Raw genomic sequence first — 71,782 nt, forward strand, 5'->3', positions numbered from 1 at the left:
GCCCCTCCATGCCATGTCCCCCAGTGCCAGCAGCCCCTCCATGCCATGTCCCCCAATGCCATAAGCCCCTCCATGCCATCATGTCCCGCACTCCACCAGTGCCATCAGATCAGCCCCTACATTGCCATGTATGTCCCGTCCCACTCCCCTAGCCCCTCCATGCCATTGCCTTGTATGTCCCCCAGCGTCATCAGCCCCTTCAAATCACGGGTGCCCCACAACCCCGCCACCCCCCTTCCACCACCAGCAGATTCAGGCCACTGCTAATGAGAATACTTACCTTTCCTGGCGTGCACAGCGGACATGGAGTCCGCAGGAGAAGGACCACGTCGTCTATCGTCTTCTTCCCAGCATGCACTAGGTTGGACCAGCGTTAGGCAGCGCGCTAACGATGTGTGCACGCAAGGCCCTGGTCAGTGCAGCGCGGTGCCAATGGGAGACCATGAAGCAGTGAGTGATAGCCAGCTTTACGTCACTCATGGTCCATGGTTACATGCTTAAAACAAATCCTCGATGCAGGGAAATTGCATTGAGGATTTTTTTTGTATCAATTACATTGCGTAATCGTTGCAGCCCTAACTGCCACAGTACCCCATATCCTTAACAGTGATTTCCACAACACCCCGCCCCCTTAAGTGGCCTCTACAGCAATCTGCCCCTTAAAACTGACCTCCACAGCAGCCTGCCCCTAGGGTGGCCAGAGGTCCGGTTTTAGGCCGGACAGTCAGGCTTTCAGACTCAGTCTGGCACAGGGCCTGGATGGACACAGTGATTTCCTTTTGAACAGCTCACTCTCAGACAGCAGCACTGTGCTGCAAGTGTGAGCTGCAGGGAGAAAGTCACCCTACCTGCCCCCTTGAATGATATGCACAGCACTCCACTCCCTTAATGTCATCCACAGCACCCTGCCCCTTTAAAGCTGACCTACAGCAGTGAAGAAAAATGGCTGGGTTGTTATGGAAACCTAGTGTAAAACTGTGTATGTGAAAACTAAGGGCCTGCGAGCTTCTATTGGCTGATAAGGGACATGTGACAGTGTGTATGGCAGGCTTCTATTGGCTAATGTATTTTTTGGGAATCTCAGGAACTAGAAAGCCGAGACCCGGTCTAAAACCGGATGTACCTGTGTGCCAAATTTCGTGATTGTAAGTGCAACAGTGCGGATTCCTTTAGTGGACATACACACAGACACTCATCTTTATATATTAGATACTGAGCTGTTCTGTCAAAGGGTAAACTGTTTTTTCTAGCTGTGCAACTGGTACTATCACTTTTTACGGGTCATCTAATAAACCTCATCTCTAAGCTACTAAGAGGTCAAACACTTATTTAAGCCACATTCTTATCAGTAAGATAAGAACTGAGCTATGATGAGTGTTTTTAATGTCAGAGAGCAGAGATAAGGAGGTCCTCAACTCCCCAACTGATGTAATATAGAAAATCCAGAGGCTGCTACTAGAGCATCTCATGTACACAAAAAGGGTCCATATTTTTTTTTAAGACCAATTGAAAAAAGTTTAGTGCAAAATGAGTACAATGAAATAAAATATAAAATTGCCCCCAAAGTTGTACATAGCCTTTAAAAGGGAACCTGTCACCTCTACTATGCTACACTCACTGAGCGTTTCTAAATGTAATTTATATGTTTAGGGTAACACAATGAATTCATTTGCAGACAAATTCAATAAGTACAGGTTCTTCTAAAAAAATTAGCATATTGTGATAAAGTTCATTATTTTCTGTAATGTACTGATAAACATTAGACTCATATATTTTAGATTCATTACACACAACTGAAGTAGTTCAAGCCTTTTCTTGTTTTAATATTGATGATTTTGGCATACAGCTCATGAAAACCCAAAATTCCTATCAAAATTAGCATATCATGAAAAGGTTCTCTAAACGAGCTATTAACCTAATCATCTGAATCAACTAATTAACTCTAAACACCTGCAAAAGATTCCTGAGGCTTTTAAAAATTCCCAGCCTGGTTCATTACTCAAAATCATGGGTAAGACTGCCGACCTGACTGCTGTCCAGAAGGCCATCATTGACACCTTCAAGCAAGAGGGTAAGACACAAAGAAATTTCTGAACGAATAGGCCGTTCCCAGAGTGCTGTATCAAGGCACCTCAGTGGGAAGTCTGTGGGAAGGAAAAAGTGTGGCAGAAAACGCTGCACAACGAGAAGAGGTGACCGGACCCTGAGGAAGATTGTGGAGAAGGACCGATTCCAGACATTGGGGGACCTGCGGAAGCAGTGGACTGAGTCTGGAGTAGAAACATCCAGAGCCACCGTGTACAGGAAATGGGCTACAGGTGCCGCATTCCCCAGGTCAAGCCACTTTTGAACCAGAAACAGCGGCAGAAGCGCCTGACCTGGGCTACAGAGAAGCAGCACTGGACTGTTGTTCAGTGGTCCAAAGTACTTTTTTCGGATGAAAGCAAATTTTGCATGTCATTCGGAAATCAAGGTGCCAGAGTCTGGCGGAAGACTGGGGAGAGGGAAATGCCAAAATGCCTGAAGTCCAGTGTCAAGTACCCACAGTCAGTGATGGTCCACTGTGTTTTATCAAGGGCAGGGTCAATGCAGCTAGCTATCAGGAGATTTTGGAGCACTTCATGCTTCCATCTGCTGAAAAGCTTTATGGAGATGAAGATTTCATTTTTCTGCACGACCTGGCACCTGCTCAGTGCCAAAACCACTGGTAAATGGTTTACTGACCATGGACGAAAAAAAATAATATGTAGGGTAGTTAGGATTTATAGATATTGGCGCTCCCACTAACAATTTAATGAACAATAGAGAATTTGGGAGAGCTTAAAATATAACTTACTGTTAATTTATATAAAATATAATATATAGCACCACAGACAGATGCTTGAAATATGGCTAAAATGTATGGAACAGTCTTACCATTCAGACGCCCCCTGATAGGGATCAGCCTAGCGTGGTGGAAATAATACCGCGTCTGGGCCGAGGGTTAGATGTTATCAGATCAGGTGCCCCTCTTTAAAGAATTTGTGGGGTCCTCCTTCCCTTAGGACCATCAATGTCCTTTCCTTCCAATCCTATTGATCCACTGATCTAAGGATTACTTTTGCACATTTTTGGATCTCTTCCCCTGAAGATTTAATCACTTGAAAGTGACACGTTGGGAACCATCCTATAGGGCATTAATAGGGATACCCGCCTAATCTAGGGTAAGGTATCCGGACAGGGCCGCCCCTTGCGGGGTAGGAACTCTGTGTAGATAGGCAGGTGAACAGCAGCTTTTCCCCCTTCCCCAATCAGGGCTTACTAGGGACAACGGTTCCCTGTATCAGTCTATATCTTGAAATTACCTACGACCACATCTAACCCTCGGCCCAGACGCGGTATTATTTCCACCACGCTAGGCTGATCCCTATCAGGGGGCGTCTGAATGGTAAGGGCTCTTTCACACTTGCGTTATTGTCTTCCGGCATAGAGTTCCGTCGTCGGGACTCTATGCCGGAAGAATACTGATCAGGATTATCCTAATGCATTCTGAATGGAGAGTAATCCGTTCAGGATGCATCAGGATGTCTTCAGTTCCGGTACGGAACGTTTTTTGGCCGGAGAAAATACCGCAGGATGCTGCGCTTTTTGCTCCGGCCAAAAATCCTGAAGACTTGCCGCAAGGCCGGATCCGGGATCAATGCCCATTGAAAGGCATTGATCCGGATCCGGCCTTAAGCTAAACGTCGTTTCGGCGCATTGCCGGACCCGACGTTTAGCTTTTTCTGAATAGTTACCATGGCTACCGGGACGCTAAAGTCCTGACAGCCATGGTAAGTGTAGCGGGGAGCAGGGGAGCAGCATACTTACCGTCCGTGCGGCTCCCCGGGCGCTCCAGAGTGACGTCAGGGCGCCCCAAGCGCATGGATCACGTGATCACATGGATCACGTCATCCATGCGCATGGGGCGCTCTGACGTCATTCTGGAGCGCCCGGGGAGCCGCACGGACTGTAAGTATACCGCTCCCCCGCTCCTACTATGGCAACCAGGACTTTAATAGCGTCCTGGGTGCCATAGTAACACTGAAAGCATTTGGAAGACGGTTCCGTCTTCAAATGCTTTCAGTACACTTGCGTTGTTACGGATCCAGCAGGCGGCAACGGAAGTGCATGCCGGATCCCAACAACGCAAGTGTGAAAGAGGCCTAAGACTGTTCCATACATTTTAGCCATATTTCAAGCATCTGTCTGTGGCGCTATATATTATATTTTATATAAATTAACAGTAAAAGTTATATTTTAAGCTCTCCCAAATTCTCTATTGTTCGTTTACTGACCATGGTATTACTGTGCTCAATTGGCCTGCCAACTCTCCTGACCTGAACCCCATAGAGAATCTGTGGGATATTGGGAAGAGAAAGTTGAGAGACGCAAGACCCAACACTCTGGATGAGCTTAAGGCCGCTATCGAAGCATCCTGGGCCTCCATAACACCTCAGCAGTGCCACAGGCTGATTGCCTCCATGCCACGCCGCATTGAAGCAGTCATTTCTGCAAAAGGATTCCCGACCAAGTATTGAGTGCATAACTGAACTTAATTATTTGAAGGTTGACTTTTTTTGTATTGAAAACACTTTTCTTTTATTGGTCGGATGAAATATGCTAATTTTTTGAGATAGGAATTGTGGGTTTTCATGAGCTGTATGCCAAAATCATCAATATTAAAACAAGAAAAGGCTTGAACTACTTCAGTTGTGTGTAATGAATCTAAAATATATGAAAGTCTAACGTTTATCAGTACATTACAGAAAATAATGAACTTTATCACAATATGCTAATTTTTAAGAAGGACCTGTATTATGCAAATTAACATGTCATATCTTACTTGTGTGACAAGAGAAGTCATATTTTCAAGCTCTGACTCATCTCAGGGTAATTTGCATATGTATCATAGTTTTTTATACACAATAAAAGCACACAGAGCTATGGGGACTGGATATTGCGGATGTGCTAGCGGCCATCTAGCAACCCATGCCCTCAGCTCTATACCCAAAATCCAGGTGACAGGTTCCCTTTAAGGCCTCACGCACATTTTTTTGGTTCACATATGATTTGCATTTCTTGTGGAATGCACATGGACCCATTTATTTCTATGGGGCAGCAAAAAGGTGAAAAGCACACGGATGTTAGCCATTCTGCAAATTATAAAATGTCTTATTCGTACCTATTTTGCAGAGAAAGTATAGGCACTGGTGAAAGTGCAGGATGCACATGGCAGTTATCCGTATTTTTTGGAAATGGCAATGGCCGTGTGCATGATGGCTAAGGCTACTTTCACGCTATCGTTTTTTGCAAATCTGTCATGGATTTGCAAAAACACTTCCATTACGGATCCGCCTGTATTATGTCTTACATAACCATGACAGATCAGTCATGACCACCACAAAGTCAATGGGGGACGGATCAGTTTTCTATTTTGTCAGAGAAAACGAATCTGTCCCCATTGACTTACATTGTGTGCCAGGACTGATCCGTCTTGCTCCGCACCACATCCTGGACAGAAAAACGCTGCTTGCATCGTTATTCTGTCCCCGATGGGAGCGCAACCAAATGGAATTCCGTTTCGTTCGGTTGTCACCATTGACAAATGGGGACAAAACTGAAGAGTTTTCATCCGTAATTGAGATCCTATGACAAATCTCAATAGCGGAAAGTAGCCTAAACCATGGGGAAGGGTGGGGGATTTGCATTGCAAAGTGTGAAAATCCACAACAAATTGCTATGCTCCAGATTTAAATCTGCTCTGCAGGCAAATTTTTACATTGCTGATAAAAATTTTGTAAAATATGTTGTGGATTCTCCACTCCAGTGTGAACATACCCTAAACCCTGCAATGAGGCAACACTGCATAGAGCTCTTCTCGATAAAAGCAACACCAGGATAAAGATTATCAAGGCTTTTATTAGAAAAGTTATACATAACACAGCATATCAACTATATTCATCAACAATTATTCTCAAGAAGCAATTTAAAACGACCAAATGGCGCAACAAGAAAGATTAATTTTCTATAATTAGAACATCCACGTTATCTACAATCTCTTTATACAAAGGGGAGGGGCTCTGAGGCACGTCAAATAGAAAAGAGCAAAGCGTGCTTAAAGCTTTCTTTTAAATTATGGTGGACTGGAAAACTGCGACAAATGCTTAAATTATCTTCAAATACATAGATTTTTTTTATTTATTTTTTTTTAAGGGTGGGTTGGGGGGGGGGGGGGGAAGGGTAATGAGAAGTCACATTTAAAACCCTAGTAAATAACTGAGGAAACAAGAAAAAAAAAAAAAAGCTACAAAAAATGGGGTAAATTAAAGAGAATGCCCATCTGCGTCATTCAGGTCAACTTCTAAGTACCTTCCTATCTGCCACAGAGCTCCATATCCCCTGCATAGAAGTGAAATAAAAAATAATTGGGCTGCTTGCAGCCACCACTAGAGGGAGCTTAGTACATACTGTGATCATACAGAGTTTAATATTAAAAACCGTACGCAGTCTCCTGCTGAGCTCCCTCTAGTGGTGATCTTTAGGCTGACATGGTCGCTATGCAGAGAATTAGGATCCCTGTGTCAGAAAAGCAAAGTTCTGCTCTAAAGATATCAGTGCTGAAGTTCTTGCCAATTTTAGAGAGAAAGACGACAGTGCTCATGGGTGGGCATTCAGTTTAAAGTACCACACCTTCCCGTCAAGTTCACACTAGCATAACAGATTAAAAAAAATAAAATGATTTTAAGTAAAAACTGACAATATCACAGAAGTCAGGGTAGGTACATGTTGTACTACTGGTTCCTGTCCGCCTTACATGATGCAAATACAAGCAGTCATCAGTTAAAAGTGAACCTGTCACATTGCACATTCAGTCCTACCTGCAGCATGAACTGATTAGAAGTGTATTTTGTGGGAAAAAGGCTCTGTATTAACATTTATTCAATAAAGTCCCTGCTTAGGAGTCCAGTGGGCGGTGCCATCAGTGATCCACACTCAGCTGTCCACCACTGACACGACCACCTACTGACTCCAGGCTTAGAAATAACAGGGATTCCAATACATTACATTTTTTCCTACAGTCTGCTCAGCTCCTCCTGCTCTATACCATGCTCCCTGCAACGTGACGGGTTCCCTTTAATTTCCCTAAAGACATTAAAAGGGATTATTCATTAGGCCAAGTCTAAAACAGTCAACTCCCATCATGTGGCTCTCCAGCTCTTGTAAAACTGCATTCCCAACACATCCTGTGAGCCTGCTGGGAGTTATAGTTTAACAGCTAGAGGGCCACAGGCTGGAGACCATTGGCCTGAAGCAGGGATGCTCAACCTGCGGCCCTCCAGCTGTTGTAAAGCTACAACTCTCAGCACGCCCTAATAGCTGTAGTCTGTTCAGGCATGCTAGGAGTTGTAGTTTTGCAACAGCTAGAGGGCCACAGGCTGGAGACCATTGGCCTGAATAGCGGTAGTGGGAACTGTGTATACCAGCCCTGCTCCAAGGAAGTGAACACAGATTTTAGATTGTGAACCAGAACGACAGGAGTGTGCAGTACTAGCAGTGAAATGTACAGACGTCAGCGAGTAATACATGTAGTAGAGCAGATCCACCACACGTTCAGCAGGACACGATGCCTTTACTGTGAAGCCATGCAAGCTGCACATCACCTCACTAAGCAGCCAGCGCTAAAGATATGCAGACAGGTAAATCATGGATTTTTCTCTCCATGTGGATCATAATTGACATTTATAATGTTCGGACAGAAACGTAGTAATGCAATAATCCATGCATATTCCAATGATAAAGAGCTAAAGCAGAGCAATCAGCTTTCCTGACAATGTTTTTTGTTTTTTTTTAAAGGGCATCTGTCAGCAGTTTTGTACCTATGACACTGGCTGACCGTTACATGTGCCTGGCAGCTGAAGGCATCGGTGTTAGTCCCATGTTCATATGTGCCCGCATTACTGAGAAAAATGCTTTAATATATGCAAATGATCCTCAAGGAACAACGGGGGCGTTAGCATTACACCTAGAGGCTCTGCTCCCTCTGCAACTGCAGCACCCTCTCCATGATGATTGACAGGGCCGGGTGTGGTGATGTTTTCACTGCCTGGCTCTGTCAAAGTGCAGAGGACGCAGCAGTTGCAGAGAGCTGAGCCTCTAGGTGTAATGGCAACGGCCCCGTTGCTCCTAGAGGCTCATTTGCATATATTTAAACATCAGTTTTCTCAGCAATGCGGGCACATATGAACACAGGATCAATAGACGCCTTCAACTGCCTAGCGCACATGTAACAGGTCAACCAGTGTCATAGGGACAAATCTGCTGACAGATGTCTAACTCTGTTTGTGCAATTCCTCTGTTATCCCTCCTGCAAATGTAGTAATAGATAACTGGATATTACCATTTCTCTGCACAGCTGTCAGCCTAGCCTGGGGCCTGCCCTGTAGCACGGCCTCACCCCAGGTAACTAAAGTGAGGCAGTGTTTGTAACATGAAGTTGCCGTGACTTTGCTGAATTTTTTGCAACTTCGGGTGGGGAGCAATATGACCCCATTCACTTACATTAACTGCGACAGAGGAAGTGCCACACAGCAATGTGTTCACAGGATACTTGTGCCTATAGTACCAGCCTTCTTTAAACATCTCTAGGAGGAATAACTGAAGGACTGTGCAATGCTGAGTGCTAAGAGAAAGGAGATTTCTCTATTCCAGGGATCAGCACTGCAGCCATTGTGAAACGACAATTCCCACAATGTTCCATTCACTTCTATAGGAGTTACAAGTACAGATGAGCAGGTGCGTACGCTGGGAGCTGTAGTTTCACAGCAGCTGAAGGGTGCTGAGCTCTGGTCTATTCAAGGTCATGGTTGAAGGAAGAAAAATTTAAGGCCATTGCCTCATGAACATAACTCCTGTCTATAGGTCCCTAATTAGGGCATATATAGGGTTTCCACCCCCATTCTATGATCCAGGAGGCAAAGCTGCTCTATGATCAGCTCTCATTCACATAGCGGCCATTCCTCTCCACTGGCAAATTCCTGGCTGGAGCAGGACAGGCACCGAGTGGATTATTGCTGCATTACGAAAGGGGCCGCCTCTGGTTAGACAACCCTTTTAATATGGATATACTGCTTGGACAACCTATTCCCATTAAGGCCACCTGCATTAGCCAATAACCTCGGGAGAACTACTGGAATCAGTGTATTTCGCCAATGTCCACCGATTTCAATTAGAGGTTGCATGGTGCTTAATTTCCCCTGCAATGAAGAGGCAATAACCACAGGTCACCACAGATAGTACCATCTAAGTCAGGCAAGCTCAACCTGCGGCTCTCCAGCTGTTGCAAAACTACAACTGCCAGCATGCCTGAACAGCCTACAGCAGGGCATGGTGGGAGCAGTAGTTTTACAACAGTTGGAGGGCTGCAGGTTGAGCATCCCCGTTCTAAGCTAATCACAGAGGTAATTGCTTAGAGGGGTTGGCTGGAAGAACCAATGCCAAGCGCAGCCATGATACTAAACAGTCACAAAAACATATCCATGAATTATAACAAAGATGAACTGAACAATCGGCACACTACAAAGAATTACTGTAAAATAAGGCTATAAAACGACACCAAGGATCATGAGGGGATATAAGCAGATTTTACATTTCCACTTTTTTTTTGCAATGAGAGAAAAATACAGAAAGACAGAAGAATGTATTACTTAACTTTCCTTTAATGCCTTAATACTAAAAATGTGTAGCTATTTACAGGAATATTTTACATTTCCTACTACAAAAGTAGAATAAAAGCCAATAAAAAAAAAAAAAAAGCCCCCAAACGCCCCATAAAATAAAGATAGGGCTGTCCATAAAGACATCGCCTTGTGTTGTAATTCTGGAGACCCCACAAGACATAAATAAAAGTGTAGCCGTGTCCTCACACGTGGAGCTGCCATTCTGCAGGCGAGGAGCGCTGCTCCGCAGTTTAATAACCAGGGCTAATTTAGCGTTATACTAAATGTTGTGACACTTCGTTATTTTTGCACACAGAAATACTGATACAGAGATGGGACCTGCCACTCCTTCAGACAGCTATTTCAGTCATCTAAAGTTTATATAAAAGAGAAATATCAAGTTTGATTGGTTGAGGTCTCATCGCTTAGACCCCCAGCAATCACTAAAACAAGAAGTAAGAATCCCATGGAGCGCGGCCTCTCCATGCTGAAGACAATACAGCGCTCAATGGGGACGAGGGGGATTTATAAAAAGTGGTGCAAAGGAAAACTGCTCAGTTGCCCAGTGCAACCAATCGGCTTAATTCTTTGTCCCAAGGAGCCACGGAAAACGAAAGGTGGAAACTAAGCCAGTTTTCCTTTGCACCACTTAACAAATCTCCCCCAATGATTTCATCCTCGTTTTAGTGATCGGCAGGGGGTCTCTGCACTCAGAACCTCAGCAATCAAAACCTTTGATACACCACTGTGAAATATTAATAGTTACTTTTTACAGTGAAAAAAAATAATTCTTTGAATTGTGCCGTTCCTCGGTTATTCTTCCTGTAAATTTGTAAATAAGCTGACAACAGGATGCTACCCTTCTCATCGTCAAACGGGTGTGCATCTACACAGCCTGACTTTCACCACCAGACTGTAGGGACACGCCCATGACCGATAACTAGTTCTCACTTTAGGCAGATTTCCAGGATGAATAAAGGAGGAACAGAATGTAGAATTCTATGAAAATATGCTTTAACGTGGTGACAAATACATTCACTAAAACCCAAGTCAGGAATGTTGACAGGTCCCATTATACACAAACACACACGTGTCCATGCAGCAGCATTGACAAGAAAAATGTAGTCACCATGATCTGTTGGTCACAGAGACGTCTGGATATCACATTGGCGGTCTGACCTCGGAAGACCTTTAAATAAGCACTAGAGCCCAAACTCCTTTTGTCCTACTCACAAACTTTTACTAGAAAATCGGACAATCTAAGGCTACTTTCACATTCGCGTTTTGTGTGGATCAGTCTTGGACGAGTGTGAAAGTAGACTAAGAAGCACCATAAAACCAATGATGTGGTCATTTCCAGTAAAAAAATAATCTGAGCAGTACCAAAGGGGGCTTTGATCTCTACAGAACCCCATCATTCTGTAAACTGACAGTGATTACAGATAAGAGACTTCCTTGATATCTTCTCACATGTATCCATGATTTATAAGACCTCATCTTACCTGATTAAGCTGGCCCGCTGACCACAAGGATATATCTGCATGAATGTAACAATGAAGCCCATCGGCTGCAGTTCCTAAGACTTCACACATCATCTCTTGTATATTACAAAGTGTCCCAACATTTTGTATCAACTTAACATGAACAAAGTTATTAAAAGTGGACAAAAACATGGGGTGATCATAAAATGGAGAGAAATGAACAAGCTGAACCAACAGCAAAAGTTCAATCCTAAAAGTGATCATAAGAGTAAAACTCACAAACGTCTAGAAATTTAAAACCAAAAATTTGAGGTTTGAGCTTCTTATACAAAATTTTACCGGATTTATCTGCTGCAAACTTCAATCGACCAAAGAACATAAAAACGTGACCAAGATCTGACAAGTATAAAAAACATTTTCCAGGTGAGTATAACGTGAGGTAGAAGAAGCGCGGCCATGAATACTGCACACCCCTGTCCTCAGCATTTCCTCACTGCTCTACCCTGGTTTTTCTTTTTTAACCTCAAGAACTTGTAAAATGAGTCAGTGACCAAGAACAAAATATATATCACATTCACCCATCCACATTTAAAACCCATTAAAAATAGATGTTACATGGAAGGAAAAATAAAAAATAAAAAGGGGCAAACTTTGTACATATTAAACCAGCCAGAAACCAAGAGAACAGCCAGGGATGAGATCACCGACGTGACCTGGTGCTGACCGGCATGGCGCTCAGGGAAGCCTAATTACACCGCTCTGCCATGCAAGCTCCAGCAAACAGGTTCGTACGGGTTGTGAAGTCGCTTGCTTTGGCTGCTGTTAAAGCAGATCACACCACGTGAAACCTTGGCCCCGGCGTGGCGATGATGTCACTGTAGGGCTCCTCCTGGGTAAGTTCAATCGCCTGTTGCTTTTTAAGGACGAGGAAGCTGTAGAACTTGGCTGCGGCTTGCTTCCGGTTTGTGTTTCGACACAGGTCAAGCAAACTGATGGACTCTGCACCAGTTCTGGCAAGGACTCTCTGCAAAATAAAAAGGAAAATAAGAAAATGGCGTTTGTAAAACACTAGCAAAGATACACTACCATTAAAGTACACGAGTATATGCCACCTACACGCCATAGCTTTACTTATGTTCCCTTTAAAGGGAACCTGTCACCAGGATTTTGTGTATAGAGCTGAGGACATGGGTTGCTAGATGGCCGCTAGCACATCCGCAATACCCAGTCCCCATAGCTCTGTGTGCTTTTATGGTGTAAAAAAAACGATTTGATGCAAATTAACCTGAGAGGAGTCCTGTATGTGACTCCTCTCCGGGACAGGACTCATCTCAGGTTAATTTTCATATGTATGAAATATTTTTTTATTTTTTTTTTACACAATAAAAGCACACAGAGCTATGGGGACTGGGTATTGCGGTTGTGCTAGCGGCCGTCTAGCAACCCATGTCCTCAGCTCTATACACAAAATCCTGGTGACAGGTTCCCTTTAAATGTAGTAACAGGCGTACATTGACCGATTTACTTCCCCCTCTTTCAGTCTGGGGAACCATGTTCCATACGGCATCTCACTACACATTCGATGGAGAAGATCCATCACCAAGTTGAATATTTATATACTTAGTCTAATGGGAGGGAAAACTAGCCAATAATGCCACCAGCACATTGACCACAATATGGGTCTATACCAGGGATGCCCAACCTGCGGCCCTCCAGCCGTTGCAAAACTACAACTCCCAGCATGCCTGGACAGCTTACAGCTATCAGCCTACAGCAGGGCATGGTGGGAGTTGGTTTTACAACAGCTGGAGGGCCGAAGGTTGAACATCCCTCGTCTATACGATACTTATAGGTGAGAATACCTCCAACATTACATGCATTTGAGCACATCATCAATTCCATACCCCCAAGTGCCTCTAAATAAAATCTGAGGCACACGCAGCTAGCTATGAGATCTACCCCACCGATTACTAGGAATGTCGTATTGGGTATCTATGTGTATTGGGCCTAAAGAGATAGATATCGTGAGACAAAGGCTGCATTCACACGACCGCAAGTGTTTTGCTCTATATAGAGAATGCCTATTCTTGTCCGCAGTTGCAGACAATAGGACATCCTCTATTTTTGGCGGGGCCGTAGAATGGAACAATGGATCCGGACAGCACACTGTGTGCTGTCCGCATCTTTTGCGACCCCATTGAAATGAATGGGTCCGCACACGTGCCGCAAAATTGTGTAATGGATGTGGATCCATTCATACGGTTGTGTGAATGCACCCTTATAATTAGCCTTGACCCAGTTCTTCTCAGCCTGTCAATTGCTCTGCAACTAAAGAGGACACAAATCTACTAAAAAACCTTCTGCAGGCCGCAACTTTTGGGTCATTATAATCAAAGCTGTTCCTACCATATCCACAGGTAACCTCATTCAGGTAGAGAAAAAAATAAATAAACCTTTCCATTAGCAAAGTAAACGTCATTGTCTATGCATGTAGTTGTAGAATAAGGATAAAGTGTAACAGGATCATTTGTGAAATATTCATTATTCTGCCAAAAACAGTGAAATCAGAGCAGATGCAACAGCCCCTGGAACCAATCCTAGAGGATCCAGAGGACAGAACATTACACAGATGTTCAACATTTTGTAGCTAAATGCAGCAAAACAAAAATTATTTCTGGAGCTTCCCCGACTGCTACCACTGGACAATATGCCACCTGTAGACTGTAAAAACCAGCGGCGCCAACATCAGAGAACGAGAGCCTACAGTGCACTTATCGTTAGCGTATTCTGCAAGGATCAAGTTCATTACATACACCATATACATGGCACATGCAGATTTATAATGGATGAGGATGACCACTCCACATGGTAAGGGAGAGCTTCACTCATCCATTAGTGCAGTAGTAGAATACTAAATACACACGCAACCTACACATTTCCCTCAAGCTAATAAACACCAATGGACTTGGCCATGACGTCAGTGAGGGAAGAGTTTATCACCCACTAAATGGGGTGGAAGGGGGCCCAGTACCTGAAGGCCGTGCAGCATCTGCTGGGTCCTCTTGTTCCAGCGCCTCTCCTCCTGGTCCTGCTCGGTCCCTGTGGCATCCTCCTCCTGCAGAAACAGCAGTTCTGATTAATATTCATAGAACAACAAGTGAAGGAGAAAATGAATTCATATTTCTCAATATCTCACGAGCACCAAGCCCTCATTCTAAACTACCTGCCCGTCTGCTACACAACAGATGAGTCTCGTGTCTCTGCGCTGAAAAAAATATTTAGCAAAGCAGATTTTTTTTATTTTTATTGAGATGTTAAAATCACAGATGTTTTTAGTTGGCGGGAAAGATTACGACAAACCATTTTGTCATTTCAGGAGCACAAACACAGACGGGCGACTGCCTGTGCCAATCGTCTAGAGAGATACTGAATATATAAGCTGCAGTTTACAGCTAAAGCCAATACTACAGAATAGTAAAGGCCGAGGGCACCAAGTAAACGACCCAAAGAAGTGGCATAGATTCATGAAAGTTAGAGATGAGCGAATTTCACGTTATAAAATTAGTTCACACTTCGTTTGGTGGTAAAAGCACAATTGCGTTATGGATTCCGTTACCAAGGAACATAATGCAATTCTAGAGGCATTCCGTTATTATAGAAGTCTATGGGATGCAAAACGGATCTGTCCCGTTTTTCGTTATGCAGGGGAGTATGCCTCTAAAGGCATTCCACTATGCATTCCGTCATAGAATTGCGTTATGGTCCGTGGTAACGGAATCCATAACGCAATTCTGCTTTTACCAAACGAAGTGTGAACCAATTTTATAACATGAAATTTGCTCATCGCTAATGAAAGTAACAATATCGAAGTGCACACCCATAAATATCAACTCACGGTCAAAAAACGCGACAGCTAATACCTTATTAAGCGCCAGACTTTAGGGTGGACACACACACATTAGACTAATGTTGGTTGACCATCTGTGGTGTCCTGACTCTCCCACAATGGCAGATAGGAAAGGAAGGATCTGTCATGTTGTACTTTAAAAACAGTCAATCCTGTGTTATGGGAGGCATGAGCTTACTCCCCACAGATAACACAGCCAAGAATGGAGGGGGGGGGGGGTCTTTAGGAATAGCAGTCAGCTAAACAAGCATTTTGCTGGCCATACATTTAACCTAACTACTTCCCCAACACACCTGCTCGGCCAAGTGTGCATTTGTTCCCCATAGGGAGTTGGCGTAGAGGAGAGACGCTCTAGCTGTTGCAAAACTACAACTTCTAGCATGCACTAAAAGCCATCCAGGCATACTGGGAGTTGTAGTTCCGTGACAGCTGGAGGGCCGCAGGTTGGGCATCCCTGTCCTACAGTAAGGATGGGACCTCAGACACTACATGGTTAGACGGTCCTGCAGGTTTGGTTGACAGATATTAAGTGTGCAGCCAAATTCAGACTTGCTTAAAAAGTAAACAGCTCAGCAGAACACTCAGCAATATCACTCTAACCATCGCTCCCATAAGAAGATCTTATTACATTAGTAATAAAGAACATCCGTCCTCTATTCACTGGGATCTGGTGAAATGAGGGAGAAAGTTTTTCCTATGAGTAATATTTCTTTATGGTTTTTAGTAAATTTCCAGACTGTACTGCTGCCCTCACGGAACGGTAAGGTTACGTTACAACTCTGTTCCCTTTTCAAGTGGGTTAGATATAGCACATCCACATCATGTATAATGATACAAACCTCCTCCTCCTCTTCATCCTCTTTGTCCTTTTCCTTCTCAGGAATAAGGTTGAGTTCGGGAATTAAATCATTGATATTCGGGGGCTCCTCCGGAGGAAGCTCCACTGGTGGCATCTCGATCTGTGGCTCTGGCTCTTGCTGCATAAAGAAACCGCAAGGAATATAAAATTTACAAATCAAAACATATATAGATTTCAGATCTATAAATTATGCAAAGAGGCACGAAATACGGATTTAATTGTTACACTCACAGGAATTAATGGTTCTGGTTCCATTTGTTGAGAATCACGTTTCACACCCTGCTGCAGTGGTTGAGGAGGTGGTGGTGGTGGAGGCGGCGGCATCACAGTCTCATCCAGCTGAGTCCTGCTTCCCTCCATCATGGACTCCTGTAGTCTACTAGCTTCCTCCAATATGGGCTGATCTGCATTGCAGGAAACAAGACTTAATTATACTAGCTGGTCAGTTTATACCATCATCCTCACTAGCCGAGTCACCTTTCAACCTACAAGGTCCTGATGTAATTCAGCACTGTGACGTATGTGCACACTAAGCCTAAACCCTGGGCCTGATGTATACAATGGAACAAACAAAAATACACAGCAGATGTCTAGCTCCATTCACCGAGTATGCCAAAAGAATGCTTTTTGGCCTTCGTTGTACCGGTAAGTCCGCATACTGTTTTACTGTATAGGAAAGCATCCAGTCCGTTCCAATACGCGGGATCACTGCAAAATGTTTTGTTTCTTTAACATTCCATGGGTGACATAAGCCTATACCACTGCATGTTGGGAAAGCTTCCTTACTTCTAGCCCCAATGAAAAGCTTGAAGGCAGTACAGAGGCTTACTGGAACAAAGCGAAAGTTTTAAAAGGTCGCACATACCAATAACATCCTGCTGCCTCATCTCCTCTCTTGGGACGTCAGGATTTTCAAACTCCTTAAGGAACTCATCTAAGTTGTCGGCTTCACCACCTTTCCTCCTCTTTCTGAGCTCATCCGGTACCAAAGGTGTGAGGCATCGGGTGAACAGCTTATAAAGGGAGAAAAACAAACAAACACATACGTTGAATACAGGGATCACTCGAGATGCAATGGCTTCAGGACACTATTTTCAACTTGCAATGGTTTCTTCAGGGCCATCATATGTTGAAACCAGACTCAACATACAATGTCTCAGACACAGATCCAACCAATGTGTCTCTCTCTCTAGAAGAACACCTGTATTGTCTGGCAGGTGTCTCCTCTTCACAGTACACGTATTGACCCTTGTGCCAGGATGAACTGCTCCTTTGAAGCTCCTGTCCTCTTCATAGAAAGCGATTTACTACTTCTAGCATCTATTCCTGACCATTATATGCAAGGACTTACATTATCTGTCTTATCAGCTTATTCTTCCTAATTCTTCATTTTCCCTTATTTTGGAATGACACTTGGGTCTTTGGAACCAATAATTAGTTTTCCATAGAGTTATGGACTCGCGTTACAATGGTTTCCACATACAATGGTCACCTGTAACTTTAGGGACCACATAATTAATGTATTTGTCTAATAAAACATGCCCCATTATAACTGGGAATAAAACACAACAATCCACACAGAGCGAACATGCACTAAACAAGGTTTATTTTTTACCTTCAGAAGTCTGGAGTTCCAGAGAGGCTGAGCGGGCAGAGAGAAGAGCTTCTCCACACCACCCGTCTCCTTCCACATCATCAGCTTCTTTGTGGGGGGTGCCAGGTCCAGAGTGGTCACTATGTCCGAGTAGTCACTCAGCTGGGCACGGATGGTCTTGCTGTCCAGCTCCTTAACACTGTCAACGATCAGCTTCCTTTTTCGCTTGGCTTTAGTTTCCTTAACTAAAATATTGAGTGATAAGTCAGTAAAAAAATGAAGCAAAATGTTACTAGAATATAACATTTCAGATGCAAGACCTTTGTTGAGGAATAGTTATATTAACAGACTAAGCTGCATTCCCATCCGAATAAAAAAATACAATCAAATACTAATTAAATGTATATAGTTAGACATATTTAAATTGTCACCTGTAATGTCAATAGGCTCCAGTGCAAACGCTTCCTCTTCATTAGGTACCAAAGTAGTCTGGTCAGTCATGGTTGGCAGGGGCTCCACAGGATCTATGGAATCAGGACTCTCTGGTCCACCCACTGAAACAAAGATAAAATGGACATTGAGTATTGTCTGCATCTCTGAGATGAAAGCATCCACAGCATGTGTAGGAGGACGATACTCACTTGAAACAGCATCGTCGTCATCCAGGTCAACCTCGTGAGCAGGCTGCTCTGGCAGAGCAACACCTTCCTCTGGAATAGCTGGTGGGTCGTCAAAAATACCACCTCCATCATTGCTCAAAAGTTTATCATCTAAAGAAACAGAACAATAAGCCATCAGAACCACTAGTGACAGATCCATAACCTAGTTATATTACAGGTATGTCTAATGCGGATCTGAAAGCTTAACATGCTGATGTATATAAGGGTGGCATTTTAAAACTATAGAATTAGAATATATATGGCTAGGGTCTCATGGAGAAGAAAAGCAGACTCCTAGTTGAAGCCAGTGTAGTCCTGAGGGGAACACAAGCGCGACCCTATGCGCAGTGACAGACAGGCTGCTGTGTATGTACACTCATCAGCCTGTCAATATATACAAGTGATTTTAAGTCACTCATTAACAAGCCAAGTAACACAACTTTGGTAAACTGCAGGTAAAGATCCGTACCCAGGATGCCGCCATCATTGACCTCTCCAAAATTGTCATCTTTATACTGCTCTTCAAACTCCAGGTGGTTGGTCTTCTCGGTCAGCTGGCTCGCGTTCTGTTCAGGCTCCAATAAGAGGTTAGTGGCACTGGTGCTGACCAACATGTCATCCTCAAAAGTGCTACCTTCTCGCATCATCTCTCGGTCATCCATGCCAAAGTCACCTGTAAAATGGAGATATCTTTACTCTCTGAATGTATCCCTCAGCCCAAGCCACCGTGCTAAATTTGGTGCACGTCCAGACAGCCTAAATTTACACCATCGACAGGCTTACATCTACCCCATTGTATTTTTCTTGTGACATTTTACTAATAGAGGTACACAAATGAGCACATTTCGGATCTTACAGCAAAGCATCCCTTGGATGAAATTTAAATGGATCATAGCTTCCGTTGTTGGTTCGACTGGCTCCTACATGGTGAGCCGTTGTCATCTGTCAGCAGCAGTATTCAGGAGTAAATGAAGAAACTGAACGCCAGCTCCGAGGACGAGTGGTCAGTAAGGAAAAAGCCCCACATAAGTCTTTTGCATTATGGTTCTGCTCTTACACATGGTTGGAGAATTAATGTCACATGATACATATTCGTGGCATTAGGCTACTTTCACATATGCGGTTTTTGCTGTCTGGTTTGGAGATTTGGCATGGGATCTCAAAACCACAGCAAATGCATCCGTTCGAATAATACAAAAATGAACATGCTGGATCTGGCACTAAAATCCTTGTAAGGCCTCTTGCACACGACTATGGCTTTTTCAGTATTTTGCGGGTCGCAAAAAACGGATCAGCAAAAAATAAGAATGACATCAGTGTGCATTCTGTTTTTTTTTTGCAGAACGGAACAGCTGGCCTCTGATAGAACAGTACTATCCTTGTCCGTTATGTGGACAATAACAGGACATGTTCTATTTTTGAACAGAACGGAAAGCATACAGAATACCTTTTTTTGCTGACCCATTGAAATGAATGGTTCCGTATACGGAACGCAAAGAAAAAAAAAGTCAAACACGAGAAAAAAAACAAAAACAAAAAACAGACATGTTCAGTCTCCCACGCCGCACACAAACACTGCTTGCATGTCCAGCATGGGAACGCAACAAACCAAAACAGAATGCATTCTGGTGCACTTCGTTCGGCTTTCTTTTTCAGTTTTGTCCCCATTGACAATGAATGGGGACAAAATTAAGCGTTTTGCTCCGGTTTGGGATCCTCTGCCGGATCTCAGAATCAGAAAGGAAAACACAGATGTGAATGTCGCCTTAGGCTACTTTCACAGTAGTGTTTCAGCTTTCCATTTGTGAAATCCGTTCAGGGCTCTCACAAGCGGTCCATAACGGATCAGTTTTGCCCTAATACATTCTGAATGGAAAAGGATCCGCTCAGAATGCATCAGTTTGCCTCCGATCAGTCTCCATTCTGATCTAAAGGCGGACACCAAAACGCTGCCTGCAGCGTATTGCTGTCCATCTGACAAAACTGTGTCAGGACGGATCCGTCTGGCTCAATGTAAGTCAATGGGGACGGATCCGCACAATAGAAAACTGATACATCTCATGATGGATCCGTTTTGGCTATGTTACAGATAATACAAACTGATCCATTCATAACAGATACATGCGGCTGTATTATTGTAATGGATCCATTTTTGCACATCCATGACAGATCCTCCAAAACCGCGAGTGTGAAAGTAGCCTTAGATGTGGCTGGAGAGAAGAAAACACCTACCAAAATCATTGTCTTGAAGAATGTTAATGTTTCCAACCTCCTCTCTCATGGTGATTTCTTCCACTCGACTCTGGTTCAGGCTGAACTGCTGGGCCACATCAATGTCACTTAGGAAAGAGAAAAAAACATAAGGTCACTTTCCCACCACAGAGGCAGTCACAGACTGGTCATTTCGTCTGACATGCTGGAAGAATACCACCGAGGCCAATCTGATAAGTGAGTGCTTACTCAAGATCTGGCAAAGGCTGGTCAAAGTCATGGAACTCCTCAGGCAGCGTGATGGCATTGTATGCGGCTTCGCGATTTTCCTCCGGTAAATCCACCACACCTACAACAAGCGTTATTTGGGTTATTTTTATAATTATTCATTATATAGCGCCACCATATTCCTCAGCGCTTTAAAAATTCAGAGGGTTCATATATAAAATCAAGAGACATCACAACTTTATAATATACTTAATTTGTAAAAGATAGGCAACTCCTCCTGGTATGTAAGCAAGACACACACACACAATGTATTCAAGTAAAAAAAAATAATAATAAAGTGTTAAAATTCATTTTAAAGTACTCATCCTTACAATTCATCATAAAATACATTGATTTGCATCTCCCAATACACCGCTTGACACATGTATATATTGAATACAGTAAATAGCAGCGATATCCCAGTAGTATAAACATGATCAGTATTGGTGTAGTTAATAGTCAGACTCCATGATCATCTGTTCCACAACCCATATATCAGGAATGAAGCGATATAGGGAAGATAATAAAGGTCGCGCTCCACTGCATCAGTTCATCATTGATAAGCAAAGTCAGGAACACGACTTGTAAGTTGTAGAGAAGAGAGAACATAAGCCAGCTTCATATCCCATCTCTGGGACAAGGCATCTGCCGCATTCGGATGGTCTGCTGAATCCCGGGAGAAGGATGTTTGAGCATTTTTCGTGTGGCAAAAAAAGGTCTATTTCGGGATATCCCCACTTCGCTGTCAAATCCTGGAAAACATCCTTGTTTAGGGACCACTAGCTTGGGTCTAGGAAATGCCTGCTGAAAAAAATCTGCCGATTGATTTTTTGACTCTTAGGTGAAGCGCTAAAATTTATAGGATTTTTCCCTCTGCCGAAGAGAAAATCCTGTTGGAAAGACTGAAGCAGAGGGTATTTTGTCCCCCCCCCCCCGAGGTTTGAGAAACGCCACCGTCATGTTGTCTGACAAAATTCTTATGTGCTGGCCCAGCAGAAGAGCCTGACCTTGTTGCAGAGTCTCCCAGACTGCTCAGTTCTCAGTAATTTGAGGATCTCCCCTTTATAGCTTGATCCCAAGTTTCTTGGAAGCAATGATTTCCAATCTTTGCCCGATCCCTGCTGACTGGCATCTGTAGTTAACAGTATAAGGGCTTGGGTTCGAGGGAAATCCTTGACAGGTTGTTCATATTCTTCCACCATTCCAGAGACTTCCAAGTGTCTTCTTTTATGAGAATTTTCTGATTGGGACGTCAACCATCAGTCACTAAAACAGAGAATTATCTTCTGAAGTGATCTTGTGTGACACTGGCTCCATGGCACTGTCATGATACAAGCTGTCATCAGGCCTAGGATGCTCATTGCCTCTCTGATCGTACAAACTGATTTCTTTTGAAAAAACTTTATCAGATCTTGCTGTTTCCGGAAGGAAGGATTTTTGCAATCTAGAGTCTAGTACAGTTCCTAAGAAAATTTTCATGGTATCGGGTGTCAGGTCTGATTTTTCCCAATTTAGGATCTAACCTAGGTCTTGGAGGAGAGAGATCACAGTCTGAGTCTGCGATTAGAAGAAAGTCATCCAGATATGGTACGATTTTCATTTCTTTCATCCTCAGAAAAGCCATGATATCAATTATTAATTTTGTGAATACCAGAGGGGCCGATGATATTCCAAATGGAAAACAATGGAATTGCTAAGATTTGCGATAAGGCGGAGTGAATCATTAAAGAGGACCTTTCATCAGAATCAAGTATGTAAACTGAATATACATACATGGAGAGCGGCGCCCAGGGACCCCCCTGCACTTACTATTATCCCCGGGCGCCGCTCCGTTCTCCGGTGATAGCCTCCGGTAAAGTCATAGTTAGGCTCCACCCATTTGAGCCTGCCGCGGTCTCCTTCTCCTATGCTGTAGCGCTGGCCAATCGCAGCGCTCAGCTCTTAGCCATGCTATGAGCTGAGCGCTGCGATTGGCCAGCGCTACAGCATAGGAGAAAGACGCCGGCAGGCTCAAATGGGTGGAGCCTAACTATGACTTTACCGGAGGCTATCACCGGAGAACGGAGCGGCGCCCGGGGATAATAGTAAGTGCAGGGGGGTCCCTGGGCGCCGCTCTCCATGTATGTATATTCAGTTTACATACTTGATTCTGATGAAAGGTCCTCTTAGTATTTCTGGTGATCTGGGTGAATTGGCACATGGTAATATGCATCCTTCAGATCTAGGGTGAACCATCCGGTTTTCTTATGAGAAACAGTCTGAGTAATACCCCTTGTCCTCCTGATGTTTAGGGACCTCAAAACCCGCACCCACATTTTTTTATTTTGTAATGTCTCAGATTTCTCTAAGTTGTATTTTCTTTGTACCAAGTCAGCACATTTTTGTTGAGGAACTGAAATGCTATTCTGTAGCCTTCTTGTATGATTTGAAGCGCCCATGGGTTTTGAGTTACCTGGTGCCATACTGGGAGAAAGAATTGGTCTTCCTCCCACCGGCCTGGCATCATTGTTCGTTGTGGGGAGGTGTTGGGGTTAAGTATAAAAAAAAAAAAAAAAAAAAAAAGACTTTTCCTCCTCTCTGATAGGACCATCTTCCCGATTTTCCCTTGTCCGATTTTTTTTTTTGCTGGAACTTTATGAAAAAGAGTTTTCTTGGGCTTCCCTTGCGGAAAGCCTTTGTCTGCGGCCTTTTCAAGGATATTATCTAACACCGGGCCGAAAACATAAGACCCTGAGAAAGGAATCGCGCATAATTTTTAGATGCAAGGGCACTCAACTAATTGTTTAACCATAAGGCTATTCTTGCCGTATTTAGAAGTGCTCCGTTTTTTGCCGCAAACCTGACTGACTGCTGATGAATCTGCTACCATTTTTTAGGAGAGGAATAGATTCCAGTATATCCTCCCTGGGAGAACCCAATTTTAAATGGTTTTCCAACTGGGACAACTACAAAAGCTTAAACCTTGCCACCGAGGTAGCGGCAATGTTAGTTGAGACTAAGGCTGCTGAAGTCTCCCACGTTTTTCCTCAAGATACAGTCTGCCTTACGATCCATTGGTTCTCTTAGCCGAGATTAATCTTCAAAGTGAATAGCTTTTTCTAGCCACCCCGGCCACATGAGTATCTATTTTCAGGATTTCCTCCCACAATTTTGTCTCTTTATCAAAGGCTAGGCGATTCTTAAATCCTCTGGGAATAAAGAGTCTCTTTTCCACATCTTCCCATTCTTCTAATATAATTTGTTTTAGACTAGAACCTTTTTGCTATTAAGCCTGCAAACATTTCATCCTGGACGGATATTTTTTGTTGTTCGTCTTCTATGTCCATAGTTTTCCGAACGGCAGAAGAGTCCATATCATATGATGAGAAGCAGTATTTCCGCTTCTCATCATAGGACGTGGAGGGTAAAGAATCTAATTCTTCTTCATCCCCCTCGTCCGACTGAGAATATTGTACATCGATATCCTCTGAGTCAGAATCCAAGACGTCTCTAGGTCTTAGGGTATGACCGATAACAGGAGGGGTACATGGGATGTCACAGATGCTTTTACTTCTTCCCTTATAATGGATCTAAGGTCCGTTGAGAGAAGGTTGATCTTTCATTATTTTATTGATACAATACGTGCAATTTTTCTATGTATCCTGAAGCCTTTTGTTGCAGGTAGCACATCTTTTAGGCTTATTTTCAGATTCCACCTTATGAGTAGTCTTTTTTCCCCCTAGGAAACATGACGAGCAATTTTTTTTTAGGAGAATTTATTTATATTTCCTTGAAACCCAAGTCTGGTTTTCCTACTCACATGACCCTGGACTGGAGGCTCTGGGGATTGCCCTCTCCTGATATGTAAGAATCCATATGTATGGACCCTGTTGCTAACCCCCTTCAGGTTTAAATGCCCTCGGCACTTACCCCTCCTCCTCTTCCTTTCTGCGACTCATTTTAAGAGTCAAGCGGATGGGACGCGAGGCCGGTAAGCCAGGCCTCAAGCGTCCCACTCCATGAGAACCACTATAGGGCACCGCCATCTCGTTTCCGGGCGTCTGTGTGGAACACAAATGCGCTCCAACCACTGGAATCCACTATGGGGGCAGCCATCTTACTTCTGGTTGCCCTTACTTTGGTGAAAGTGACATCAGACACGCCACGATTCTGACACCTGCGGCCCCCAGCGATTGCGGAGCAATGAAGAGGAGCGAGTCTGGAGCCCAGAGCCCCACGGGGTTGCAGCTACCAATCCCCCTCGCCTGCGGCAGTATATTTCAACCTGGAATTCAGCCACATGGCCGACAGGTACTGGAAGGGCTGGGGAGGCTAAGGAGGATTTAGCCGGGCATCCAGAGAAAGGAGAGGAACATGCGCCCCCCCGATATGGTCCAAAAAATTCCAGAGACCTCTTCTCTGCCCCGTCCATTATTGGGACAGGAAAAACACTGGTGTGTGTGTGTGGGGTGGGGAAACTTTTAACCTCTGTTTCCTGTCCCAATAGTGGGCAGGGAGACATCCTCCATGTGGTGCTGTCATGGAGGACGTCCTGGCAAAACACATATGCAAGATAGAAAACTCTGAAAAAATACTGCAGATATGGAAGAGTATACAAATATTTTGATGCATGATTCGTATCTAAATGTTTTATCTGATTGATGTAGATAAACACAGTATACAAGAGCTAAATATACAGAAAAATAGTATGGAAGTGTGGAATAGTTTTTTTGACCCATGTACATGTCTAAGGTCTGTTGATTGGACTAATCATTCCGGTCCAGATTTTGTAAATGAAAAAAACAATATAAATGAGCCAAGTGTTTGATGTGACATACAGCCATTGAGATAGGAACTGGAGCTCCAAAACGCATCTGGCGTTATAGGTCACATGAATACAGAGGTTGCTGGAGTGTCGACATTCATCTAAGGATAGCCATTTTATCTTTCAAGCAATCGGCTTGTTGAGCGCTGCAGTATCCAACTCTACAACAAAGTATTCGGCGAGCAGCAGCAGAATAAAATGCGTGTTTTTGGCACGTGCTCACACAGCAGACCGCTGAAGGCCAAACTCTGAGCGCCATTGACATCGCTTGCAACCACATTATACAAAGGCAGGGCTAAGTGCACAGCCCCCGAAAGCCTCTTCTAGCTGGTTGCTAAAACGAGCGGATTCCTCTACAACTTACAAGTCGTGTTCCTGACTGCTGTTTATCAATGATGAACTGATGCAGTGGAGCGCGACCTTTATTATCTTCCCTATATCGCTTCATTCCCGATATATGGGTTGTGGAACAGATGATCATGGAGTCTGACTAACTACACCAATACTGATCATGTTTATACTACTGAGATATCGCTGCTATTCACTGTATTCAATATATACATGTGTCAAGCAGTGTATTGGGAGATACAAAGCAATGTATTTTTTGATTAATTGTGGGGACGATTACTTGAAAGTGAATTATATTTTTTAACTTCTTTTAATACCTTTTTATTTGCATAAATTGTGTGCGTCTTGCTTACATACTAGGAGGAGCACCTATTTATTTAATTTATTTATATCTTTTACTCTGGTTGTTTGTGCACCCCCAATATCCACTGTGTATGTGTGAGCCCTGCCGCTGACCAATTGATATACTTAATTTTGTATTTTTCTTAGACTACTTTCACACTTGCGGCAGAGGAATCCGGCAAAACGTATGCCAACTGATGGCATTTGTAAAACTGATCAGGATCCTTATCAGTCTTACAAATGCATTGAAATGCCGGATCAGTCTCTCCGGTGTCATCCAGAAAAACGGATTCAGCATTTATTTATTTTTTCACCTTTTTTCGGTCTGCGCATTCCGGTATTTTGAATGCCGGATCCGATACCAATACATTCCTATGGAAAAAAAATGCCGGATAGGCATCAGGCAACTCTTCAGATTTTTTGGCCAGAGATAAAACCGTAGCATGCTGCGGTAGTATCTCCGTCCTGAACAGTCAAAAATACTGAACTGAAGACATCCTGATGCATCCTGAACGGATTACTCTCCATTCAGAACGCATGGGGATAAAACTGATCAGTTCTTTTCTGGTATTGAGCCCCTAGAACGGAACTCAGTGCCGGAAAAGAAAAACGCTAGTGTGAAAGTACCCTTAGTGTTTTTCCCTACCCAAAGTGCACCATTCACTGTACGCTTAAAACTCAGTTCTCCGTACACCGCTGACAGCTTGCTGTACGGAGTGTGAAATTTATGATTGGGCAGCAGCGCATATTGCTGCTCCTGCCCCCCGGAGGTTTATTAATTATCACCATGTACCCATGTACTACGCCAGGATTAGCTGAGCGGGCTCGGGCTTCAGTAAGCAGAGAGGGCTGCATGTCAGCACTTAGCACCATAATGCCATCAGTGTTATCCAGTACATTCCAGAACTCAAAGGGTTACACAGCACCATAAATCAATATAATACTATGCGACCCCGGCAGTGCTGACGTTCAGGACAGGAACTGCTGTACAAGTCCGCAGCGTGACACCTGCGCGTCTGAAAGTGTCCAGCACAAAGTGAGATTCACACAGCTAGACAAACAGTTAACCCAGTGATGGGCAAACTGCGGCTCTCCAGCTGTATTAAAACTACAAATCCCATCATGCTGTGCTGTAGGCAGACTGGGAGTTGTAGTTTTACAACAGCTGGAGAGCTGCAGTTTGCCCATCCCTGAGTTAACCCTTTGTGACAGAACAGCTAAATATTTTTATAAAGACCAATTTTTAACCCAGAATGAGTAAAAAGCAATGATAAAAAAAAATAATAATTGCCCCTGAAGGTGTACATAGACTTTGCTTACACACAAATATACTTTCATGGTTCCTTCACAACTTCCCATTTATTTCAGGATTTTAAGTTGTGAACTGCTGTGCCAGGCCCGTGTCCAGACCCCGATTGGAGACTGATTACATGCCACCTTACATTAGAACAACCGCAGATACAATCTCTTTACAAATTGAAATCTAAATGTCTGAAGGGATCAGGTAGATGCGGATCTTATCGCACCCGAGAAGCGGTGCGCACTACATCCGGCATCCTGCTCTGAAGTGATAGCGGAAATGTCATGTCACAGGGGCAGGGAGATAAATGGCAAAGCTGGTCAGTTAATGGCGGACAGAAAAAAAAATAATGCATTGTTTAATCTGTACCGTTAGAAGAAATTACAGCTTTCCATTCTGATGGAAAATTACTTTGGAGATAAATAGATCAGAAAATACTGCAGAGCCTTTACTTACCAGGCCGAAAAGCCATCTTTATTTTGATAAAGGCTTCATTACAGTCGGCGAGGAGGTACTTGGCCTTCCTGTGATAGATTCTCACGACTCCCAGGAGCAGGTGACCAGACGTACGCAGAGCCATCTTCACCTAGGACAATGACAGGGACTTGTCAGAGGCAGAAAGCACAACCTGTGCAGATGCAGCCCAGTCCCACTGAACACGGTTCATTACCTTGGGGGAAATGATGCTCTCCACGCTGCTCTCCAGGTTGCACTCAAACACGTGGGCCTTGGTCAGTTTCTTGTCCCAGTGGGCCGCCAGCCAGATTTTGGCTAGCGGCCCTCTCTTGCTCAGAACAAAGTGTGCGTAAAACATCTTCCAACACTTTAGTTACCTAAAAAAAAAAAAGAAGTGATTTTTACATGTTAGTGTGACTTTTTCTTACCCATGGTAACCAACAAAGGGGTTTTCCGAGATTTTAACCTCTGGATAGGTCATCAGTATCTGATAGGTGGGGGTCCACCATCCAAGACCCCAGTCAATCAGCTGTTTGAGAAGGCACCGGCACTCCCAGTAGCCTTTCCTAGGCAGAGTGACGACATGTTCATTGCCTAGGAGCAGCTCAGCCCCATAGAAGTGAAAGGGACTGAGCGCGATACCAAGCACAGGCGCTATGCAGTGTACGGCGCTGTGCTCGGAGAGAAGGCCGCAGCGCTCACAGGAGCCCCAATGTCTTCTCAGTTGATCAGTGTTGGACCCAGTTCGCAGACCCCCACCAATCAGACACTGATCACCTGTCCAGAAGATAGATCATCAGTATTAAAATGTCAGAAAACTCTTGTAAGTTTATCTTCAACCCTCCGTTCAGACCCCTGCTATTCAGTTTGTAACCTGCTCCTATTCTCAGGGGTTACAACCACTCTGCGACCCAGCAGCGGTGGCTGCGACAGACTGCAAAGGCACGCATGCGCAGAAGCTCCCGTCCACCTCATATCTGCCCTGTAGCGGTGGTAGTAACCCTTGGAGATGAGCAGTGTATAGTGTGATGGGAAAAATAAATGTCACAATATGGCGACACATTAGTGCCTTGTATTAACTCTCTCTACATGATAAATGCCATTTGCCGAAGTGAGACAGTAAGCAGCTACAGGGATAAGACCGACCAGCGCTGTATGATAATGTCCCGATATGCCGAGAGGCATCACATGGTGCCTCCTTATTGGCACACAAGTGTCATGGCCACATCATGCCTCTTGGTCAGTTAGACTGGCAGCCCTGTAACTGGCACACATCATATGCATATATACATCAATAGTGAAGTAAGGCGCAATACTGTGAGCGTCCTATAGCTGCACAACCGACTCATGCTGGTGTCAGTGCAAGAAGAGACACTGTTTAATTTAACTTCTCAAACGTAATTATATATATATATATATATATATATATATATATATATATATATATATATCTCTCTAACACATGCAAGTATAAAAATGTCCTCCTGAAACAAGCAGTTTTGGAGAAATCTTGCTGAAGGAGCTGCCGGACCCGCAGTTCTAAGACAAAACAGGAATAGGTGAATTGTGTTGGTTGCTGGAATCTATATTGTAGTCAGATCTTTCAGCATTTTACCAACCCCTCCGTGTTTGACCTACCTGAAATACAAGAACCATACTTATCTGGTCAGGCTATGGACTGGGGTCATTGAAATTGTCATGACAGGTTAGCTACGCCCACCGGAGTGGTGGAAAGATCCAAAGCAAAACTTTTTCTCATTAAACCCAAAAAGTTGCAAAGCCATTTTTGAAGCCAGAACTTTGGAGAGCAGGCCGGGGCGGTTTAAGGGCTTATGCACACCAACGTATTTTCGCTCCGTGTCCGTTCCGTTTTTATTTTTTTTGAGGACCCGTTCATGTCAATGGGTCCCCCAAAAAATAAAATAAAAAGTTATTCCGTGTGCATTTTGTATGTCAGTTCCGACAAGGATAGGACTGTTCTATTAGTGGCCTGACAGCGAGTACCCTGGTGACGGCACATGAGTGGGAGCAGCGCTGGAATAAGCGGCCCCGAGGACTGAGCAGTACAGATGGGGCAGAGGACGCGCGGCTTCACCGACCTCTGCTCCGATAAATGAGAGTCAACAAGTGCGCTGCCGGCAGACATCCCGGTGACATGTTAGTCAGAGGTATTACCAAAACCCCTTAGACTAGGGGGGGTCATATACAGTCTGAAACACCAGTCTGCGCGGCCCCCTAACCATCTGGACACTGACATCGGGGTCTTTTGGCTGCTCACGTGTATTTTCCATGTGGCAAAGAGGATTGATGTGTAGTACGGGGGCAGGGACTGGAGGGATCGGGCTGTGTTTTTTGTAGAGTGATCTATAGTTTTATTTTGGAGTGTGTATGACATGTCCTTTTTATTAAAAAAAAATAAAAAATTTTTTACAGCACTCTCCGTACAGGATAAATATTGATATTTTAATAGTAAGATTTTGCGATGAGTTAACACCTGTGATCTTTATTTCATTATTGTTTATATTTAATATGGGGGAGGAGATTGAATTTGTATGTTTTTTAGCTTATAGTTATTCTAAGCCGGCTTCTCCCATAGACTGCAATGATGTAACACTGCAGCCTATGGGAGATTCACTGTGGTCCTATTATGGAACCATCGGCGTGGAGGCCGGGGGCTGCCTAAGCAATGGAAAGGCCTAAGCAGGGGAGCTGTAGTGCAGCGCTCCCGGGGAGAGACCGCCAAGATGACCATGGCACCTGGGGGGGTAAAAGGGGCTTTCTGATGATCCCGGGGAAGCCCACACATCAGCTGTTTGATGAGGCAAAGGAAAGGTCAATATATAATGTCCACGATCGGCATCATTGCTTTATGTACACAGCAGGGTTGTCAACTGTTCACAAATTTCTGGACAGTCCGCAAATATAGGCGATTTTTCCCCTGTGTACGTGATTATTATTTTTTTTGAGGCTGGAGGTACTTTACTAGATTATTTTGCTGGTAATCGGTGTCATATTACAGCTCGGAGTAAATGCTGGTAATGAGTTCCTATCAGTACACCGAGCTACAGACCTGGATTACTTAGTCATTACGGTTTTCCCATTTGTTTATACATAGGGTTGGCTGTCCATAATTTTGGGATAAGTTGTCCAGAAAAAAAATATATATTTAAATTCTGCCCGGTGGCACCTTCCCGACTTCTTAGCGGGCTCCATGTTTGGTCGGGCAGTGAAGACACACTGTACTGCGCAAGCGCTGAAGTCCTAAGATTTCAGGGCCAGTCGTGTCAGTCAAAGCAAAGGGGGGGGGGGGGGGGCGCAGCAGCACAGGAAATGGAGCCTCTGGGTGCAACTGCACCGCCCTCATTACACCAAGAAGCTAATGTACATATTATAAGACCCTGCGACCACCTGTGGAGCGTTACATTCTTCAGACACCTCGCAAGTCAACGGGACTGCGGCGGACACGTGTGGAGACCACGTCAGGGTCAAATGCGAGCCCTCCGTCCATAACGTAACGTTTTCTATCCAGCAGGACGTCCGCACATGCTGGGAGTTGTAGTTCTAAAGCAGGCGGCCACCAATGACCTATACATCAGCTAGTCTGTAACCCCCACAGTAAATCCACCTATAAACCGCTCTCCACTGACTCCAATGGGATACTGGCCGCACGTCACAACGCTGGAGTCTTCCAAAAATAAGCATCAGGAGAAGAAGAAAAAAACCACAGCATCTCATTTCTGGCCGAGGAGAGCAGCACATACGGGTGACAGGTCAGGCGGCATATCCAGAGCAGAAATCAGACTTCTGCTCCCTGTTATCAGGCCCTGCCGCCATGATCTCCGATATGTCACTGCTCAGTATAGTCGGCGACACTGGGTGCAGGGTCCCTTTAAGTAGAACAAGCCCGGGCCTGTCCCCCCACCACAGGAGCAGCCACAGGTGGCAGAAGACAGTGCGGCCTCCAGTCCCCGGCCTTGCCCGGCCAGTATCCCCACATACGTAACGGACAGGCCGGAGGCGGCTCGTAGAAGAAGCCGAGGATGCGAGCGCGGCCTCCTCCGCCTGCCGACAGCCCGCCATATTAGAAATCCGCCCCGGGGAGGACTCCGAACCTAAGGCCGCGCCTATATCCCACGAACCGCCGCGCCCCGGACACCCGCGCAGACACTTACCGCCGTGTGCTGGCCTCCGGTCTCCACTGAGGCGGCCGCCGCTCGCTTTTAGCCTCCCTTTCCGCCTCTCCGCCGCTGCCAGGTCCTCACTCAAACAAACAAGATGGCGGCCGCGCCCCTTCCTGCCGCCCAAACAGCGCGTTCAAATCCGCAGGATGTTTACTGATGAAATAACACAGGGAGCGAACGTCACCATAGAGAGGGGGAGTGGAGCGGGCCAGAGCGCCGGCGTGCGCGTGACGTAGAGGGGGAGGGCGGGGTTACGGCGTAGAGATGCCGCCATCTTGGTGCAGGGAAGAAAAACCGAAGAGCTTGGGTGCTGTTTTAGAGTTACGGCTTTTGATTATTAAACGTTAAAGTGATAATTATTAGATGATGCCGGTTATTATGAGGGGGGGGGCAATCGTTCACTTCAATGGGCGTGTGGGAAAGTGTGCGTGGGGGTAAATGGAAGTGGGCGTGGTTTCAAGTGAGGCTGACTAAATATGGTTATAGTGTGCACAGTGCCCTGTCCGAAAGAAGCAGAAGAACAGGAGGTTCCTTATGATGTGCTAACTGAAAGGATGACGAAATTGCAAGCCTAACTTACAATTAGGCCACGGCCTAACTTACGGTCTTGCCATGATCACAGCATCACGGCAAGAACGTAAGTTAGGCCCGGGCCGGCGTATGCGCACAGTAAACTGTGATGCCCCGGCCAGACTGTGGTCATTCAATGCGCACGTGCCGATATCGTGGTCATCGGCGCATGCGCGGGATTACGGACAGTAGGAGGAAGGATAGAGAAGAGACCAAGGGCGGGCAGACGCGGCGGATGGGCGGGCAGAAGCGGTGGAGGGGGAGTGGGTTGGTAAGAAAATGACCCAGGGGCCGGGGCACCGGCCGTTGTAAGGCCGCCCCTGGGCACCTTCACAGCCTAATTTGCATACGGAATAAAAGTGTTTTTCGGACGAACGATGCTAGCAGGGAACTAACGGTAAGAACAGTTTTAATAGGGGGGATGCCGTGGACATAAGTCTGTTAATAGGGTCAATCGGCGTGAAAGACTCCCTTTAATTTTCAATGTAAATTTGTTTTCCCTTAGTCCTAACAGCAGCACAAGTTAGGGTTTCCTCCCCTGTGAAGCCGGTCAGGACAGGCGGAATTTTCTGTTGAAAAAAGAAAATTACTGCCAATTATAATTAATTAATTATTAAACCCACCCCTATATAGGACTCCCCGCCCTGGCAGGAGGTGCTTTTTTTTTAGCAAGTAGAAATAGTAACCCAGAGAGGGTGGGAAATTTGTGTGCTGCTGTTAGGACTAAGGGAAAACAAATTTACATTAAAAATTAACGCTTCCCTGTCGTCCTAACCAGCCGCACAAGTGGGGACTTAGCAAGGAGTATAGCACACAAATTGGGAGGGCCCCCATTTTAATTTTTTTTTTTTTTTAAGAGAGAGCGGCACTTAGAATAGACTGTCCAAAGGCCACTCCCTCAGACCGTCTAGAGTCTAGACGATAATGTCTAATAAAGGTGCTCTGGGATCTCCAGGAAGCGGCAGCACAGATCTGGTCTAGCGGAATCAGCTTCTTTTCGGCATAGAAAGTGGAGACTGGCCTGGTGTAATGGGCAGTCACAAAGGATGGAGAAGCCAAATCCTGAGATAGGAAAGCTACCCGGATAGCCTCCTTTACCCACCTGCTCAAAGAAGGTTTAGACTAGAGGCTTTAAGACCCTTGTTTTTACCGGCATATGATAAAAGGAAATTTCCAGATCTTCTGAAGCCCACAGTTCTGTCCAGATAAATTCTTAGGATTCTAGGGATGTCCAAGGTATGCAACATTTCTTCTTCTGGAGATGATTGGGAAGGACAGAAGACTGGTAAATATATTGTCTGGTTGGTATTCCTGAAAGACGGAACTTTTGTCACAAAGGTCGGAAGCAATCTTAGAAGGACCTTGCCCTCAAGAAACAATATATATGACTCAGAGGCCCCCAGGGCCTGAAGTTCTCCAATCCTTTTGGCCGAGGTAATGGCCAACAGAAATGTGACCTTTGGGGACAAAAACCTAAGGTCAACACTTTCCAAAGGTTCAAATGGGGAAGAACATAACCCCTTTAGAACAATAGATAAATCCCAATCAGGGATTGATCTCAGGATGCTAGGTTTAAGTCTCAGCTCCTTTAAGGAACTTCCTGATTAGGGGGTCTTGAGAAAGAGATCTGCTAAGAGATATGGACTCTGAGTGTAGATGGGCTTAGACCCTTGTCCAGACCACCTTGAGGAAACTGTAAAATAGCTGAAAGAGGAGGATCTGAGGCTACTACCTCTTTATCAGCACACCATTGAAGGAAGATCTTGTTTATCCTGGAATACTTCTTATTTATAGACTCCGCCTGGGGGTGTGAAATTGTTCTCAAAACCTCTGCTGAAAGCCCTCTAGCTTCTAGTTGGGACCTGTCAATCTCCAGGCTGTCAGACTGAGTCTCCTCAGATCTAGGCAGGAACCTGTGTCCTGATACACTAGGTCCTGTGTTAGGGGAAGTCTCCAATATACACCCTGACTCATCTGCATGAACTGGGTGAACCAAGACCTCTTTGGCCAGAATGGAATGATGGTGATCACTGAGGTCTGGTCTTGCTTGATTTTTATCAATACTCTTGGTATCATGGAAATTGGAGGGAATACATAAGCCAGCCGGAACCTCCATGTTATGGACAGAGCGTCTATCGCTACAGGATTGTCCTCCTTATAAAGGGAGCAGAACCTGTTCACCTTGGCGTTTAGTCGAGTTGCCATCAAGTCGATCTCTGGAGTTCCCCAGCGCTGGTGAAGATGCCCTTGTCCACTCGCCTGGAACTGGAAGGCCTCGACTCAGGCGATCTGCAACTATGTTGAGAGCTCCCCTGATATGAACCGCTGTTAGATGGGATAGGTTGGCCTCTGCCCAGGAAAGAATTAAACTCACTTCTCTGAGGAGTAGTTGGGATCTTGTGCCTCCCTGTCTGTTGATATAGACGACTAATGTCGTATTGTCGGTACGAACTCTCACCGCCCTGTTGCGGAAAAGAGGAGCAAAGTGACTGAGAGCTAGATGGACTGCTCTCAACTCTCTCATATTGGATAAGGGAAGTTTCTCTTGAGGACTCTAAGTACCTTGTACTGGATTCTCTTCCAGATGGGCTCCCCAACCTAGAAGGGAGGCATCCGTGGTCAATGTGATCCAACAAGGTTGAGTCAAGGACTCCCATCTGATAGGTTCTTCCACCACCTGAGTGAAGAACGGACTTCGGTGAACAGGGAGTGCGTCCTGTTCAAACCCCTGGAATTGCGATTCCAAACCGCTAACACTTCCTCTTGGAGGGGACGTAGATGCCACAAGGCCCAAGGAACTGCCTCTGCAGACGCTGACATGTGGCCTAACATCTTCATAAGAGTTCTGATCGAAACTCGTCTGGGTACCAGAAGGAACTCCGCTGCTCTTATTACATGATCTTTCCTCTCCGGAGAAAGAGTCATGTGATCGGAATTGATCACAAAACCCAGAAATTTCCTTGTGGTGGAAGGAAGAATTTCTGACTTGTCTCAATTTATAAGCCAGCCTAGGCGTTGAAGAGTTTGAAGAGTCAGCTGAAGATGAGATTGCAAGATGTCTAGAGTGGCGGTTTTTAGAAGCCAGTCGTCTAAGTATGGGACGATCTCTAGTCCCTGAAGCCTGAGCTGGGCAACAACCGGAGCCACAACCTTGGTGAAGGTGTGGGGCGCGGAGGAGATGCCAAAGGGTAGTACAGCAAACTGGTAGTGCTTCACCACACCTTTTATGGATACAGCAACTCTCAGATACCTTTTGTGTGCTGGATGGATGGGAACATGAAGGTACGCGTCCTTCAGATCTATGGTGACCATAAGGTCTCCGGGATTCAGAATATTCATTAGTGAGCGTATGGTCTCCATCTGGAAGCGCTTTTGCCTGATAAAGCAATTCAGATAGCGTAGGTTGATAATCATACGCCAATCGCCCGACGGCTTTGGGACAAGAAAAATCGGGGAATAGACCCCTTGACCCCGTTTGCGAGGAGGGACCTCCTCTAGAGTTCTCTTTTGGACGTACTGGAGAACGGAGTCCTCCAAGACTAGCTGCTTGTCCTTGCTGCTTTTGTCAGGATAAACTTCTCCTGAGGGGGGAAAATAAACTCAATCTTGTACCCGGATGTCACTACATCCAAAAACCAGGGATCTTGAAGCCAAAAATTCCTGAACAAAATTAAACGTGCTCTGACTGGAGGAGGATTGGGGAATAGCGCCACGTGCAGCTGGACTGGAGGGGGTAGGGGAGGGTGACTTGTAGTAGGCCGATGAGAGTCATGGGTCAGCCTTGCGGTCCTTCCCGCGACCTCTACCGCGTCTGTGGCTCTCAGAGCGTCTTTGGGACCTGGACGAACTCTGATATCTTCCTCCTCTAGCTCTTCCTCGGCCTCGAAAGGCCTGTTGTGGAAAGGACTTCCCTTTCTTGTCAGCCAAGCTCTCCATCAAGCGATCAAGCTCAGACCCAAACAATCTTCCGGGCTCATAGGGGAGACCACAAAGGTTGAACATTGAGGTGTTGTCTGCCACCTATGGTCTGAGCCAAAGGGGGCGTCTACTGACTGAAGAAAGAGCCATTGTCTTGGCTGCTAGCTTAAGATGTTTGGGTGCAGCATCGCATAGGAAGTCGATTCCAAGGAGGAGGATCTTGAATTGGTCCAGGACATCATTTCTGACAATACCAGATTCTAAATTGCATCGGATCCGAAGGACACGGGCGCGGATAAAATTTGCTACCTCACTACATGCGATAGCAACTGATGCTGAGGCAGCTGCGGCGGCATAATTGTGCCTAAGGGTGCATTCCGCTCATCTGTCCAGGGGGTCCTGGAGATTACTGCCATCATCGGATGGCATGAGGGTCCTCTTAGAAAGTTTATATATCGCCATATCGACTTTCAGAGGAGGTATCCAAAGAGCCCTAACACTGTGGTTAGAGGATTATGACAACGGGGCCAATCCTCATGCGGCTCCGTGGCACTTCATACTGCACATTCTCCGATTTCTGCCGGCGTATCCTCCAGTAAGTACACGTAGGATTAAATCCGACACGTGCGAACATTGTGCGTTGTGAATACCGTCATGCAGTGCTGTAATACTGCCATATAGAGCATTATAGTTCCACTATACCTCGTGTAAGAAGGTACCTGGAATCATCGTGGATGGAAGGTATGTGTCACCGAGGTTCCTGGCCTCGGTAATGTAAGGCCTCTTTCACACTTGCGTTGTCCGGATCCGGCGTGTACTCCACTTGCCGGAATTACACGCCGGATCCGGAAAAACACAAGTGTACTAAAAGCATTTGAAGACGGAACCGTCTTCCAAATGCGTTCAGTGTTACTATGGCACCCAGGACGCTATTAAAGTCCTGGTTGCCATAGTAGGAGCGGGGAGCGGGGGAGCAGTATACTTACAGTCCGTGCGGCTCCCGGGGCGCTCCAGAGTGACGTCAGAGCGCCCCATGCTCATGGATGACGTGATCCATGTGATCACATGATCCATGCGCTTGGGGCGCCCTGACGTCACTCTGAAGCGCCCCGGGAGCCGCACAGACGGTAAGTACACTGCTCCCCCGCTCCCCACTACACTTTAACATGGCTGCCAGGACTTTAGCGTCCCGGCAGCCATGGTAACCACTCTGAAAAAGCTAAATGTCGGCTCCGGCAATGCGCCGAAACGACGTTTAGCTTAAGGCCGGATCCGGATCAATGCCTTTCAATGGGCATTAATTCCGGATCCGGCATTGCGGCAAGTGTTCCGGATTTTTGGCCGGAGCAAAAAGCGCAGCATGCTGCGGTATTTTCTCCGGCCAAAAAACGTTCCGTTCCGGAACTGAAGACATCCTGATGCATCCTGAACGGATTTCTCTCCATTCAGAATGCATTAGGATAATCCTGATCAGGATTCTTCCGGCATAGAGCCCCGACGACGGAACTCTATGCCGGAAGACAAGAACGCAAGTGTGAAAGAGCCCTAAGAGCCGGTATTTTATGTGTCAGCAGCAGCTATTGCTAATTGACACCTTGAGATTTAGTATGGCTGTAATTGCTGATCCGGGAAGGCTCTTACTTGGAGTAGTCAAAGTGCTGGGTGGGTGACTACTCCCCATGTTCCAGGCTGGGTTTTGCCAGGCATAAAAACCAGCCAGCACTGCCAGGTGTGTGGATTTACCTCCCTCTGACAGTGGAGCTCAGGAGTCTGTGTGCTGTGAACTGAGGTTTGAACTGGGCTGGAGGACTCAGGCCCCTCAAAAGGCGAACTATGGACTTGATGAGGCTGAACTGCTAACAGGGTGTGAATTAACACCAAGGAGAAAAGGTGACTTTTATTGTTTATGGACTTACCTTGTGTGTGAACAAACACCAAGCCACCTGTGGTTTGTGATATACCTTATCTGCATTTTGTTATACACCAATGTGTGAATAAACACCGCTGTCTGATTCAAGAACTGTGTACTTTGCCTCTATACTGCATCCGCTAGTCCTAACTACCAGAGCGAATCCCCACACTCGCCATATAGAGCCTGGTGTGTAATAAAATTTGGGACTGCTGTGGTGCGCTCACACAGTTTATACACAGGATTATATGGCGGCAACCGTCTGCAATGTCTGCCGTCTCTCTGGTCGCAGGAGTCAAGTGGGCAGCAGAGCGCATGTACATGGAAGCTATAACCGTGGGCCCTAAGCAGCCTCTAAAGGGCCCTCAGTGATTACGTAGCTCCTGTCCTACACACTGTGCGGGGCAAACACCAAGGGGGAGATTTATCAAACTGGTGTAAAGTAGAACTGGCTTAGCTGCCCATAGCAACCAATCAGATTCCACCTGTCATTTTCCAAAGTTGCTCTGAAAAATGAAAGGTGGAATCTGATTGCTATGGGCAATTAAGCCAGTTTTCGTTTACACCAGTTTTGATAAATCTACCCTCCAAGACTTCAGGATTTTTGACAATAAGAGGGCTTGGAAATGATAGGGAGTCACTATTTAGAGAAAAGGGAGACAAGCCTCCCTAGCATTGCGGGTGACGCTAGGGAGGCTCCTCATCGCGGCCTGCTATTGGCTGCTCCCCCCATCACCGGATGTTTTGATGAAATGCAGCAGCGGCCGTGCAGCGAGGAGGTAAGAATAATGTATACGAGGGGCCCAGGCATTGGGGGGGTCATTATAGGGATTGGATAACCTCCTTAACAGCACCACACTTTCTCCAGTCTCGCAGGTCCGGTTTGATTCTGCCCTGTCCTTTAAGCCACACATCCAATCCCTCACCTCCACCTGCCACTTTTAACTCAAAAACATCTCTCGTATTTGCCCCTTCCTCGCCCAAGAGTCAACTAAAATGCTAGTACATGCCCTCGTCATCTCCCGCCTGGATTACTGCAACCTCCTCCTCTGTGGCCTCCCATCCATCACTCTCGCTCTTCTCCAATCTTTCCTCAACTCTGCTCCCTGGTTAATCCACCTCTCCCAGTGGCATACCTACCATATAGACAGACCACGCAGCTGCTATGGGGCCCGTTAGAAAGAGTGGCCCGAAGTGGAGGAGAGGCCCCGCCCCCTAATTGCTCCTATCTATCTTTCATAAGCTAAAGGACCTTTGATGATGTCGTCACAGGTCCTGTAAGGGAACTGCACAGTGTAAAGTGTAGTTCCCAGGTTAGAACAGTGCATCTGCCAGGACCTGTGATGACATCATCTTCAAGATCACAGGTTCTGCAGAATCTACCAAAGGAACTGCACCAAAAATGGTGTAGTTCCTAGGTTTGAAAGGTACATCTGCCAGGACCAGTGATGACATCATAACAGGTCCTTCAACCCATAACAGCAATTATTAGAAGTTCACAATCAGCTCTGCATTGATCCATACAGACTGGAATGGAGAGGTAAGAGGAGGTCCTCCACTTCTCGTCATTTACCCCCCCTCCATGCCCTGTTTTTACTCATTGCTCACTCATGTATAATATTTCAGACAGTTACAGTGACCACTACCTCATGTACCTCACCCACAGTGACCATAATGTATAACTGACCACATATTTCTGTAAACACTGCATCTACAGTATTATACCTTGTATGCCTCACATCAATACACTGCTCTGTATATATATATATACACTGCATATATTACACAGTATTATAGATGCAATATGTACAGATATATAGTATATACAGCAGTGTACTGATATGTAAGGTACGAGGTATAATAGATGCAGTGTGTACAGATATATAGTATATACAGCATATACAGCGTGTCCCTTGCTGCAGCGCTGGCCAATCGCAGCGCACAGCTCATAGCCTGGCTATGAGCTGTGCGCTGCGATTGGCCAGCGCTGCAGCAAGGGACACGCCTCATACAAGAAATCACTCCAGTACAGCAGAGGGAGCGCAGACAGCGGAGCCTATACCAGGCGAACGGAGCGGCGCCCAGACATACTAGTAAGTGCAGGGGGACCCCTGGGCGCCGCTCTGCCCACTGATATAGTTCGTTTTTAGTTTCTAGAGTAGTGAAAGGTCCTCTTTAAAATACTAACAATTACAATGGGCTGCCCCCCAGCATTTAGAAATGCCGAGTAGTGATGCGGCCTTAATAATTTGGGTCACAGTGCTCCTACCTGGATACTGTAGCTCCCTGGGGTTAGGCTCCATAGCAACAAAGGAGATGTAGTTGATGGAACAAGTAGAGTCCAGACTTGATAAAGTTCAATGGTTTTTACTTGAATAAACTTGCAATAAACTTGTGTCATCCAAACAATATGTGATCTTTCACTTGGCTCGAGCAGGCTAAACTGGCAGGTAAACTTGAATACTTTGCTTTATCTCTCTGCTGCTGTGCTGATCTCTGGCTTCAGTCTGGTTCCTATCAGTTTCCGTTACTGTTTTTTTATGAGAGTGAGGTATCCTGTGACCTGTTTTGCTGAGTAGGGTGTCTTTGACACCATTTTCCCAATCAGAGGTACTGAGTACTTTTATATATCAGGAATGGGCTGCTCTCTGAGCTACTTTCCCAAAGTTCCTGCAGCAGTGAGGGGAAAATGCTCCCTCACCGCAGCATGCTGCTTCACTCTTTCACTCCAACTCTCTCACTCTTACATCTGACCTACTTTCTAGATACATCCCCACCCATAATCTCCAATCCTCATAGGAACTACCTCTCTTTTCTCCTCTTGTCTGTTCCTCACATAATCATCTACAAGATTTCTCATTTGCATTCCTCATACTCTGGAACTTACTACCCCAACACATCAGGATCTCCCCAACATCCAACCCTTCAAAAGTGACCTGAAAACCCACCTCTTCAGGAAAGCCTACCACCTGCAATAAGCATGCTACCACACAACCAGGCGAGCAGCCTTTACCTTCACCTACTGTGTCCTTCGTCTTCCCTTGTAGATTGAAAACTCTTGAGTGTTTTATATTATGTATGTGTAAGTCATGTGCTTCTGCAACTCTCTTGCGTGTTGCCTTAGTTTACCCTGTGTTTACTCCTGTCTGTGCTCCAGCCCTGTACCCGTCCTGACTGTCTGTCTGTTCCTGCAATTTTCATTTTCAGTTCTGTCTTTGTTTAAGTAAGGCTAGTTGCACACTTGCGTTTACCGATCCACCAGGCTCTTCCCAGATCCGGCATGCGAGACGCTGCCAGAATACCGTCCAGCCCCATTACATAATGAATGTGACGGACTGAACCATCACTGGGGCTGCTGGAGAGGCCTGAGGGCTAGCCTCCTTCCTACGGATAATGGACCCAGAACTATGGAGAACCCCCCCACACACACACCCTCTTGGGGTTACAAGGAACTATTAACCCTGATTTATGTGTGGAGTATTATAGGCCATGTTATGTTTTATTAGTTCGATAGAGGAATCTACCGCCCCCCCCCCCCCCCAGCTCATTATTCTACAAAGGGAAAAGTGTGTAGTCTCTGCCTGTGAGTGATTACGCTATCCCATTGTGTTGATTGATTGTATCACGTGGGTGTGTTTCCATACTGTAAATGCATGTGATTGGCTAATGTATAAACTGTCTCAGTCTTCCACAAGGTCCCCAGGGGAGTGTCCCTTGCTGGAAGACCTGCATAAAAGGCTGACATGTAGCCCCATTAAAGAGTTCCTGTTTTACCCTTAACATAGAGCCTCGCCTCATGTGTGTGGGGAAAAGGCTGTATCTACACTGGGGAATGGTATATGCTGTATACTCCCCTGGCTATAATCCCTGAGCTCTTTTAAGAGCTTGTTCCTGCATCGCTCTCTGAAGGAAGAGAGGTTCACCCACTGGAACCTGGAAGCCTTGTCGTAGGTCCAGGGTGGGTAAAAGACTGCGAGATCCCAACCAAGCTGCGGTGGTTCGTGGGGTCGGCAATGCTTACGGTGTCAAGTGGAGTGCTTGGAGCCCTCGGGAAGCACTAGGAGCATCCATCAAAGGAGGTACCCAGTTGGGGTGCCAGGAGATCTGTTACAATGGGGTTCAGCCGTGATTCGGCCTAAGTCTGGCAAATATGCAGAGAAAAGGCCAAACAAAAAAGGTTTTTGTCTGGGCCAATTTACCAGCATTCTATGCTGGAACAGTTTGCCGAAAGGCAGTGCCAGCAGTGTGAAACCGGCCTTAATCTTGTCTGTCTGCCTTGTTCATGTTCCCGTCAAGTACCGAGCCTACCAGTTTATCTCCATTCATCTACTCTAGCTCTGTGCAATCCAGATCAGGTAACCAGTATTTGAGCCTTAGTGACTGTTCAGATTGCTCCTGCATTTTTTCTGCAGTTTTATTTATTTATTTTACTCACTTATTTCGCTCTACTATATCCCGCCGCGCTTTACAGACATTAGCATCAAGCTGTCCCCAATGGGGCTCACAATCTAAGGTCCCTATCAGTATGTCTTTGGAGTGTGGGAGGAAACCGAAGTACCTGGAGGAAACCCACGCAAACACAGGGAGAACATACAAACTCCATGTTTGTAAGTTGTCCTTGGTTGGATTTAAACCCAGGACCCCAGCCCTGCATGGCACCAATGCTAACCACTGAGCCACCGTGCTTTTTGGTGCATTTTCAGTACCCTGAGCTTCTGGTGCTCGCACCAGAGTCCCTGACCCTAGTGGGTCAGCTGCCAACTACAACGGGACTATCTCAGGAGGTAGTGGTTTGGTTGTGTCCCTGCAGCGAAGGCCAAATCCCTGTACAGGAGTTAAAGGGTGAATACTTGGGAGCGCCAGAATAAAGCCCTTAAACATATCCCAACGCCAAACCAGTTAGTTGACACAGTGGTCCATAACACTGGTCATACACATGAGAGAAGTATCTTCTGGAATATGGCCGATCGGTCATCCGTGGGATTGTTCATTAGAGCGATCCAAGCAGCAACATGGCAAAATAAAACAGGGATCCAATTTAGAAAAAAAATACATACTGGGCTTGTGCAAAATGGTAAATGATCGGCAAAATCTGCCATTTCTATTGTCTTTTATCTCATGTGTCTGCACAACTACACAGCAGAATGGAAGATGAAGAAGAGATTCATGGTAGCAGTGGCGTAACTATAGGGGTCGCAGCGGCCCCCCTTGCCAGTGGTACTGTACTTTTCCCTTTATAAGATGCAGTGCATCTTATAAAGGAAATACTAGTGAGCGCTTCCATAATGGAAGCTCTCACTAGTATGCAGGAGGAGAAGGCGGGGTTCAAGTGCTGTGAGCGCTGTACTTACCCCTCCTCCTGCTTACTCTTCTCAGGTCCTGCGCTGCTGTGTCCTGGCTCCTGCAGCGTCAGGACGTACAGAGCGCACTGTGACCTAACGCTGCAGGAGGTCAGGTGACTGTGCAGAGCGGGCCCTGAGAAGAGAGCCAGGACAGGGAGAGTGGCGGCAGGAGACAGGAGAGGTAAGTTATTTTATTATTTTACAGTCTGATCTGAGGTCTGATGTGGAGGTCTTATTGGGGGTCTGGAGAGGTTTAATGGGGAGTCTGAAGTGGTCTGACTGGGGGTCTGAAGTGCTCTGACTGGGGGTCTGGAGAGGTCTCATGGGGTATAGACATCTGATTGGGGGTCTAGAGGTCTAATGGGGGTCTTATCTGAGGTCTGATATTGGGTCGGGGTCTTACATAGAGGTCTAAACGGGGTTTGGTCTGAGATGGGGGGTCTCATTTAGGGTTTTATATGGGGGTCTGATCTGAAGGGGGTATTTTTTTGTACTGGCGCGTAATATAAAGGGGTGTTCTTGTACTGACGCACTACCTGTGTGGTACCAGTATTTTCAGGGGGACAGTTTCTGCAGGATAACATTGGGGGCACAGTGGGCACAGTATTGGGGGTGGCAGGATGGGGTGTTGAGAAGGTGAGGAGGATGATGGAAAAGTAGGAGAGTAAGATGTCTGTTAAACTCTGCAGAGATGAGGCGCGGCTGAAAGAAGTCACCATGGCGGTCTGGTCTGACAGGAGAAGAAGAGGAAAGAGAATATCTACATCAGAGAAGAGAAGTCACTGGATGGAAGAGGTACATATGTATTACCCTGTATGTTCTGTAGCGCTGTATGTAATGTTTTCCAAGTATGTCTTTAAAGGGGTTGTCTGCTTTTATTTTTCGTACGAGCACTGCCTTGTCTGCTCTCTTTATCTGCTCATCACTGCAAATGCTACGACGAGCAGGTGAACAGAGCAGAGAAAGCAGCTCACATATGAGCGCTGCCCTCTCTTCAAACAGCTGATCGTCGGGGGTGCCGGACCCCACAACCTGCACATTTAGATGTGCTGACTAACCCCCATTTCTTTTCTTGACAGGCATTTCCCTGCCTGCTGCCCACTGATTGGCTGATCCAGGCTGTCTGCAAGCCTGTAAGCCAATCAGGGCAAGCCCTCCACCCAACTTCCTCCCAGGAATATGCAGTAAAATGGCTCACTGTGTCAAATTTCCAGGGTGATGGACCTGGATCCACTCCCCTGATTAGTCCAAGTCTACTTTTGGTTGAGGAACAGTAAAACCTACATGTGCAAGCTACTCAGAGCTAGGCCCAAGTTCAGAGAACCTCTGTTTCTGAGAACCAGGGAAGCAAATTAGCTACCAGAATATTCCAGTAAGAAGGAGATTAGAAGGTCTGAAACCCACAAGGCTGTGCATTGAACTGGAATTTAAGTTCTAGCTCCTTCCTCAGTGGCCATAATTAAGTTCTGGATTTCCTCCTTTGTAACATTTCGAAACTCGTTAAAACAATATAAGATACACTGCTATAACCCTTAAATCCCACAAGGTGTATTATACTAATGGAACATCCATATTGGGACTATATCTAATACCTTTTTTGACAGCACTTTATAGCTAATATCTATCATCAAGGCAAGAGATTGATACATTGTCCTACAATTAATAGGGGAATAACAATAAGTTCATTATTTTTTATGTTTTTCATTTCTTTATATTATTTTTTATTGTCTTTTACTAATTCAGAAAGGGCCCTTCTGGTACCATTTGTAATTGTTATATTGTATAATAAAATATTTTAACTATATAATTGGTTGATACTAATAGTCCAGGTGGAGGTGTGTCTATTAATCAATTTATAATTTCTATTGTACACTAGTTGGCAATGGGCAGGCTATTTGGTAGAGAACCTTCAATTTATCCATAGTGTAGGAAGGGTGAGCCTCTGAATTATTTTACAAGTATTCAGGAAGATGTCAGTGTCCTCAAAAAAGATATATTACAATTGTGTATATTACAATATATTCACATGCACATCTAATATAACAGGTACGCTTTAGACATATTGGCCTATTCTACTGTTGATATGAAAAGTCTATGATGAAACATAAAATTAGTATAAGACTATGGGACTATCTTCAGTAGATTCAGATGAAGGAGACCCGGGGTTGCACTTGTCCTCCAGCAATCTGTATCTGTATGTGTATAGAGCTAGGCTATGGCTGGACCCCCTGTATGGAGATGAGCCCCAAGGAGGTCTTCATTGTTTTGCACAACAATCCACGGTTCTCCAATTTGTCCTCAATTCCCTTTGTAATCAATCAAAAAAAGGAAAATTTCACATTTGCCATTTCATTACCAAATAACGTCAAAATCATTCTGTAGCAAAGACGAGACAGGAGCCGAAGATCATGGGTGTATCTCCAGTGTGGGCTCATTGGGACAGCACTACCCATATGCCATATCTGAACATCATAGATGGGGACTTCTGCTCAAGACCCCTTCTACTAGACAAATCAGAGCGTCCCTGTAACTCTGACTCGGACTGACCTGTCTTGTCAATGGATTACATTAACATTACTGCAAAGTATATGACTATGAAACCATATACTCTGCTGCGTCCACTGCTGCAAAAGTATTACAGGGCAACTAGTGTGAGACAACTACCTTAAATGGATACGCCATATAATTTTGGAATTGCATTATCAATAATTGACCAAAAACGTCTATAAAACTCAATTTTCAAGTTTACAAGCAGGAATAATTTGGATAGGAGCGCAGAGCAGTGAGAGGTGATATCTTCCCTCCTGAAACGGTCAGCAGAAGAGACACCTTTCATGGCCCCTTCATTCCCTACACATTGTAGGCAGAGGGGCTCACATGGGTGCAGGGTCCATAACCCAGTTTTACTCATTCTGTTGTGATATGGTACACATGTCTAAAAGTAGAATTTCTTCTGTATTCAGTAGACTTGAAAAGCCAGTAACATCTCAGCAACATATGCATAAATTTCAAAAATATGGAGGACCAATCAGATCCAGGCATGTATGGAGGTTAAAGCACCAATCACATCGCAGAAGCTACTGAGGACCAATCAGATTCAAGTATATAAGATGATGTAACATTGAAGGGAGAACCAATGAAATGAAATAAACTAGCGAGGACCAATAAGATTGCAGAATGTGTGATGATGTCACAGAAGCTAGTGACATCACCGAGTTCTGAGCCTTAGAAAACCACTGCCTGACATTATCGCAGCCAGATTTTCTCTGGATATAGAGAGAGACAGATCGGCTTGTGCTTTTGCTTAGCAAATCCTTGCTTTCGCTTAGCGAATAATTGACTTTGCGCCATGGAGATCCGGGGTTTGGCATTCTTGCTTTTCCTCTGGGTCATATGGACGCTATCGGGCCTCTGTGCCCTGATTGCCTTGACTGTCATCCCAGGCCATGTAAAATATCCTTACATCAGGTAAGAGGGGACGGGGCGGGATTCCTCTGTAGTATTATTACTGTTATTACCGTATTATCAGTTTATTCCTGGAAAGTTATTACATTATTATTAGTGGATTATTAATAAGCTCCATCTAATAATTGTTAGTATAGAAAACATCACATTTGGGGGTGGGGGAATCTATGAAGACTGAGGTTTCATGCCCCGGCCCTCATCTAATCTGCACTGGAGTGAGATGCACAAGCCTCATAATAAATTAGGAGCATCTCTGACCCCCATGCACAAAAAAAAAAAAAATTTAATTGCACCAACTATTTCAGGTGGAAATTTGCCAGTTTGCAGAGGCCCGCCCCCTCCTGCTTAACCCACCTAAACCACACCCACTTTTTGGAAATGGCTTAAGAGTGCAAAAAGCAACTTTTTGTAGAAAATGTCTCTTTCTTAATAATTTTTTAGAGTTGCAATCTCACTGGTTGCTATGAGCAACGGCTCCATAATATCTTCCCCATTGTTGTTTGTCTTCTATTTGTGTCTGGACATTAGATCATATTATGGAGGATGATTACAATGGAAGGAAATAAAGTCTCCTCTGCTATTAGAAGACATGACGCAATCCTGCTGCCGTTTGTGTCCTAATAACACCCAATATTTTGCTTTCTTTCTCAGTGACACGGGACGAATATTCCCCGAATCGGTGGTCTTTACAGTGGTCTTCTTAATATCTGCCCTTTTTGGTAAGTGGATTTAGAGATACAACATCATGAGGAGATCAGCGGCTCCAGCGCTCAGTGATGACGTTATCTCCCTAATCACTATTCACTGCTGAGCGGCGGCCATCACTGGAGATTATAATCATCACTGAGTCCTGGAGGTTATCACAAGTGTCTATGGACGTTCCCGGCTGATCCCATGTATTGTCTATTTCAGGAGCTGGCAACGCTTCCATCATGTACCGGTTCATGATCATCCGGTCTGAACAATCAGAGAGGCGACATATCATCTGCCAGAGAATCCTCTATGCCTTTGCATGGATTGGCTGCATTGGGACCGTTGTGACCGCCATAGTCTCGGTAAGTTTATATACAGAGGTCTCAGGACTAGTAATACAGAGGGGACATCGCTTGAAGTCAAGAGATGTGTATAAATACAATGACGCGCCCTGGTGACTATTCTTATGTATTACTGCCCCTGTATAATGACACCACCTGCGGCCTCTGCTGTTCTGTATTCTCAGATCTTCATGACGTCCACATTGATGACATTTATTCCTCTGCTTTTGTTCTAGATGAGGATCAGTCCTACAGTCCACAGGATCGGCGCAGGACCGGCATTTTTCTTTTGTGCCGTTTACAACCTAGGTCAAGCTGTATGCCTGTACAAGAAATCCTTCAGCAGTCGCCGCCTATGCCACATTAGATTGGCATCAACCTTGGTGCCCATTGTGGGCCTGCTGACCTGTATCCTCTTATAGCTGACTGGTACAGTGCCATGTTGTGTGCTGGATACACTTACACATACGTACTTACCATCATTGCTGCCGTTAGTAAATTTGGGTCAAGCTACCCACCCCCTTAAATTGTCAGGTCACGCTCACTCATTGGTGGAGTTAAACTAAGCCCCACCCATTTTTCGGCCCAGGACAACCCAAATTTACAGAGAGATTGTCTCTGAAAATTTGGAAACATTTTGGCAAATTTGGGACTGTTGGCAACTAAGATTATTCGCTTCCTCTGACCCCATTGTAGCACAGATCAGACATCACAGTATAGGAAACACTATAATAATACAATTAATTCTGTTACTTGTCCTTAACACGTCCTTCCAGTTTCTGTGTGTATGACTATCGGCTACTTTCAGCTTCTTCCATGTACTGGCCGATGTGAAGAGGTGAGTTCATGCAACTTTTTTACCGTCTTGTATAATCTACATCTATCCTGTGTAACAGTAATATAAAAGCTCCTATCTCACCTCCATCTTCCCTTCTCACTCCATATAGAGTCCCTGGTGAGTACCGCCAGGCACTAATCCTCTATTCTGTCTTCTGCAGATCTACACCAGGACAGGCATGGTGGCCGAGTGGACTGGATTTCTTGGCCTGATAATACACCAACTAATGAACTATACAGATTTCCAGGTGAGTAGATGCCGTGTCAAGGTCTAATGTGCTCCAGAAACATTTCAGAGAAGTAATATATTATAGAGAGCTGTTTTATAATTAATGGTCTTTATTCTTTTTCTCAGCATTTGTCTTTAACGTTGTCCCGAGAAGGTGTCTCCATTGGCCTGAGAGAAAAGACCCAGGACCCTGAAAACCCCCAATAAGATCCAAGGGGTGGAGCGCCAAGACAACTGAAACCATCATGACATTGCTGGACATGAATCTTCTGGATCAAGAGGCAGATTCCAGGCTTGGTCTCTGTCCTCAATACTGGATGTGACATTTTACCGGACTTTCCTAATACCGGATTTGACATTTACCGGATTTTCTGGATTTAACATCTAGCAGAATTTCCAAATACTGGATGTGACAATTACCCGGACTTTCCATAGCTACCTCTTCTCAAATGATGGTTTTTACCCCCTTGCCCAGGGGAAGGGCAGTCCTTCAGCCATGGTTCCCTGGAGGTTTCCTCCACTAGGGGGTTTTTCCTTCCCTGAGTGTTGAAGGATGAGTTGGGGGTTCACCATCATCAGGGCCATTTCAAAACCACTGGCCTGTTAATAAATGAGTCAATACATGAGGTAGCTAACAATGTGTCCGAGCCTCTTTATTGTAGGGAATGTATTGTAACTAATGTTACCCAATAAAGACCGGGGAACTTCATAGGGGTGATCAGTCCAAGCTCTGGAAGGAAAACGATGAAGGTGCTAATGGCAGGGTTAGATTTTTTCAAATTTTATGGGTATAATAAAAGTGATTCATTAAAAGGGCATTCTGCTTGGGATAATTCATCTCTTATCCAGCTATTACTAGGACTTGTTTGAATGGAGTGTTGGTCCCCTTGTTTGAATGGAGTGTTGGTCGAGCATATGCACTACAACTCCACCCCAAATCTATGTGATTGTTAGAGATAGTGATGTTGTATTCTGCTACAGAATGCACAGAGTGGTGGTGCGCAGACTCAACCAGTGCTCTTTTCAAATTGGGGGCGTGGATCCCTCATCATTGTGACTGGTTGCGGTCATGGGTGTAGGAACCCCAAAAAATCTGGGGGGGGACAGCATTTTTGCTCGCCGGGTATATTCTTATTCAGTAAACTGTGAGTTGTTTATATCGTTAAATTTTAAGTGTGTGTGTGTGTGTTTGTGTGTGAACTCCCCCCCTTCCCCACACTTACAGTTCTGAAGACTCAGGGGTGCTGGCTGGCTTGCCTGAGGGGCTGGCTGGCTTGGCCGGGCAGAAGGAGTGTGGGAGACTGTGAGGCCTTTTTCTCCAAGCTGCCCCAGATCAGTGCTCTGGGCAGCTGGGCTCCGGGCTGGAAGTGGGCACAATAAGAAAAAAATATTTTTCATTACACCTCAGGTCAGACCACCAATCAGACCCCCAATGTTAATCAGACCTCAGCTAGCAGCCCCAATAAGATCCCCAATGTTAATAAGACCTCAGATCACACCTCAGCTCAGATCCCTATATGAATGACCCCCAATCAGACCTCAGATAAGAGCCCCAGTGCCTCTCATCAGCCCCCCAGTGCCTCTCATCAACCCCCCAGTGCCTCTCATCAGCCAGTAATAACAGCCCCCCCAATCATGTGCCAGTAATAACAGCCCCCCAATCATGTGCCAGTAATAGCCCCCCCAATCATGTGCCAGTAATAACAGCCCCCCCAATCATGTGCCAGTAATAGCCCCCCAATCATGTGCCAGTAATAGCCCCCCCAATCAAGTGCCAATAATAGCCCCCCCAATCAAGTGCCAGTAATAGCCCCCCCAATCATGTGCCAGTAATAGCCCCCCCAATCATGTGCCAGTAATAGCCCCCCCAATCATGTGCCAGTAAAACAAAGTATTGTATATATATTGTAGTGCGGGCAGCCTATCAGAGGAACAGGAAAGGGACACACCTCCCTGCCCTGCTCCTCCGCAGCCTTCTGTTTATATCGCTGTCCTGAGGACGGCGATACAAACAGATCACTATGGAGCCCCCAATCATGTGCCAGTAATAGCCCCCCCAATCATGTGCCAGTAATAGCCCCCCCAATCATGTGCCAGTAAAACAAAGTATTGTATATATATTGTAGTGCGGGCAGCCTATCAGAGGAACAGGAAAGGGACACACCTCCCTGCCCTGCTCCTCCGCAGCCTTCTGTTTATATCGCTGTCCTGAGGACGGCGATACAAACAGATCACTATGGAGATGAGCGCTTCGCTTCCACAATGGAAGCGCTCATCTCAGTGCCTGCCCCGCCGCCGCACACATTGCCCCGCCGCCGCACACATTGCCCCGCTGCCGCTGTGGGGGATTTGACCATACCTGTCCCCCCCGCATTATTTCCTGGGGGGATCCCCCCCCGTCCCCCCCGCTTCCTACGCCCATGGTTGCGGTCTAAGTGGGCAGACTGCCACCAATCTACCAGTTATTTTCTTTCCAGGGGATAAGGGATAACATATTCTAATTGGAATACTCCTTTAAACAATTTGGAAGAAAATGGGTAAAATTATTGTTAAAAGTCATATTTATAAAACCTCTGAAAACAGGGTGTACCTTAGGGTACTTTCACACTAGCGTTTTTCTTTTCCGGCATAGAGTTCCGTCACAGGGGCTCTATACCGGAAAAGAACTGATCAGTTTTATCCCCATGCATTCTGAATAGAGTAAGGCTACTTTCACACTTGCGGCAGAGAGATCCGGCAGACAGTTCCGTCGCCGGAACTGCCTGCCGGATCAGGCAAAATGTATGCTAACTGATGGCATTAGTAAGACTGATCAGGATCCTGATCAGTCTTAAAAATGTCTGATCAGTCGAAAAAATTCATTGAAATGCCGGATCCGTCTTTCCGGTGTCATCCGGCAAAAACGGATCCGGCATTTATTTTTTCACCTTTTTTTCAGTCTGCGCATGCGCATACCGGAAGGACGGATCCGGCATTCCAGTATTCTGAATGCCGGATCCGGCACTAATACATTCCTATGGGAAAAAATGCCTGATCCGGCATTCAGGCAAGTCTTCAGTTTTTTTAGCCGGAGATAAAACCGTAGCATGCTGCGGTTTTCTCTTTTGCCTGATCAGTCAAAACGACTGAACTGAAGACATCCTGATGCAAACTGAACGGATTACTCTCCATTCAGAATGCATGGGGACATACCTGATCAGTTCTTTTCCGGTATAGAGCCCCTGTGACGGAACTCACAAGTGTGAAAGCTTTAGACATATTGAACGCAAGTGTGAAAGCTTTAGACATATTGGCCTATTCTACTGTTGATATGAAAAGTCTATGATGAAACATAAAATTAGTATAAGACTATGGGACTATCTTCAGTAGATTCAGATGAAGGAGACCCGGGGTTGCACTTGTCCATCTGTAATGTTTGTAACAAATCATTTTCATCTGTGTCCTCCAGCAATCTGTATCTGTATGTGTATAGAGCTAGGCTATGGCTGGACCCCCTGTATGGAGATGAGCCCTAAGGAGGTCTTCATTGTTTTGCACAACAATCCACGGTTCTCCAATTTGTCCTCAATTCCCTTTGTAATCAATCAAAAAAAGGAAAATTTCACATTTGCCATTTCATTACCAAATAACGTCAAAATCATTCTGTAGCAAAGACGAGACAGGAGCCGAAGATCATGGGTGTATCTCCAGTGTGGGCTCATTGGGACAGCACTACCCATATGCCATATCTGAACATCATAGATGGGGACTTCTGCTCAAGACCCCTTCTACTAGACAAATCAGAGCGTCCCTGTAACTCTGACTCGGACTGACCTGTCTTGTCAATGGATTACATTAACATTACTGCAAAGTATATGACTATGAAACCATATACTCTGCTGCGTCCACTGCTGCAAAAGTATTACAGGGCAACTAGTGTGAGACAACTACCTTAAATGGATACGCCATATAATTTTGGAATTGCATTATCAATAATTGACCAAAAACGTCTATAAAACTCAATTTTCAAGTTTACAAGCAGGAATAATTTGGATAGGAGCGCAGAGCAGTGAGAGGTGATATCTTCCCTCCTGAAACGGTCAGCAGAAGAGACACCTTTCATGGGCCCTTCATTCCCTACACATTGTAGGCAGAGGGGCTCACATGGGTGCAGGGTCCATAACCCAGTTTTACTCATTCTGTTGTGATATGGTACACATGTCTAAAAGTAGAATTTCATCTGTATTCAGTAGACTTGAAAAGCCAGTAACATCTCAGCAACATATGCATAAATTTCAAAAATACGGAGGATCAATCAGATCCAGGCATGTATGGAGGTTAAAGCACCAATCACATCGCAGAAGCTACTGAGGACCAATCAGATTCAAGTATATAAGATGATGTAACATTGAAGGGAGAACCAATGAAATGAAATAAACTAGCGAGGACCAATAAGATTGCAGAATGTGTGATGATGTCACAGAAGCTAGTGACATCACCGAGTTCTGAGCCTTAGAAAACCACTGCCTGACATTATCGCAGCCAGATTTTCTCTGGATATAGAGAGAGACAGATCGGCTTGTGCTTTTGCTTAGCAAATCCTTGCTTTCGCTTAGCGAATAATTGACTTTGCGCCATGGAGATCCGGGGTTTGGCATTCTTGCTTTTCCTCTGGGTCATATGGACGCTATCGGGCCTCTGTGCCCTGATTGCCTTGACTGTCATCCCAGGCCATGTAAAATATCCTTACATCAGGTAAGAGGGGACGGGGCGGGATTCCTCTGTAGTATTATTACTGTTATTACCGTATTATCAGTTTATTCCTGGAAAGTTATTACATTATTATTAGTGGATTATTAATAAGCTCCATCTAATAATTGTTAGTATAGAAAACATCACATTTGGGGGTGGGGGAATCTATGAAGGCTGAGGTTTCATGCCCCGGCCCTCATCTAATCTGCACTGGAGTGAGATGCACAAGCCTCATAATAAATTAGGAGCATCTCTGACCCCCATGCACAAAAAAAAAAAAATTTAATTGCACCAACTATTTCAGGTGGAAATTTGCCAGTTTGCAGAGGCCCGCCCCCTCCTGCTTAACCCACCTAAACCACACCCACTTTTTGGAAATGGCTTAAGAGTGCAAAAAGCAACTTTTTGTAGAAAATGTCTCTTTCTTAATAATTTTTTAGAGTTGCAATCTCACTGGTTGCTATGAGCAACGGCTCCATAATATCTTCCCCATTGTTGTTTGTCTTCTATTTGTGTCTGGACATTAGATCATATTATGGAGGATGATTACAATGGAAGGAAATAAAGTCTCCTCTGCTATTAGAAGACATGACGCAATCCTGCTGCCGTTTGTGTCCTAATAACACCCAATATTTTGCTTTCTTTCTCAGTGACACGGGACGAATATTCCCCGAATCGGTGGTCTTTACAGTGGTCTTCTTAATATCTGCCCTTTTTGGTAAGTGGATTTAGAGAGACAACATCATGAGGAGATCAGCGGCTCCAGCGCTCAGTGATGATGTTATCTCCCTAATCACTATTCACTGCTGAGCGGCGGCCATCACTGGAGATTATAATCATCACTGAGTCCTGGAGGTTATCACAAGTGTCTATGGACGTTCCCGGCTGATCCCATGTATTGTCTATTTCAGGAGCTGGCAACGCTTCCATCATGTACCGGTTCATGATCATCCGGTCTGAACAATCAGAGAGGCGACATATCATCTGCCAGAGAATCCTCTATGCCTTTGCATGGATTGGCTGCATTGGGACCGTTGTGACCGCCATAGTCTCGGTAAGTTTATATACAGAGGTCTCAGGACTAGTAATACAGAGGGGACATCGCTTGAAGTCAAGAGATGTGTATAAATACAATGACGCGCCCTGGTGACTATTCTTATGTATTACTGCCCCTGTATAATGACACCACCTGCGGCCTCTGCTGTTCTGTATTCTCAGATCTTCAGGACGTCCACATTGATGACATTTATTCCTCTGCTTTTGTTCTAGATGAGGATCAGTCCTACAGTCCACAGGATCGGCGCAGGACCGGCATTTTTCTTTTGTGCCGTTTACAACCTAGGTCAAGCTGTATGCCTGTACAAGAAATCCTTCAGCAGTCGCCGCCTATGCCACATTAGATTGGCATCAACCTTGGTGCCCATTGTGGGCCTGCTGACCTGTATCCTCTTATAGCTGACTGGTACAGTGCCATGTTGTGTGCTGGATACACTTACACATACGTACTTACCATCATTGCTGCCGTTAGTAAATTTGGGTCAAGCTACCCACCCCCTTAAATTGTCAGGTCACGCTCACTCATTGGTGGAGTTAAACTAAGCCCCACCCATTTTTCGGCCCAGGACAACCCAAATTTACAGAGAGATTGTCTCTGAAAATTTGGAAACATTTTGGCAAATTTGGGACTGTTGGCAACTAAGATTATTCGCTTCCTCTGACCCCATTGTAGCACAGATCAGACATCACAGTATAGGAAACACTATAATAATACAATTAATTCTGTTACTTGTCCTTAACACGTCCTTCCAGTTTCTGTGTGTATGACCATCGGCTACTTTCAGCTTCTTCCATGTACTGGCCGATGTGAAGAGGTGAGTTCATGCAACTTTTTTACCGTCTTGTATAATCTACATCTATCCTGTGTAACAGTAATATAAAAGCTCCTATCTCACCTCCATCTTCCCTTCTCACTCCATATAGAGTCCCTGGTGAGTACCGCCAGGCACTAATCCTCTATTCTGTCTTCTGCAGATCTACACCAGGACAGGCATGGTGGCCGAGTGGACTGGATTTCTTGGCCTGATAATACACCAACTAATGAACTATACAGATTTCCAGGTGAGTAGATGCCGTGTCAAGGTCTAATGTGCTCCAGAAACATTTCAGAGAAGTAATATATTATAGAGAGCTGTTTTATAATTAATGGTCTTTCTTCTTTTTTCTCAGCATTTGTCTTTAACGTTGTCCCGAGAAGGTGTCTCCATTGGCCTGAGAGAAAAGACCCAGGACCCTGAAAACCCCCAATAAGATCCAAGGGGTGGAGCGCCAAGACAACTGAAACCATCATGACATTGCTGGACATGAATCTTCTGGATCAAGAGGCAGATTCCAGGCTTGGTCTCTGTCCTCAATACTGGATGTGACATTTTACCGGACTTTCCTAATACCGGATTTGACATTTACCGGATTTTCTGGATTCAACATCTAGCAGAATTTCCAAATACTGGATGTGACAATTACCCGGACTTTCCATAGCTACCTCTTCTCAAATGATGGTTTTTACCCCCTTGCCCAGGGGAAGGGCAGTCCTTCAGCCATGGTTCCCTGGAGGTTTCCTCCACTAGGGGGTTTTTCCTTCCCTGAGTGTTGAAGGATGAGTTGGGGGTTCACCATCATCAGGGCCATTTCAAAACCACTGGCCTGTTAATAAATGAGTCAATACATGAGGCAGCTAACAATGTGTCCGAGCCTCTTTATTGTAGGGAATGTATTGTAACTAATGTTACCCAATAAAGACCGGGGAACTTCATAGGGGTGATCAGTCCAAGCTCTGGAAAGAAAACGATGAAGGTGCTAATGGCAGGGTTAGATTTTTTTCAAATTTTATGGGTATAATAAAAGTGATTCATTAAAAGGGCATTCTGCTTGGGATAATTCATCTCTTATCCAGCTATTACTAGGACTTGTGTCCCTTTGTTTGAATGGAGTGTTGGTCGAGCATATGCACTACAACTCCACCCCAAATCTATGTGATTGTTAGAGATAGTGATGTTGTATTCTGCTACAGAATGCACAGAGTGGTGGTGCGCAGACTCAACCAGTGCTCTTTTCAAATTGGGGGCGTGGATCCCTCATCATTGTGACTGGTTGCGGTCATGGGTGTAGGAACCCCTAAAAATCTGGGGGGGGACAGCATTTTTGCTCGCCGGGTATATTCTTATTCAGTAAACTGTGAGTTGTTTATATCGTTAAATTTTAAGTGTGTGTGTGTGTGTTTGTGTGTGAACTCCCCCCCTTCCCCACACTTACAGTTCTGAAGACTCAGGGGTGCTGGCTGGCTTGCCTGAGGGGCTGGCTGGCTTGGCCGGGCAGAAGGAGTGTGGGAGACTGTGAGGCCTTTTTCTCCAAGCTGCCCCAGATCAGTGCTCTGGGCAGCTGGGCTCCGGGCTGGAAGTGGGCACAATAAGAAAAAAATATTTTTCATTACACCTCAGGTCAGACCACCAATCAGACCCCCAATGTTAATCAGACCTCAGCTAGCAGCCCCAATAAGATCCCCAATGTTAATAAGACCTCAGATCACACCTCAGCTCAGATCCCTATATGAATGACCCCCAATCAGACCTCAGATAAGAGCCCCAGTGCCTCTCATCAGCCCCCCAGTGCCTCTCATCAACCCCCCAGTGCCTCTCATCAGCCAGTAATAACAGCCCCCCCAATCATGTGCCAGTAATAGCCCCCCCAATCATGTGCCAGTAATAGCCCCCCCAATCATGTGCCAGTAATAACAGCCCCCCCAATCATGTGCCAGTAATAGCCCCCCAATCATGTGCCAGTAATAGCCCCCCCAATCAAGTGCCAATAATAGCCCCCCCAATCAAGTGCCAGTAATAGCCCCCCCCAATCATGTGCCAGTAATAGCCCCCCCAATCATGTGCCAGTAATAGCCCCCCCAATCATGTGCCAGTAAAACAAAGTATTGTATATATATTGTAGTGCGGGCAGCCTATCAGAGGAACAGGAAAGGGACACACCTCCCTGCCCTGCTCCTCCGCAGCCTTCTGTTTATATCGCTGTCCTGAGGACGGCGATACAAACAGATCACTATGGAGATGAGCGCTTCGCTTCCACAATGGAAGCGCTCATCTCAGTGCCTGCCCCGCCGCCGCACACATTGCCCCGCTGCCGCTGTGGGGGATTTGACCATACCTGTCCCCCCCGCATTATTTCCTGGGGGGATCCCCCCCCGTCCCCCCTGCTTCCTACGCCCATGGTTGCGGTCTAAGTGGGCAGACTGCCACCAATCTACCAGTTATTTTCTTTCCAGGGGATAAGGGATAACATATTCTAATTGGAATACTCCTTTAAACAATTTGGAAGAAAATGGGTAAAATTATTGTTAAAAGTCATATTTATAAAACCTCTGAAAACAGGGTGTACCTTAGGGTACTTTCACACTAGCGTTTTTCTTTTCCGGCATAGAGTTCCGTCACAGGGGCTCTATACCGGAAAAGAACTGATCAGTTTTATCCCCATGCATTCTGAATAGAGTAAGGCTACTTTCACACTTGCGGCAGAGAGATCCGGCAAGCAGTTCCGTCGCCGGAACTGCCTGCCGGATCAGGCAAAATGTATGCTAACTGATGGCATTAGTAAGACTGATCAGGATCCTGATCAGTCTTAAAAATGCCTGATCAGTCGAAAAAATGCATTGAAATGCCGGATCCGTCTTTCCGGTGTCATCCGGCAAAAACGGATCCGGCATTTATTTTTTCACCTTTTTTTCAGTCTGCGCATGCGCATACCGGAAGGACGGATCCGGCATTCCGGTATTCTGAATGCCGGATGCGGCACTAATACATTCCTATGGGAAAAAATGCCTGATCCGGCATTCAGGCAAGTCTTCAGTTTTTTTAGCCGGAGATAAAACCGTAGCATGCTGCGGTTTTCTCTTTTGCCTGATCAGTCAAAACGACTGAACTGAAGACATCCTGATGCAAACTGAACGGATTAGGGCTCTTTCACACCTGCGTTATTGTCTTCCGGCATAGAGTTCCGTCGTCGGGGCTCTATGCCGGAAGAATCCTGATCAGGATTATCCTAATGCATTCTGAATGGAGAGTAATCCGTTCAGGATGCATCAGGATGTCTTCAGTTCCGGTACGGAACGTTTGTTGGCCGGAGAAAATACCGCAGCATGCTGCGCTTTTTGCTCCGGCCAAAAATCCGGAACACTTGCCGCAAGGCCGGATCCGGAATTAATGCCCATTGGAAGGCATTGATCCGGATCCGGCCTTAAGCTAACCGTCGTTTCGGCGCATTGCCGGAGCCGACATTTAGCTTTTTCAGAGTGGTTACCATGGCTGCCGGGACGCTAAAGTCCTGACAGCCATGGTAAGTGTAGTGGGGAGCGGGGGAGCAGCATACTTACCGTCCGTGCGGCTCCCCGGGCGCTCCAGAGTGACGTCAGGGCGCCCCAAGCGCATGGATCACGTGATCCATGTGATCACGTCATCCATGCGCATGGGGCGCTCTGACGTCATTCTGGAGCGCCCCGGGAGCCGCACGGACTGTAAGTATACCGCTCCCCCGCTCCCCGCTCCTACTATGGCAACCAGGACCTTAATAGCGTCCTGGGTGCCATAGTAACACTGAAAGCATTTGGAAGACGGTTCCGTCTTCAAATGCTTTCAGTACACTTGCGTTTTTCCGGATCCGGCAGGCACCTCCGGCAACGGAAGTGCATGCCGGATCCCAACAACGCAAGTGTGAAAGAGGCCTTACTCTCCATTCAGAATGCATGGGGACATACCTGATCAGTTCTTTTCCGGTATAGAGCCCCTGTGACGGAACTCTATGCCGGAAAAGAACAACGCAAGTGTGAAAGTAGCCTAATCCGTTCAGTTTGCATCAGGATGTCTTCAGTTCAGTCTTTTTGACTGATCAGGCAAAAGAGAAAACCGTAGCATGCTACGGTTTTATCTCCGGCTAAAAAAACTGACGACTTGCCTGAATGCCGAATCCGGCATTTTTACCCATAGGAATGTATTAGTGCCGGATCAGATTCAGAATACCGGAATGCCGGATCCGTCCTTCCGGTATGCGCATGCGCAGACTGAAAAAAAGGTGAAAAAAAAAATTCCGGATCTGTTTTTGCCGGATGACACCGGAAAGACGTATCCAGCATTTCAATGCATTTTTTCGACTGATCAGGCATTTTTAAGACTGATCAGGATCCTGATCAGTCTTACTAATGCCATCAGTTAGCATACATTTTGCCTGATCCGGCAGGCAGTTCCGGCGACGGAACTGCTTGCCGGATCTCTCTGCAGCAAGTGTGAAAGTACCCTTATAGAGAGGGGGCGCCAGAGCTCAAGTCAATACGGAGCTTTCTTCTATTGCTGGTTCATGCCACCACTACAGACCCACATCCCTTGAAAGGAAGGTCCAATATTTGCTCACCTTCTGGACTACTGTTATTACATACCACTGTACTAGCTGTGGTAGTATATAGGACTGGACTTCTAATGATGGGATAGTATACAGCAATCGAGAAGAAGTAATAGGGAATAGGAAATATACAACTGGACTGTTAATGAAGGGGGGTAGTGTATACAGGAATACAAGTGTCAGGGAATATATTAACCATTAGGCTACCAATGATAGAAAGGCATACACCACTGGTAATACAAGGAATAGGATAAATACCACTAGATTGCCAGTGACAGGACACAATCTATATCACTGCCAGTAAAGAGGAATAGAATATCACCCTGCATTACCATGGACAAAATGAATATACAACTGAAATACCAGTATCAGAGCACAGTATATACCATTAGACCCATGACTGGAGACCAGTATAAACAGGCTTACTAATAACAGAGCAGATCAGAGGCCTGTGGTCTATAGCACCCTGGGACCAAGCAGAGGTTGTAAGTGTGTCGGCATGGGTGGTGTAATGATGTCACCACATTGTCATACGCAGACTCTGTCAGATCGCTCATTAGGGAAATGTGGAGAGTTGAGTAAAAGTTTTAAAACATTTTTCTGTAACATACAGTCTGAAAATGAGTGTGGTGCACTTAGAGGCATTATATCTTTTTAAGGGAGCAATTGGGGGGCATCAAAACACATTTAAGGGGCACTTGAGGCAACATAAATGTTGAAGGGGACACTCAGGGACATGGTTACCTTTTTATTGAGCACTCAGGGGCACTCAGGATGCATCATTACTGTCTAGGGGGGAATAAGAAGCACTGTTACTCTCTAGGGGGCACAGTAAGCATTTTTACTTTCTAGAAGGCGCAAAGAGAGGAGCAAGTTATTTGGCTTTATTTCTGCGTAGGGAACTTATAAGATCACAGTTATACTTTTGGATACAAAATATGGCACTTTTACTGTGTTGTACACCATCACCATCTGGGGTACTGGGCATTAGGGTTGTCATTATAACAACATTTTATTCAAATTTGATACCATAAAAAAGTATTGCGATACTCGATACCATGCAAAAAAAATAAAACACCAAAAACGTAGAGTGCATTCCGCATTTTATGGAACATCCGGCCCATAATCGAACAGTCTTGTCCTATTTTTTTGCGGGGGGCCAGGGTGACTAAAAAATGGTGAATGGAGCAGTTTTTTTTTTTCTTCTGTTACGCCGTTCACTACATAGAAGATATTTTTTTATATTTTAATAGTTTGCATTTTTCGGATGTGGCGATATGTAATATGTTTATTTATTTATTGTTTATATATTTTATATATAAAATTGGGAAAGAGGGTGATTTATACTTAATATTTTGTTGTTGTGATTTTTAACCTTTTATTTAAAAACTATTTCCCCCCTTAGGTGTTAGAACCTAGGATCTTTTAATCCCTTGTCCTATTAATCCTAATAGAGCTCTTTTAAGGTGAACAGGACTTTACACTGTCCCTGCTGCCCTGAGCTTTGTACACACAGCAGCAGGGAGCTTACCATGGCAGCCAGGGTTTCAGTAGCGTCCTGGCTGCCATGGTAACCAATCTGAGCCCCAGGATTACACTGCTGGGGCTCCAATCGGAACTGCTACTGCACCACCAATGAAGAGGGGGGGAGGGGACCCTGTGGCCACTGCCACAAATAATTTAATACTGGGGGGGTGCACTGCGCCACCAATGTTTTTAATACTGAGGGGGGCGTACTGTGGCACCATTAATACAAATACAGGAGGTGGGTGCCAGCACCCGACCTCTATGACAGGGAGCTGTGATCAGTGGTAGTTAACCCCGCTGATCGCAGCTCCCTGTCATAGAGGGCGGGTGCGGCTATGTGATTCTGCCGCCGGCACCCACCTCCTGTATCTGTATTAAACGTTAATTATCTTCATTGGTGGCACCGTGGCCACAGTCCCTCCCCCCCTCCTCATCTCCTCTTATTGGTGGCAGCGGGACCACAGGGGAAGGGAGGGAGAGACTGTTTCCTTCTCCCCTTTGCTGCTGAGGGAACATGGTGTGCGCTGAGAGCAGCGCGTGCCATGTTCTGTGATACTAGGCTGCGCAGTATCGGTAAAAAACAAATCCCGGTATCAAATCGATACCGGTACAAAAGTATTGATTGGGTATGGATAATTCTATACCCGATGCAACCCTACTGGGCATCTTCCATTATTATATTTTGGGGCCCAATCTATTTGTAATTTTTTGTGAAGAGTTAATGATGGTTATGGTGTCACTATCGAAAATACAGTGTTTGAGGGCACCGCAGTAGACAGAAGGTACTGTAAGTGGGGCATAAGGGGCAGAAAAAAAACACAGAATTACCCGCGGCGCAGAGCAGGTAAGTATGTTGGGGCCGATGATCAGGAGAACTGCTGCGGGACCCATACTGATCCCCAAACTGACTGCAGTGGAGGGCAGGGGGGTTTTTTGGTCAGATTGCCCCTGGTCTAATGATTTGGTTTTGGCTAAGTCCCAAAGTTGTGGCAATGATCATGGGGTTACTTGTAAAGCGTGACCCTGGTGGGGGCCAAAGAACAAAGGAGAAGAGGCAGCACCAAATGCACCCCTCTGCAGTGGGGAAAACGGAGCACGGGATGAAGGCTGAGCACCAGGGGGCACCAACCGCTCCGCCCACTGACACCATTAACCTGGCCACGGACGTGGTATCACCTCTTTATCTGGACGCAGTGGGCACTATATAGCAGTAGTTATCTGGGCGCAGTAGGACCCTGTCAGTGGGCACTATAAAGCAGTATTTATCTGGGCGCAGTATGACCCCGTCAGTGGGCACTATATAGCAGTAGTTATCTGGGTGCAGTATCACCCTGTCAGTGGGCACTATAAAGCAGTATTTATCTGGGCGCAGTAGGACCCTATCAGTGGGCACTATATAGCAGTAGTTATCTGGGCGCAGTATGACCCTGTCAGTGGGCACTATATAGCAGTATTTATCTGGGCGCAGTATGACCCTGTCAGTGGGCACTATATAGCAGTATTTATCTGGGTGCAGTATAGCCCTATCAGTGGGCACTATTTTGGGGCACAATCTATTTGCCTTTTTTTGTGAAGAGTTAATGATAGTTATGATGTCACTTCCAAAAATACAGTGTTTGAGGGCTTTGCAGTACACAGAAGGTACTGTAAGTGGGGCAAGTGACCAAACACCCCCCCCCCCCCCCCCCCCACAGAATTACAGGAATCAGCTAAATGGGAGGTTTGCATAGGATGGAAAAGGTAGGTTAGATGCTGGAAAAGTGAGGAGCCAAAGAGGTCTCCGGTGAAAACAAGTCACGGCTTGAAGAAGTCATCAAGAAGGTCACTACATTTACAATGACACTGTAGTAAATGAACCGCCTGCTAACAAAGACCCAGCAGGTGAGGACAAAAGGATGGAGAATGTTAAAGTTGCCATTCTTGCCAAGACATCCTGATCAAGCCTTATTAATAAACCCCATCCAAGCAGAACAAAGAGATGTAAATTACAACGACTGCTCAGTAAAGAGAGATTATTATATTTAAGTAGGGGAGTAACAGAGGGTGGAGATATAGTAGCAAGTGAAAGACTAGCCTATGAAAGGAATAAGGATCCTGTGAACGGTATTGGGTCGATGCCAGTGTCACCTCCTCCTTTCCCCTGCCAGGGCGCACTGCTCGTAAACCCAACTGGGTCGTCAGTGAATATGCATGTCACTAATTGCACTGCCTCCTATCAGGGCCCTGAATTAAGCTGCTGGCTCTTCCTCTTGCGAGATTTGCCAGTTAATTAGTTCTATATTTGGAGAACTTCCTATATATAAAGCCAGATTACTTCTGTGCACTGATCTCCATAAGGAAAGAGCTGTTTGGCGCGTATATACAGGGGGTTGCGACTGGGCCCGGCTCTCCAGGGGGCCCGGCCGCCTGTGGACCCTTGGCCCCTGCAGTAGTGCTGTATGTACCCGGGGCCCAGTGCTCCTGGTTTCCGCGCGGCCCACCCCTTACCCTCCCCGCACGGCGCTTCACTGTCCTGAGCGCATACAACGTCAGGACGTAGTGCGCTCACTATGACCTGACGCTGCACGCTGTCAGGTGACAGTGCAGCGCCAGCCGGGAAGACAGACGAGCGAGCGCGACTTCTGCCGGAGAGGAAGAGTAGCCGCGGCATGCGGCGCAGAGCAGGTAAGTATGTTGGGGCCGGGAAACCATACTGATCCCCAAACTGACTGCAGTGGAGGGGAGGGGGGGTGTTTGGTCAGATTGCCCCTGGTCTAATGATTTGGTTTTGGCTAAGTCCCAAAGTTGTGGCAATGATCATGGAGTTACTTGTAAAGCGTGACCCTGGTGGGGGCCAAAGAACACAGGAGAAGAGACAGCACCAAATGCGCCCCTCTGCGGTGGGGAAAACAGAGCACGGGATGAAGGCTGAGCACCAGGGGAAACCGAACGCTCCGCCCACTGACACCATTAACCTGGCCACGGACATGGTATCACCTCTTTATCTGGACGCAGTGGGCACTATGTAGCAGTATTTATCTGATCTGATATTGATGATGTCATTCCCTGCTCAGGCTATGTGCGGAGGTCTGCCAGATTAGCAGCACATGTCTAGCCTTTTGTTTTGTTTTGGAGTCAAGCTAGATCCACCTCCTTCAGGTGCACTCGTTGGTTTCAGTTTAAATCACACTCACTCCCAGTGTTCCCTGCGGGTTATAGCTTCTGTCTGGCTCTGTGTATGCAAGGAAGGAAGGATTGGCTGTTCCTGCTCAGAAAGATAAGTTGGTTTTTTGTTCTCTTGTGGTTTGCTGTCTAGGCTGTTAGAGAGACGCCTGCCCCTCCAGGTTCTGAGGGAGCAGGCTGCCTCTATTCCCCTTTCACCATCTTAGGGATTCTAGGGTATTTTCAGCCCAGGCACGAAGACACGTTATTCCCACCTTAAGGGTCTGAACATGGGCATAGCAGTATAGGGAGAGCTGGTAGGGATTTGTCAGGAGGTGACCTTGATCCCCAGCTTCTCGTCTAGAAACTTGTTTGTTTATCTTTCTGTGTATCTTATACCCTGTCCGCCGTGACAGGTGACCTATCCTGAGGATAGAAGAAAAAAAGACAATGTAGCAGCACCCTGCAAATCAGATAAAGTACAACAATGCCATAGTCACAAAAATTATGATTACAAAAATTATAGTGCTAAAACCATCTGAGCCCGTCTGCCATACATACGTCAAGGCGATCTCTGTTAGACGGGTCCTAACACTAAATACTACCTGTTATGCGCCATAATGGCCGCCATAAAGCTGTCATTTGGCATTCCGGGCACTAGAGGCCACTGTTTTGCAGCACAGTCAGCACACTCTGGGATCTGCATATGCAAAGCAGATGATGACTCATGCTAGATGCTTCTAAAAACCAGGAAGTGCTGATCTGACATGGTGGAAGCAATGTTCTTTGAGATACTGAATCCGATTCCATCCTGGCTTGCGGATGTCCGGGAGTGAATGAACACGTAGAGGAAGAAGATTAGCTGTTGTCCCCTTACTGGATCCGGCTCTTTGAAAGAGAGATTGCTCCAGGAAGACAGTGTACAGCATGTGGGCAGAAGTCTTATTATCAAGGAAGGGCGCACGGTTGCTGAGAGGTTGGTGGCCATCCTGGGTAAGCGGCATCCTCGGGCCCAGAACGGACGCAGGTCAGTTAATCTGGTTACTGATTGTATTCTACTGTATGGCGCCTGAAGTAACAGAGACTAGCCTAGGCCTTATAGTAGTTAGATAGATAGGGTTATATGTTTTGCAAGGCCTTACTGTACTGGACTGCGGCGCAGTATTTGACTTGCAGGCTCTGCTGCGTCCGCCACCGGCTAGGTGTGTCCTCTTTAGCGGCACGGCACGACTTGCAGGCTCTGCTGTGTGCGCCATCGAGCTAGGCCTGTCCCTCGGACAGGGACGGTGACTGTGGGCCTGGGGTATAACTTAGTCTGTGTATATTTATATTGTTGTGTTTTCACTATTGTTAAAGTAAAGTTTCTGTTCTTGCATATAAAGCTGGTGTCAGTGTCGCTTTTCTTGTCTGTGACTTTGCTGTATCCTGGGGAGCCCACCCCGGTACACGGCTTACAACTTGGCGTAGTCGGCAGGATACAGCGACCGTTATGGACAGGAACGTGGTGGGAGATCGTCCCCCGGCGCCATTGGTGCCGGATCAGGACCCAGTCCAGGGTGCACAGGCGCAAGTCCAGCTTGCCCCCAACAATATGGCTACCCCAGTAGGATACATCCCTGTAGGGGCACTGCTCCGTCATCTGGTAGAAACATGAAATTGCAGGACTGGACTGAAAGGGTGCGAAGTGCGGTTAAAATGTGTAACCTGACCCCTGAACTGCGGGCCGAGGTTGCGTTGGGAGCCCTAGAGGGTGACGTCAGGCGGACAGTGATGAGAGAGATACCCTAGAAAAGATATTCTCCCTGCTAGAGAGAGCCCAAGGGGGGCGGGCCAAAGTGGTACAGTTACGGAGTCACTTCTTTAACCAACCCCAGCGAGAGGGCGAGACCCTGATGCAATATTCCAATGCTCTACAGGAGATGCTGAATGAGATACAACGACGAGACCCTGAGGCCATGGGCGCCTTCCGGGAGGTGGATCGGCTTCTACGAGATCAGTTCATAGTGGGGCTCTCCAATAAATTCTTACAAGATAAATTACAAGAGATGACCCGAACAATGGCCGATATAACATTCTACAGTGTCTACTTAGCCGCCGTAGAGAGAGAGGAAGAGCCCATACCTGCGGCAGCAAGAGCGGTGAATAGCACGCATGTTACAAGGGACCGGCCGGGGTCTGAAGAATCAGAGTCCTTAAAGGATGTGGTCCAGGCCCTGAGGGCGGAATTGAAAGAGCTTCGGCTGGAAGTGTCCCAGATGAAGGCAGAACCATCCCGGCGTCCGGAAACGGTCACCGCACCTCGTGCCACTCCATCCAGAACAACCCCGTTGAGGGAGCTGGTCAGAAGAGGGCCCCTCTGTTGGGCTTGCCGAAAGTACGGCCATATGGCCAGAGAGTGCCCAGAACAGGTAGCGTCTGAGCCGACGTTAAACTTCCGACCGCTGCAGTAGCTGGGCGTCCTGCGGCGGTGCACCAGAAGTTAAGCCCTCTGCGTGAAGAACGTGACTTGTATGCCAGCTGCCTAGTTGATACAGGGTCAGAGTGTACCCTAATGCCTCTGGAGTTCTTCGAGAGGCCCTTCGGGCATATAATGGAGACCGAAGACGGGAGCGTCATCAGGCTGACGGCTGACGATAATAGAGAGATGGATGTCCGAGGGATAGTCTGGATGCGGGTCCGACTGTTTTGGAAAGACATCGGCAAGAAAGGGGTCGTGCTGGTGGACCATTCGTCCCGGAAAGGAATGGACGTGACCCTGGGCATGAATATACTGAGAGACCTAGACCATCAACTCTATGCCAAGGAAGAGCCGAAGTACTGGCAACGGGCCACCGCACACCGGCCTACCCAGAAGGTCTTACAACAGATGGTGAGGAGCTGTAGCCTGCAAAAGAGTAACCTGTCCGTTCGGGCCATTGGAGACGTGAGGGTGCTCCGGAGGACCCCGCTGAATATCCCACCGCGACAAGAGCGAATATTGATGCTGCCAGTGGGGGGTGGACGAAAATTTAATGGACTGGAGGTCCTAATCGAACCCGCTTATCGAGAAGAAACGCAGATTCGCCCACTGGTAGCCCGGGCCCTTGCCGTTGTGAAGGACGGATGTGTGCCTATACGCTGCTGTAATGTTGAGGACTGCGAGTTAACCATCCCCGCAAACACCCTGCTGGCCAAAGTTTATGTGTCCGAAGGGGGTATCGCTCGATGAAGGGGCTTTACGCTGCAGCCGGATAGGAGATCAGCCTGGACCTATGCCTTGGAGATCCATTCAAGGGAAACCCCGACAGCCGAGTGGAACGGTCGAGTGATCATGGCCCGTATGGGGGTGGACTGCAGAACCCTGATCCCGGGGGAACAAAAGCTGCTGGAAGACACCCTCTGGGAATTTCAGGAGGCCTTCTCAAGACATGATGAGGACTTTGGGTGTGCTACTGTGTCATGGTCTTACCTGCTTGCTGCTCTCCTTCGTTTGACATGTGCTGGCGGCCATCTTGGTTTCTTGTAGCCTTCCACCCTGCGGCTCCTCCTTCCCCTGGGAGGAGCTGGATGCCTAGCTCATATATATAGGAGGTCTGTGGCTTCAGTTCCTTGCTTGGTCCTCTTGTGTTCACATGCTTCTAAGACTGCTGCTGCTTCTGGTTCCTGATCCTGGCTTCGTCTGACTACCCTGCTGGTTCCTGATCCTGGCTTCGTCTGACTACCCTGCTGGTTCCTGATCCTGGCTTCGTCTGACTACCCTGCTGGTTCCTGATCCTGGCTTCGTCTGACTACCCTTCTGGTTCCTGACCTCTGGCTTCGCAAAGACTCTGCTCGGTTTCACCATCTGTTTGGACTTTTGCTTTACAGCTTTATTTTCAATAAAGCCTTCTTATTTTCATTTATCTCTTGTTGTACGTCTGGTTCATGGTTCCGTGACATTAGGACCAAGCCATGAATTCTGACGGTACAGGGCCATCCTCGCTACCCACGCTGGTTGCCAGACTTGATCAGCAGGATCACCTGTTGGGTCGGTTCGCTGTGGCGTTGCAAACCCTGCTTGAACGCACGGCTCATTTCGCTCCCGTTGCCGATGGGTCGGTTGTCGCTCCTGGGCTCGCTCCTACTGCCGCTCCGGTTGTTGCGCCAGAGTCTACCCCGACACCTGTTGTTGCGCCTGCGGTGTTTCGGGGTATGACCGGTTCTGCCCCTCTTCCACAGCGCTTTGGGGGAGAGCCAACTCAGTGCCGAGGTTTCCTTAACCAGGTGGGCATTTATTTCGAGTTGCTGCCACATGCCTTTCCTACTGAGAGATCAAAGGTGGGCTTCTTGATCTCGCTGCTCTCGGACAAGGCCTTGGCCTGGGCCAGCCCTTTATGGGAGAACAACAATCCGGTGGTTGCCGAGTTTTCCGGTTTTGTTGTTTCTCTTCGGAAGGTATTCGATGTGCCGGCTCGTGCTGCCTCTGCTGCAAAGCTCCTTATGTCCATCAGACAGGGTTCACGATCCGTAGCTGAATACGCCATTGAGTTTCGTACCCTGGCAGCAGAGGTGGGCTGGAATAATGAGGCTCTGGTCGCTGCTTTCTCTCATGGTCTCTCGGATGCCTTGAAGGATGAGGTTGCAGCTAAGGACCTACCAGTTGAGCTCGAGTCTCTTATTTCTTTCCTGATTTTGATTGACACCAGACTCAGGGAGAGACCTTCCTTTAAGGAGAACCTGCGGAGGTCTTCTAACAGATTGGTGCCTACGTTTGCTGTCCCACCCGTGCCTCCCTCTCCTCCCACGCCTCCTGGGGATGAACCCATGCAGCTGGGGTTTGCTCGCCTGTCCGAGGGGGAGAGGGCACTCCGGAGACGCGAGGGCCGATGCATGTACTGTGGTCTCGGTGGGCATTTTCGGTTGGCATGTCCGAACCGTCCGGGAAACGCTCGTACCCTGAGATCCTGTCGGGGGCAGATCTTGGGTGGAGTCTCCTCGTCCCCGGTTTCCCGTGTTGACAAACCACTGATCACTGTTGTCCTCTCCTGGGTCGGGGGCTCGGTGACGACCCAGGCGTTGGTGGACTCTGGTGCTGGTGGTTTGTTCATTGATAGTGTGTTCGCTGCCGCCAATTCCATTCCTCTGCAGGCTCGAGGTTCCCCACTGGCTCTTGAGGCGATAGACGGCAGACCCCTTCTGCCGCCACACGTGACTCATGAGACCCTTCCAGTGGGGATAGCCATTGGTGCCGTTCACAGAGAGTCGGTCTGCCTCCAGGTTATTTCGTCTCCACACTACTCGGTGGTCTTGGGGTACCCCTGGCTCCAGAAGCATAATCCGACTTTCGATTGGAGATCGGTCGAGATCCTCTCGTGGTCACCGCAGTGTGGGGCTAGTTGCATCCATGGGTCTGTCAAGTTGCTGTGTACTTCCTCGGATTCTCTGTTGCCTCCTGAATACGAGGAGTACCGGGATGTATTCGATAAGGTGCGCGCGGTTGCCCTACCTCCGCACCGCCCATACGATTGTGCCATAGAGTTACAATCTGGTGCCGTTCCTCCTCGTGGCAAAGTCTATCCACTGTCGGTAGCGGAGAATGAGGCCATGGAGGAGTACGTGAGGGAGGCGCTTTCACGCGGACACATTCGCAAATCTTCGTCCCCGGCAGGGGCTGGATTTTTCTTTGTGAAAAAGAAGGGCGGTGAGTTGAGGCCTTGCATCGATTACAGGGGTCTCAATCGCATCACGATCAAGAACGCTTACCCGATACCCTTGATTTCCGAGCTGTTCGATCGCCTTAAAGGGGCCACGGTCTTTACCAAACTCGACCTGAGGGCGGCATATAACCTGGTAAGGATCAAGGCGGGCGATGAGTGGAAGACCGCGTTTAACACCAGGACCGGTCATTACGAATCCTTGGTTATGCCCTTTGGGTTGTGCAATGCGCCCGCAGTCTTTCAGGAATTCATCAACGATGTTTTCCGTGACCTGTTGCAGCAGTGTGTGGTAGTCTATTTGGATGACATCTTGGTATATTCTGAATCCATGGAGGCCCACATTCTGGATGTCAGACGAGTGTTGCAACGGTTACGAGAGAACAAGCTGTTCGGTAAGCTTGAGAAATGCGAATTTCACCGATCCCAGGTAACCTTCTTAGGTTACATCATTTCCGCTGAGGGGTTCTCCATGGATCCTGAGAAGGTTTCGGCTGTCTTACAGTGGCCCCAGCCCAGTGGTCTTCGTTCCCTGCAGCGCTTTTTGGGCTTCGCCAATTATTATCGGAAGTTCATCAGGGACTTTTCCATGCTGGCCAAGCCTCTCACGGATCTGACCAGGAAGGGCAGTAATTCCCAGGTCTGGCCGCTCGAGGCCATCCGAGCTTTTGAGGCCCTAAAGTCCGCCTTTGTGTCGGCTCCGATTCTGTCGCATCCCAACCCTGGGTTGCCCTTTGTCCTTGAGGTGGACGCGTCTGAGACGGGAGTAGGCGCCCTTCTGTCTCAGCGTAGAACACCAGAGGGTCCTCTG

At 46.3% G+C, this 71,782-nt stretch overlaps 3 protein-coding genes across 3 annotated transcripts; 2 read left to right on the forward strand and 1 right to left on the reverse strand.

The window, feature by feature from the left end:
• Positions 1-8,284: 8,284 nt before the first annotated feature.
• Positions 8,285-32,346, reverse strand: RAD21 (RAD21 cohesin complex component). The gene is made up of 14 exons (XM_040434276.1): positions 32,138-32,346; positions 28,180-28,342; positions 27,966-28,095; positions 20,698-20,797; positions 20,470-20,576; positions 18,707-18,910; positions 18,220-18,348; positions 18,010-18,132; positions 17,600-17,823; positions 16,850-16,997; positions 16,216-16,388; positions 15,965-16,102; positions 14,250-14,333; positions 8,285-12,242 (listed from the first exon to the last, which is right to left on the reverse strand). The coding sequence occupies exons 2-14, from the start codon at positions 28,321-28,323 to the stop codon at positions 12,051-12,053; spliced, it is 1,896 nt and encodes a 631-aa protein (XP_040290210.1). The 5' UTR covers positions 28,324-28,342; positions 32,138-32,346; the 3' UTR covers positions 8,285-12,050.
• A 14,590-nt stretch (positions 32,347-46,936) lies between these two features.
• Positions 46,937-49,657, forward strand: LOC121002382 (DNA damage-regulated autophagy modulator protein 1-like). The gene is made up of 7 exons (XM_040433844.1): positions 46,937-47,353; positions 48,002-48,069; positions 48,263-48,405; positions 48,621-48,792; positions 49,161-49,222; positions 49,383-49,469; positions 49,577-49,657. The coding sequence occupies exons 1-7, from the start codon at positions 47,235-47,237 to the stop codon at positions 49,655-49,657; spliced, it is 732 nt and encodes a 243-aa protein (XP_040289778.1). The 5' UTR covers positions 46,937-47,234.
• Positions 49,658-53,784: 4,127 nt separating this feature from the next.
• On the forward strand, positions 53,785-56,488 carry LOC121002383 (DNA damage-regulated autophagy modulator protein 1-like). Its single transcript, XM_040433845.1, has 7 exons — positions 53,785-54,184; positions 54,832-54,899; positions 55,093-55,235; positions 55,451-55,622; positions 55,991-56,052; positions 56,213-56,299; positions 56,408-56,488. Exons 1-7 carry the CDS (start codon positions 54,066-54,068, stop codon positions 56,486-56,488), a joined length of 732 nt encoding a protein of 243 aa, XP_040289779.1. The 5' UTR covers positions 53,785-54,065.
• Positions 56,489-71,782: the final 15,294 nt, after the last annotated feature.

This window comes from Bufo bufo, chromosome 5 (assembly GCF_905171765.1).
Source record: "Bufo bufo chromosome 5, aBufBuf1.1, whole genome shotgun sequence".
NCBI classification, from domain to species: domain Eukaryota; kingdom Metazoa; phylum Chordata; class Amphibia; order Anura; family Bufonidae; genus Bufo; species Bufo bufo.

Excerpts from the sequence above, each read along its gene's own strand:
- LOC121002382 (XM_040433844.1), top strand. The coding sequence starts at position 47,235 with ATGGAGATCCGGGGTTTGGCATTCTTGCTTTTCCTCTGGGTCATATGG. Across the intron at positions 48,070-48,262 it reads CTTAATATCTGCCCTTTTTG|GAGCTGGCAACGCTTCCATC; the intron begins GTAAGTGGATTT and ends TGTCTATTTCAG. Across the intron at positions 48,406-48,620 it reads TTGTGACCGCCATAGTCTCG|ATGAGGATCAGTCCTACAGT; the intron begins GTAAGTTTATAT and ends CTTTTGTTCTAG.
- RAD21 (XM_040434276.1), bottom strand. The coding sequence starts at position 28,323 with ATGTTTTACGCACACTTTGTTCTGAGCAAGAGAGGGCCGCTAGCCAAA. Across the intron at positions 16,998-17,599 it reads GGAACTCCAGACTTCTGAAG|CTGTTCACCCGATGCCTCAC; the intron begins GTAAAAAATAAA and ends TCCCTTTATAAG. Across the intron at positions 16,103-16,215 it reads AACCAGAACCATTAATTCCT|CAAGAGCCAGAGCCACAGAT; the intron begins GTGAGTGTAACA and ends TTCTTTATGCAG.
- LOC121002383 (XM_040433845.1), top strand. The coding sequence starts at position 54,066 with ATGGAGATCCGGGGTTTGGCATTCTTGCTTTTCCTCTGGGTCATATGG. Across the intron at positions 55,623-55,990 it reads CATTGTGGGCCTGCTGACCT|TTTCTGTGTGTATGACCATC; the intron begins GTATCCTCTTAT and ends ACGTCCTTCCAG. Across the intron at positions 56,300-56,407 it reads TGAACTATACAGATTTCCAG|CATTTGTCTTTAACGTTGTC; the intron begins GTGAGTAGATGC and ends CTTTTTTCTCAG.